At 37.9% G+C, this 72089-nt stretch overlaps 1 protein-coding gene across 2 annotated transcripts; it reads right to left on the minus strand.

Annotated features, from left to right (window-relative positions):
- Window positions 1-24805: 24805 nt before the first annotated feature.
- RAD21 (RAD21 cohesin complex component) lies at window positions 24806-54535 on the minus strand. 2 transcript variants are annotated; one of them, XM_004000074.6, is made up of 14 exons: window positions 54391-54535; window positions 46461-46635; window positions 41520-41649; window positions 40250-40349; window positions 37774-37880; window positions 36887-37093; window positions 36290-36415; window positions 35830-35952; window positions 33695-33918; window positions 32213-32372; window positions 31628-31776; window positions 28934-29083; window positions 27544-27627; window positions 24806-26533 (listed from the first exon to the last, which is right to left on the minus strand). In XM_004000074.6, the coding sequence occupies exons 2-14, from the start codon at window positions 46602-46604 to the stop codon at window positions 26342-26344; spliced, it is 1896 nt and encodes a 631-aa protein (XP_004000123.3). In that variant the 5' UTR covers window positions 46605-46635; window positions 54391-54535; the 3' UTR covers window positions 24806-26341. The 2 variants fall into 2 exon arrangements, with proteins under 2 accessions (XP_004000123.3, XP_006943415.3); XM_006943353.4 differs by lacking the exon at window positions 54391-54535 and adding an exon at window positions 47770-47896.
- Window positions 54536-72089: the final 17554 nt, after the last annotated feature.

A 72089-nucleotide genomic window follows, 5' to 3' on the forward strand; every position in this document is an offset into this window, starting at 1 on the left:
CGCTTAATGGACTGAGCCACCCAGGTGCCCCTCCTTGTTGATTTTCTGTCTGAATAATTTATTCATTGATGAAAGTAGGGCATTAAAGTCCCCTGGATTTACTTTTTTGCTATTTAGTCCACCCTTTAGGTCTATTAATATTTGCTGTATATACTTAGGGGTTTCTGTCTTGGGTACATAAATATTTACAAATATTATATCCACTTATCGGATTGACCTGTTTATCAGTATTTAATGCCCTTCTTTGTCTCTAATTATAATGTCTGTTACCCCAGCTTTCTTTTAATTTCCATTTACATGGAATAGCTTTTTCCATTCCTTCACTTTTAGTCTGTGTGTGTCCTCATGTTTGTGTTTTAAAAAACTTAGGGGTGTCTAAGTGGCTCAGTTGATTGGGCATCCAACTTCACCTCAGGTCATGATCTCACGGTTCATGAGTTCGAGCCCCGCCTCGGGCTCTGTGCTGACAGCTCAGAGCCTGGAGCCTACTTTAGATTCTGTGTCTCCCTCTCTCTGTGCCCCTCCCCCCCCTCTCAAAAATAAAGATTAAAAAATTTTTTTAAACTTATTTCTAAATTCATAGCATTGTGTTCAGTTTTGATGCTTGCTATGATTTCAATCTTATTAATTTATTGAGATTTATTTTGTGGCCTAAGATGTGATCTGTTCTGGAGAATGTTCCATGTGTGCTTGAAAAAAAATGTGTATTCTGCTATTTTTGTATGTAATGTTTTATATTTATCTGTTAAATCCATCTGGTCTAATGTGTTGTTCAAAGTTGCTGTTTCCTTATTTTCTGTCTGGATGACCTATCCATTGATGGAAGTAAGTAAAGTACCATTATTGTAATACTGACGTTTCCCTTTATGTCTGTTAATATATACTTTTTATATATTATCTAAATATATTTAGATATTTGGTACACAGATAATTATGATTGTTAGATCCTCTTGTTGGACTGACTCCTTTATCATTATTTAATGTCTTTCTTTGTCTCTTGTTGCAGTCTTTGTTTTGAAGTCTATTTTGTCTGATATAAAGTTTATTTTATCTGATTTTTCTTCTATTTGCATGAAATATCTTTCTATCCCTTCATTTTCAGTCAGTATGTGTCTTTAGGTCTGAAGTGAGCCTTTTGTAGATAGCACATAGATGGGTCTTGTTTTTCATTTTTAAAACTTTTAAAAAAGTTTATTTATTTTGAGAAATAGAGAGTGAGTGCAAGTGGGGTAGGGGCAGAGAGAAAGCAGAAAGAGAATCCCATGCAGGCTCCATGCTGACACTGCACAGAGCCTGATGTGGGGCACAAACTCACAAAACTGTGAGATCATGACCTGAGCTGAAGTCGAGAGTCGGATGCTCAACTGACTGAGCCACCCAGTCACCCAGGTCTTATTTTTTTTAACCATTCCATCCCCCTATGTTTTTGATGGAAGGATTTAGGCCATTTACATTGAAAATTAATTATTAGTATGTACTTTTTTGCCATTTTGTTAATTGTTTTCTGATTGGTTATGCAGTTCTCTGTTCCTTTCTTCTTCTCTTGCTCTCTTGCCTTGTGATTGATGACTTCCTTTAGTGTTATTCTTGGATTTCTTTCTCTTTATTTTTTGTGTATCTATTACAGCTTTTTGGTTTGTGGTTACCATGAGGTTCATATATAACATCCTAAGTATATAGCAGTCTATAATAAGTCAACGGCCTATTAAATCACATTCTAGGGGTGACTGTGTGGGTCAGGTGGTTGAGCTTCTGACTCTTGATTTTGGCTCAGGTCAAGCCAAAATCCCAGGGTTGGGTGATCAAGTCCCATGCCTGGGATCCTCTCTCTCTCTCTCTCTCTCTCTCTCTCTCTCTCTCTTCATCCCCTTCTCCCCCTCTCACACCTTCTCTCTCTCTCTCTAAAATAAAACAAAAAAAATGACCACATTCTAAAAGCGCAGTACGGTTTTACTCTCCTTTCCATGTTTTATTATGTATATGATGTCATATTTTCCATCTTTTTTGTTTTGTTGATCCCTTAACTAAAATTTTAGATGTAATTGAATTGACTACTTTTGCCTTTCAACCTTATAGAAGTGATTGATCTACTACCTTTACTATATGTTTATTTACTTATTTTTAAAGTTTTATTTATGTTTTTTGCACCCAATGTAGGGCTCAAACCCATGGCCTCAAGATTAAGAGTCACATGCTCTTCCAACTGAGCCAACTGGGCATTCCTACTATATGTTTATTTTCATTTGTGAAAATCTTTCCTTTCATAATTTTATTCTGTTACAGCCTTTTCTTTTCCTCTTAAAAAAGTCATCTCTTTAACTTTTCTTGTAAGGCTAGTTGAGTGGTAATGAACTCCTTTAACTTTTGTTTGTCTAGGAAATTTTTATCTTTCCTTTAATTCGGAAAGGTAACTTTGCCAGGTAGAATATTCTTGGTTGTAGGTTTGTTTTTGTTTTTTTTTCTTTCAGCTCTTTGAATATATAGTGTCATTCCCTTCTGGCCTACACAGTTCCTGCTGAAAAATCAACTGATAGCCTTATGAAGTTTCTTTTCCATGTATATGTTTTTTCCTTTTGTTGGTCAGCTTGTGTGATTTCCATTATTCTGTCTTCCAAATCAGTGATCCATTCTTCTGTATCTAATCAGTTGTTGATACACTCTCTTATATTCTTTATTTCAGTTATTGTATTCTTCAGCTCTTATTTTTTTTTAAATATATTTTCTGTCTCTGTTGAAGTTCCCACTGTATTCATCCATTTTTCTCCCAAGTGTGCTGAGCATATTTACAACATTATTTTGAACTCTTTGTCACATAAATTGCTTATTTCCATTTCATTTAGTTCTTTTTGTGAGGTTTTATCCTGTTCTTTCATTTTGAACATATTTGTCTGTCTCCTCATTTGCCTGACTCTCTGTGTTTGTTTTACTGTATTAGGTAGATCAGCCATGTCTCCTGGTCTTGAAGTTGTGGCCTTATGTAGAAGGTATCTTTTGGGACTCAGAAGCACAATCCCTCCTAATCACCAGAGCCAGATACTCCAGGGGTGTTCCCTGTGGGGGCTACATGTGCCCTATTGTGGCTGGGCCATGATTGCTGCATGACTGACTGCAAGTCCTGGCTCTATTATGGAGATGCTAGTGATTATGTGGCTTGCCCTGCTGTCCACCTTCCAACAGGTGAGACCCGCTTTGGGAGAATGTGAGGGTGCCTGACCTAACCGAGGCTGCTCACTAGGTGTGGCAGCCATGGTACTCCTTTGTGGGGGCACCAGAACCAGCCAGTTCTGCTCACTGGCTGTGGCAATATGAGAACCATTTTGGGGAGGTACTGGACCTACTGATGTGTATACAAACCCTTTTCAAGAAGACACTGGCTTACAGGGGTGCCTGGGTGGCTCAGTCAATTAAGCTTCTTACTCTTGGTTTTGGCTCAGGTTATGCTCTCATGGTTTGTGAGTTTGAGCCCTGCATAGGGCTCTGCACTGACAGTGAGGGGCCTCCTTGGGATTCTCTTTTTCTGCCTCTCTCTCTCAAAGTAAATAAATAAACATTTTAAAAAATGATACTGACTTACAGTGAGCTAGAGGGAGAAGGTAAAGAGAGGTATTTGCTGATTTCCCTGGCTTCTGGGGAGGATCACAGTAACCCCCATATGTGTGCTAAATTAAAAGCCTGACCCTTAGCAGCAGCTTTTAAAGTATGAAAGTAGACACCTTTCAGAGAAAGACTGGGGAGATGGGTGATTTTTCCTGCTTTCTTTGTGCTGAACCCTGGGGGATAACTGTGGTTGAGTACTCATGCAGCTGTTAAGATTTTCTTCTTTGTTTGACATAGTCTTGTTGGTCTCATGGATGTGAGCCCCATTAACTTTCAGAGTTAGGCACTTTGGGGCCTGTTTCTCAGGTGAGAGTCTTAAAAATTTTGGCGGTAGGTGTGGAGTCCAAGCCCTTTTCTCTTCAGAAAGAAGCTAGGAGTTGAGTTCCTTCATGATTGTATGTGGCCATGCTGGGAGTGGGGCTTTTGGAGAGGCTTGACTCAGACTTTCCTGCCCATTTTGATGTGGGTTTTTTGGTTTTTTTCACCCAATGTGTAGGAGTTGCTTGGCTGGTTCTGGATTTCTTTTAAAGGAAATCTCTCCATGTGTAGCTGTATGTTTTGTGTATCTTTAGGATGAAGGGAACTCAGGAAACTCCTGTGTCACCATCTTTGCAGGATTTTGAGGATTGCTCTTCATCAAGTGCACTGCAGGCAGAGAAAATGATGTGCTGATAAAGAGGGATGGTCAGAGGGCAACCGTCCCTCAGATTCCTCTGGCATCTAACTCAGATCCCCTCGTGTTGACAATGACGTTTAGTCTCTTCATTCTCCTATTTTACATTCCACTCTGTCACATTTGTATTCTGAAAAAACTCCATTTTCTCATATGAATACTTTGCTTGAAACATTTTTACAGTAGCCACTACTTATTGAGTGCCCACTGTTTGAGGCACTTTTTATTTCACATAATCCTCACAAGACGTTTCAAGTTCTGCACCAATGGCCCAAATTTGTAGTTGAATAAGTAGAGTCTCATGGCAACCCTGGTCTATTTAACTTCAAATACCAGTTTACTTCTCATTTAACCCATTGTTCTCAAATTTGGGTACTAGTGGAAGAATGTCAGGGTTACTCTAATCCACGCAGTAAATAAGATTTACCTTACAGAAGCATCAACGTTACTCTAAGAGTGTGTGGGAGATTCATTACATTATAAATCCATTCCATCCATGCATCCATTTAACTATTTTGTGTTCAGTGGGAAATAAGAACCTGGAGACACATTTCTGAGGCGAGTAAGACCCAGGCATCAGTATTTTTTAAAGTTCCCTGTTTGATTGCCAAGGGCAGCAAGATGGAGAACCTCGGCTGTACATGCTCTGGTCCCTCTTATGTCTCCCACCTTATTTACTATTACTTTCCTCCACTCACTTTGTTCCAATCACTGTCTGGTCTTGCTTCATCTTAAACACGTCAGGCATACTTACACGTCAGAGTCTTTGGGGTAGCTGTTGGCTCTTTCTGAAACATTTTTCGGTACATCCCCTCATCTCTCTTCCCTCCTTCAACTTTCTCTTTGCTCAGAACTTCACATTTTAAATGAGGTCTCCTCTGACCACTCTATCTTTACAACCTGTATCTGTCCTAACATATTAGATTTTAAGTTTAAGTTTATTCATTATTTGTCTATATGCCAGAATGTAAGCTCTATGAAGGCAGAGAAATTTGTTTTGTGCATTCTTGAACATCCTGAATGGATTTAGGGGAATTATCTTAAGATTTGTAAACTTTTAATGTCATGTTGAACCGTGCTAATATGGTAGCTGTTAGTCACATATGGCTATTGAACATTTGAACTGTGGCTAGTATGAATTCATAAATGTAAAACGCATGCTAGATTTTTAAGATTTAGTAAAAAAAAAAGTGGAATATAAATCTTAAGGACTAATTACATTCTTTTTTTTATCTTTAAAATTTTGCTTTATTTGAATTGCAACAAAATATATTGTCATAAACATACTTAATAAGAAACACGAAATAAGAAACACTGAATACTAAATCTGGAAAACTTCCTCTGCCTACATACAATTGTTTGTAAACCATAATTTGGGTTTATCCACTATTTACAGCAGACTCAAACAGGCAATAACTACTGGGCTGCCACATAACTCTTTCAATGCAAGCATCAATGTTTCTCTTTTTTTTTTTAATTTTATTTATTTTTTATTTTTTAATTTTTTTAATTTTTTTAATTTTTAATGTTTTTAATTAATTAATTAATTATTTTTAATATATGAAATTTATTGTCAAATTGGTTTCCATACAACACCCAGTGCTCATCCCAAAAGGTGCCCTCCTCAATACCCATCACCCACCCTCTCCTCCCACCCACCCCCCATCAACCCTCAGTTTGTTCTCAGTTTTTAACAGTCTCTTATGCTTTGGTTCTCTCCCACTCTAACCTCTTTTTTTTTTTTCCTTTCCCCTCCCCCATGGGTTTCTGTTAAGTTTCTCAGGATCCACATAAGAGTGAAAACATATGGTACCTGTCCTTCTCTGTATGGCTTATTTCACTTAGCATCACACTCTCCAGTTCCGTCCACGTTGCTACAAAAGGCCATATTTCATTTTTTCTCATTGCCATGTAGTATTCCATTGTGTATATAAACCACAATTTCTTTATCCATTCATCAGTTGATGGACATTTAGGCTCTTTCCATAATTTGGCTATTGTTGAGAGTGCTGCTATAAACATTGGGGTGCAAGTGGCCCTATGCATCAGTACTCCTGTATCCCTTGGATAAATTCCTAGCAGTGCTATTGCTGGGTCATAGGGTAGGTCTATTTTTAATTTTCTGAGGAACCTCCACACTGCTTTCCAGAGCGGCTGCACCAATTTGCATTCCCACCAACAGTGCAAGAGGGTTCCCGTTTCTCCACATCCTCTCCAGCATCTATAGTCTCCTGATTTGTTCATTTTGGCCACTCTGACTGGCGTGAGGTGATATCTGAGTGTGGTGTTGATTTGTATTTCCCTGATAAGGAGGGATGTTGAACATCTTTTCATGTGCCTGTTGAACATCTTTTCATGTGCCTGTTGGCCATCCAGATGTCTTCTTTAGAGAAGTGTCTATTCATGTTTTCTGCCCATTTCTTCACTGGGTTATTTGTTTTTCGGGTGTGGAGTTTAGTGAGCTCTTTATAGATTTTGGATACTAGCCCTTTGTCCGATATGTCACTTGCAAATATCTTTTCCCATTCCGTTGGTTGCCTTTTAGTTTTGTTGGTTGTTTCCTTTGCTGTGCAGAAGCTTTTTTTCTTCATAAGGTCCCAGTAATTCACTTTTGCTTTTAATTCCCTTGCCTTTGGGGATGTGTCGAGTAAGAGATTGCTACGGCTGAGGTCAGAGAGGTCTTTTCCTGCTTTCTCCTCTAAGGTTTTGATGGTTTCCTGTCTCACATTCAGGTCCTTTATTCATTTTGAGTTTATTTTTGTGAATGGTGTGAGAAAGTGGTCTAGTTTCAACCTTCTGCATGTTGCTGTCCAGTTCTCCCGGCACCATTTGTTAAAGGGACTGTCTTTTTTCCATTGGATGTTCTTTCCTGCTTTGTCAAAGATTAGTTGGCCATACGTTTGTGGGTCTAGTTCTGGGGTTTCTATTCTATTCCATTGGTCTATATGTCTGTGTTTGTGCCAATACCATGCTGTCTTGATGATGACAGCTTTGTAGTAGAGACTAAAGTCTGGGATTGTGATGCCTCCTGCTTTGGTCTTCTTCTTCAAAATTACTTTGGCTATTCGGGGCCTTTTGTGGTTCCATATGAATTTTAGGATTGCTTGTTCTAGTTTCGAGAAGAATGCTGGTGCAATTTTGATTGGGATTGCATTGAATGTGTAGATAGCTTTGGGTAGTATTGACATTTTGACAATATTTATTCTTCCAGTCTATGAGCAGGGAATGTCTTTCCATTTCTTTAAATCTTCTTCAATTACCTTCATAAGCTTTCTATAGTTTTCAGCATACAGATCTTTTACATCTTTGGTTACATTTATTCCGAGGTATTTTATGCTTCTTGGTGCAATTGTGAATGGGATCAGTTTCTTTATTTGTCTTTCTGTTGCTTCATTGTTAGTGTATAAGAATGCAACTGATTTCTGTACATTGATTTTGTATCCTGCAACTTTGCTGAATTCATATATCAGTTCTAGCAGACTTTTGGTGGAGTCTATCGGATTTTCCATGTATAATATCATATCATCTGCAAAAAGCGAAAGCTTGACTTCATCTTTGCCAATTTGGATGCCTTTGATTTCCTTTTGTTGTCTGATTGCTGATGCTAGAACTTCCAGCACTATGTTAAACAACAGTGGTGAGAGTGGACATCCCTGTCGTGTTCCTGATCTCAGGGAAAAAGCTCTCAGTTTTCCCCGTTGAGGATGATGTTAGCTGTGGGCTTTTCATAAATGGCTTTTATGATGTTTAAGTATGTTCCTTCTATCCCAACTTTCTCAAGGGTTTTTATTAAGAAACGGTGCTGGATTTTGTCAAAGGCCTTTTCTGCATCGATTGACAGGATCATATGGTTCTTATCTTTTATTAACGTGATGTATCACGTTGATTGATTTGCGAATGTTGAACCAGCCCTGCATCCCAGGAATGAATCCCACTTGATCATGGTGAATAATTCTTTTTATATGCCATTGAATTCGATTTGCTAGTATCTTATTGAGAATTTTTGCATCCATATTCATCAGGGATATTGGCCTGTAGTTCTCTTTTTTTACTGGGTCTCTGTCTGGTTTAGGAATCAAAGTAATACTGGCTTCATAGAATGAGTCTGGAAGTTTTCCTTCCCTTTCTATTTCTTGGAATAGCTTGAGAAGGATCGGTATTCTCTCTGCTTTAAACGTCTGGTAGAACTCCCCTGGGAAGCCATCTGGTCCTGGACTCTTATTTGTTGGGAGATTTTTGATAACCAATTCAATTTCTTCACTGGTTATGGGTCTGTTCGAGCTTTCTATTTCCTCCTGATTGAGTTTTGGAAGAGTGTGGGTGTTTAGGAATTTGTCCATTTCTTCCAGGTTGTCCAATTTGTTGGCATATAATTTTTCATAGTATTCCCTGATAATTGTTTGTATCTCTGAGGGATTGGTTGTAATAATTCCCTTTTCATTCATGATTTTATCTATTTGGGTCATCTCCCTTTTCTTTTTCAGAAGCCTGGCTAGAGGTTTGTCAATTTTGTTTATGTTTTCAAAAAACCAACTCTTGGTTTCGTTGATCTGCTCTACAGTTTTTTTAGATTCTATATTGTTTATTTCTGCTCTGATCTTTATTATTTCTCTTCTTCTGCTGGGTTTAGGCTGCCTTTGCTGTTCTGCTTCTAGTTCCTTTAGGTGTGCTGTTAGATTTTGTATTTGGGATTTTTCTTGTTTCTTGAGATAGGCCTGGATTGCAATATATTTTCCTCTCAGGACTGCCTTCGCTGCATCCCAAAGCGTTTGGATTGTTGTATTTTCATTTTCGTTTGTTTCCATATATTTTTTGATTTCTTCTCTAATTGCCTGGTTGACCCACTCATTCTTTAGTAGGGTGTTCTTTAACCTCCATGCTTTTGGAGGTTTTCCAGACTTTTTCCTGTGGTTGATTTCAAGCTTCATAGCATTGTGGTCTGAGAGTATGCATGGTATAATTTCAATTCTTGTATACTTATGAAGGGCTGTTTTGTGACCCAGTATATGATCTGTCTTGGAGAATGTTCCATGTGCACTCGAGAAGAAAGTATATTCTGTTGCTTTGGGATGCAGTGTTCTAAATATATCTGTCAAGTCCATCTGATCCAATGTATCATTTAGGGCCCTTGTTTCTTTATTGACCGTGTATCTAGATGATCTATCCATTTCTGTAAGTGGAGTGTTAAAGTCCCCTGCAATTACCACATTCTTATCAATAAGGTTGCTTATGTTTATGAGTAATTGTTTTATATATTTGGGGGCTCCTGTATTCGGCACATAGACATTTATAACTGTTCGCTCTTCCTGATGGATAGACCCTGTAATTATTATATAATGCCCTTCTTCATCTCTTGTTACAGCTTTAATTTAAAGTCTAGTTTGTCTGATATAAGTATGGCTACTCCAGCTTTCTTTTGGCTTCCACTAGCATGATAAATAGTTCTCCATCCCCTCACTCTCAATCTAAAGGTGTCCTCAGGTCTAAAATGAGTCTCTTGAACACAGCAAATAGATGGGTCTTGTTTTTTTATCCATTCTGATACCCTATGTCTTTTGGTTGGCGCATTTAATCCATTTACATTCAGTGTTATTATAGAAAGATATGGGTTTAGAGTCATTGTGATGTCTGTATGTTTTATGCTTGTAGTGATGTCTCTGGTACTTTGTCTCACAGGGTCCCCCTTAGGATCTCTTGTAGGGCTGGTTTAGTGGTGACAAATTCCTTCAGTTTTTGTTTGTTTGGGAAGACCTTTATCTCTCCTTCTATTCTAAGTGACAGACTTGCTGGATAAAGGATTCTCGGCTGCATATTTTTCCTGTTTAGCACACTGAAAATATCGTGCCAATTCTTTCTGGCCTGCCAAGTTTCAGAAGAGAGATCAGTCATGAGTCATACAGGTCTCCCTTTATATGTGAGGGCACGTTTATCCCTTGCTGCTTTCAGAATTTTCTCTTTATCCTTGTATTTTGCCAGTTTGACTATGATATGTCGTGCAGAAGATCGATTCAAGTTACGTCTGAAGGGAGTTCTCTGTGCCTCTTGGATTTCAATGCCTTTTCCTTCCCCAGTTCAGGGAAGTTCTCAGCTATAATTTCTTCAAGTACCCCTTCAGCACTTTTCCCTCTCTCTTCCTCCTCTGGGATACCAATTATGAGTATATTATTTCTTTTTAGTGTATCACTTAGTTCTCTAATTTTCCCTTCATACTCCTGGATTTTTTTATCTCTTTTTCTCAGCTTCCTCTTTTTCCATAATTTTATCTTCTAGTTCACCTATTCTCTCCTCTGCCTCTTCAATCCGAGCTGTCGTCATTTCCATTTTGTTTTGCATTTCGTTTAAAGTGCTTTTCAGCTCCTCGTGACTGTTCCTTAGTCCCTTGATCTCTGTAGCAAGAGATTCTCTGCTGTCCTCTATACTGTTTTCGAGCCCAGCGATTAATTTTATGACTAGTATTCTAAATTCACTTTCTGTTATATTATTTAAATCCTTTTTGATCAGTTCATTAGCCGTTGTTATTTCCTGGAGATTCTTCTGAGGGGAATTCTTCCGCTTGGTCATTTTGGATAGTAGCTGGCGTGGTGAGGACCTGCAGGGCACTTCCCCTGTGCTGTGGTGTATAACTGGGGTTGGTGGGCGGGGCCGCAGTCCGACCTGATGTCTGCCCCCAGCCCACTGCTGGGGCCACAGTCAGACTGGTGTGTGCCTTCTCTTCCCCTCTCCTAGGGGCAGGATTCACTGTGGGGTGGCGTGGCCAGTCTGGGCTACTTGCACACTGCCAGGCTTGTGGTGCTGGGGATCTGGCTATTAGCTGGGGTGGGTAGGCAAGGTTCATGGGGGGCAGGAGGGGCAGGCTTAGCTCGCTTCTCCTTAGGTGATCCACTTCAGGAGGGGCCCTGTGGCAGTGGGAGGGAGTCAGATCCGCTGCCGGAGGTTTGGCTCCGCAGAAGCACAGAGTTGGGTGTTTGCGTAGAGTGAGCAAGTTCCCTGGCAGGAACTGGTTCCCTTTGGGATTTTGGCTGGGGGATGGGCGGGGGAGATGGCGCTGGTGAGCGCCTTTGTTCCCCACCAAACTGAGCTCTGTTGTCCGGGGGCTCAGCAGCTCTCCCTCCCTTTGTCCTCCAGCCTTACCGCTTTCTGAGCAGAGCTGTTAACTTATGACCTCCCAGACGCTAAGTCGCACTTGCTGTTGGAACACAGTCCGTCAGGCCCCTCTGCTTTTGCCAGCCAGACTCGGGGGCTCTGCTTGGCCGGGCCGCCCCTCCGCCCTGGCTCCCTCCCGCCAGTCCGTGGAGCGCGCACCGCCTCGCCGCCCTTCCTACCCTCTTCCGTGGGCCTCTCGTCTGCGCTTGGCTCCAGAGACTCCGTTCTGCTAGTCTTCTGTTGGTTTTCTGGGTTATTTAGGCAGGTGTAGGTGGAATCTAAGTGATCAGCAGGACGCGCGGTGAGCCCAGCGTCCTCCTACGCCACCATCTTTTCAATCAGGACTAATTACATTCTGAAGTATTGGAGATATATTGGATTCAATGGGTTATTAATTTCATCAATGTGACTACTAGAAAAAATAAAATTACATAAAGGGGCTTACATTCGACAGCACTGATTCATAATTGATTATATATCACAATCAGATATATCACAAGTGTTTATTGCTTTAACTTGACAATATTAGCTAGCTTTGTATTCAAATCAGTTATTTCATAAAATCTCATTTTAAAAATTCTTATTTTAGTTACTATCCTATTTACCTTATTAATGGATTAACTAGAGCTTTCACATGTGCTATTTATATGAGCATTTTAACATTTAGAGAATTGTTGATAGTATTCATTGCATATCTTGTGAATGAATGAGGCTGTCATAGACTTAAGTAGTGGTAACAAGGGAATGTACTGAAATTATAGAATCACCGGGTATTGGAGATGCCCAAGGTGAATTGACATGAATGAAGAGATCAACTGATGGAAGAGATCAAGTGAAGATGTTCATCTCACAAGGTGACCCCGGAAAGAAAAAAAATAAATAAGAGTTTTGCTCAAGCATGGACACCTGAGTTGCCTGAATCAAAGGGTTATCTCCTTCATAATAAAGATTAGGGGCTTTTCTAATGCTTTTAACTAGTTCACAGGATTTTCACAACTCTTAGAGACAGTGAGACTTGATTTTCATTTTATCTTAGAAGTAGAGAATAAAGCTTCTTGAGTTTTAGGCTCCATAATCAAATGAATTTTAGAAGTTGGTTTTCCAGACCCTTGAGCCACTGGTCTTTCTGCTGCACCCTTTTGGTAGCTCTAAGCTTGAGGACAGAAGCCAAGACAGGATTCTACTCTCAAAGTTTCCATCGACGCATTTTAGTTCCATGTATTTAGTCCCATACTCATGGTTCTGCTACACCTAAAACAAACCATTTCACTTACTTACTATGCTGAGCCAGCTTTTAAGTGTTTATTATTTAAAAATTTTTATTTCCTATTGGACTGGAGTTGACACATTAGTTTCAGGTGTACCACATAATGATTTGACAAGTTTATTTTTATGCTATGCTCACCATAAGTGTAGCTACCATGTGTTACCATGTAATGCTACTACAATACCATTGACCATATTTATGCTGTACATTTTATCCCCATGACTTATTTATTGTATAACTGGAAGCTTGTATCTCCTACTGTCTTTCACCCATTTTGCCCACGCCCCTACATGCTCCCCTCTGGCAACCACCAGTTCTCTGTATTTATGGAGCTGTTTATGCTTTTAGGTTGGTTGTTTATTCATTTGTTTTTTAGATTCTACATATAAGTAAAATCATATGGTATTTGTCTTTCTCCGACTTACTTCACTTCACATAATACTAATTCCACCCACGTTGTCACAAATAGCAAGACCTCATTCTTTTTTATGGCTAATACTGTGTGTGTGTCTGTGTGTGTGTGTGTATACACACCACACCTTCTTTATTCCTCTATCATTGAACATTTGGGTTGCTTCCATATCTTGGCTATTATAAAGCTGCAGTAAACATAGGGGTGCATATATCTTTTTGAATTGTGTTTCCATTTTCTTTGGGCAAAAACCCAGTAATGGAGTTACTGTTTCATATGGTAGCTCTATTTTTTAATTTTTTGAGGAAATTCCAAATGTTTTTTCACAGTGGCTACACAAATTTACATTCCCACCAATAGTGAAGGAGAGTTCTCCTTTCTGTACATCCTTGCCAACACTTGTTATTTCTTGTCTTTTTGATTCAAGCCATTCTGACAGGTGTGAGGTAATATCTCTTTGTGGTTTTGATGTTGAGCATCTGAGTGATTTGTCTGTTGGCCATCTGTATGTTTTGGAAAATGTATATTCAGGTCCTCTACACATTAAAAAAAATGTTTATTTTGAGAGAGAGAACAGGGGAAGGGCAGAAAGAAAGGCAGAGAGAGAATCGTAAGTAGGCTCCACCCTGTCAGCACAGAGCCTGATGTGGGGCTCCATACCAGGAACTGTGAGATCATGACCTAGCCAAAATCAAGAGTTGGATGCTTAACTGACAGAACCACCTAGGTACTCCTCGTGCCCATTTTTTAATTGGATTGTTTTTTTTTTTTGGTGTTGAGTTGTGTAAGTTCTTTATATATTTTATTTATTTTATTTTAAAATTTTAATTAATTTTTAAATTTCTATCCAAGTTAGTTAGCACATAGCACAAAAGTGATTTCAGGAGTAGATTCCTTAAAGCCCCTTACCATTTAGCCAATTCCCCCTCACACAACCCCTCCAGCAACCCCGTTTGTTCTCTATATTTAAGAGTTTCTTATATTTTGTCCCCCTCCATGTTTTTATATTATTTTTTTGTTCATCTGTTTTGTATCTTAAATTCCTCATATGAGTGAAGTCATGTGATATTTGTCTTTCTCTGACTAATTGCGCTTAGCACAATACCCTCCATTTCCAGCCACGTAGTTGCAAATGGCAAGATTTCATTCTTTTTGATTGACAAATAATACTCCATTGTGTGTGTGTGTGTGTGTGTGTGTGTGTGTGTATACACACACACACACACACACATACCACATCTTTATCCATTCATCTATCGATGGACATTTGGGCTCTTTCCATACTTTGGCTATTGTTGATAGTGCTGCTATAAACATTGGGGTGCATGTGCCCCTTCGAAACAGCATATCTGTATCCCTTGGATAAATACCTAGGAGTGCAATTGCTGGGTCATAGAGTAGATGTATTTTTAATTTTTTGAGGAAACTCCATACTGTTTTCCAGAGTGGCTGTGCCAGTTTGCATTCCCAGAGCAATGCAAAAGAGTTCCTCTTTCTCCGCATCCTTGCCAACATCTGTTGTTGCCTGAGTTGTTAATGTTAGCCATTCTGACAGGTGTGAGGTGGTATCGCATAGTGGTTTTGATTTGTATTTCCCTGATGATGAGTGATGTTGAGCAGTTTGCATGTGTCAGCCATCTGGATGTCTTCCTTGGAGAAATGTCTATTCATGTCTTTTGTCCATTTATTCACTGGATTATTTGTTTTCTGGGTGTTGAGTTTGCTAAGCTCTTTATAGATTTTGTACACTAACCTTTTATTTGATATGTCATTTACAAATATCTTCTCCCATTCTGTCAGTTGCCTTTTAGTTTTGCTGATTGTTTCCTTCTCTGTGCAGAAGCTTTTTATTTTGATGAGGTCCCAATAGTTCATTTTTGCTTTTGTTTCCCTTGCCTCTGGAGACGTGTTGAGTAAGAAGTTGCTGCAGCAAAGATCAAAGAGGTTTCTGCCTGCTTTCTCCTTGAGGATTTTGATGGCTTCCTGTCTTACATTGAGGTCTTTCATCCATTTTGAGTTTATTTTTGTTTATGGTGTAAGAAAGTGGTCCAAGTTCATTTTTCTGCATGTTGCTGTCCAGTTTTCCCAGCACCACTTGCTGAAGAGACTGTCTTTATTCCATTGGGTATTCTTTCCTGCTTTATGAAAGATTAGTTGGCCATACGTTTTTGGGTCTATTTCTAGGTTCTGTATTCTCTTCCATTGATCTGTGTGTCTGTTTTTGTGCCAGTACCATACTGTCTTGATGATTATAGCTTTGTAATACATCTTGAAGTCCGGGATTGTGATGCCTCCATCTTTGGTTTTCTTTTTCAAGATTGCTTTGGCTATTTAGGGTCTTTCCTGGTTCCATACAAATTTTAGGATTGTTTGTTCTAGCTCTGTGAAGAATGCTGGTGTTATTTTGATAGGGATTGCATTGAATATGTAGATTGCTTTGGGTAGTATCGGACATTTTCACAATGTTTGTTCTTCCAATCCAGGAGCATGGAATCTTTTTCCATTTTTTTGTGTCTTCTTCAATTTCTTTCATAAGCTTTCTATAGTTTTCAGTGTCCAGATTTTTCACCTCTTTGGTTAGGTTTATTCCTAGGTATTTCATGGTTTTTGGTGCAATTGTAAATGGGATCAATTCCTGGATTTCTTTTTCTGTTGCTTCATTATTGGTGTATAGGAATGAAACGTATTTCTGTGCATTGATTTTATATCTTGCAGCTTTGCTGAATTCATGGATCAGTTCTAGCAGTTTTTTGGTGGAATCTTTTGGGTTTTCCATGTAGAGTATCATGTCATCTGCAAAGAGTGAAAGTCTGACTTCCTCCTAGCTGTTTTTGATGCCTTTTATTCTTTTGTGTTTTCTGATTGGTGAGGCTAAGACTTCCAATACTATGTTGAACAACAGTGGTGAGAGTGGACATCCCTGTCGTGTTTCTGACCTTACAGAGAAAGTTCTCAGTTTTTCCCCATTGAGGATATTATTGGTGGGTCTTTCATATATGGATGCTGTATTTTGTCGAATGCTTTCTCTGAATCTATTGAGAGGATCATGTGGTTCTTGTTCTTTCTTTTATATATTGATTGCTTTCTGAATATTGAACCAGCCCTCCATTCCAGGTATAAATCCCAATTGGTTGTAGTGAATAATTCCTTTAATATATTGTTGGATCCAGTTGGCTAGTATCTTCCTGAGGATTTTTGTATCCATGTTCATCAGGGAAATTGGTCTGTAGTTCTCCTTTTTAGTGGGGTCTTTGTCTGGTTTTGGAATCAAGGTAATGCTGGCTTCAGAGAATGCATTTGGAAGTCTTCCTTCCATTTCTGTTTTTTTGGAACAGCTTCAAAAGAATAGGTGTTAACTTTTCTTTAAATATTTGGTAGAATTCTCCTGGAAAGCCATCTGGCCCTGGAATCTTGTTTCTGGGAGATTTTTGATTACTAATTTGATTTCTTTGCTGGTTATGGGTCTGTTCAAATTTTCTATTTCTTCCTGTTTCATTTTGGTAGTTTATATGTTTCTAGGAATTTGACCATTTCTTCCAGATTGCCCATTTTATTGGCATATAATTGCTCATAATATTCTCTTATTATTGTTTGTATTTCTGCTATGTTGGTTGGGATCTCTCCTCTTTCCTTCTTGATTTTATTTGTTTGGGCCCTTTCCTTTTTCTTTTTGATCAGACTGGCTAAGAGTTTATCAATTTTGTTAATTCTTTCAAAGAACCAGCTCCTGGTTTCATTGATGTGTTCTACTGTTTTTTGTTTGTTTGTTTTGTTTTGATAGCATTGATTTCTGCTCTAATCTTTATTATTTCCTGTTTTCTACTGGTTTTCAGTTTTATGTACTATTCTTTTTCCAGGTCTGTAAGGTATAATGTTAGGTTTTATATCTGAGACCTTTCTTCCTTCTTTAGGAAGGTCTGGATTGTTATATACTTCCCTCTTATGACTACCTTTGCTGTGTCCCAGAGGTTGGACTGTGGTGTTATCATTTTCATTGGCTTCCATGTACTTTTTAAATTCCTTTTTAACTTCTTGGTTAGCCCATTCATTCTTTAGTTGGCTGTTCTTTAGTTTCCAAGTATTTATCTTTCCAAATTTTTTCTTGTGGTTGATTTCAGCTTTCATAGTGTTGTGGTCTGAAAATATGCACAGTATGATCTCAGTCTTTTTGGACTTGTTGAAGGCTGACTTGTGTCCCAGTATGTGATCTATTCTGGAGAATGTTCCATATGCACTTGAGAAAAATGTGTATTCCGCTGATTTATGATGAACTGTTCTGAATATATCTGTTAAGTCCATCTGGTCCAGTGTATCATTCAAAGTCATTGTTTCCTTGTTGATCTTCTGTTTAGATGATCTGTCCATTGTTGTAAGTGGGATGCTGAAGCTCCCTATTATTATGGTATTATTATCAATGAGTTTCTTTATGTGTGTAATTAATTAATTTATATATTTGGGTGCTACCACGTTTGGAGCATAAATGCTTATAATTGTTAGATTTTCTTAAGGGGGTAGATCCCTTAATTATGATATAATGCCCTTCATCATCTTTTGTTACAGTCTTTATTTTAAAATCTAGATTGTCTGATATCACTCTGGCTACTCTGGCTTTCTTTTGGTGACCATTAGCGTGATAGATGGTTCTCCATCCCCTTACTTTCAATCTGAAGGTGTCTTTAGGTCTAAAATGGATCTCTTGAACAAAACAACATATAGATGGATCTTGTTTTCTTATCCATTCCATTACTCTATGTATTTTTCTTGGAGCACTTAGTCCATTGATGTTTACAGTGAGTACTGAGAGATTTGAATTTACTGCCATTATGTTGCCTGTAGAGTGGAGTTTCTGGTGGTTTTCTCTGGTCCTTTCTAGTCTTTGTTGCTTTTGGTCTTTTTTTTTTTTTTTTTTTTTCCTCTTTTCTCCCCTCAGAATCTCCCTTAAAATTTCTTGCAGGGCTGGTTTAGTAGTCACCAACTCCTTTAATTTTTGTCTCAGAAACTTTCTCTCTCCTATTTTGAATGACAGCCTAGCTGGCCTGCCAAGTTTCTGTGGATAGGTCTGCTGTGAACCTGATTTGTCTTCCCTTGTAGGTTAAGTCCCTTGTAGACTTTTTTTCCCTTGCTGCTTTCATGGTTCTTTCCTGGCCTGAGTATTTTGTGAATTTGACTATGATATGCCTTGTTGATGGTCGGTTTTTGTTGAATCTAATGGGAGTTCTCTGTGCTTCCTGGGTTTTGATGTCTGTGTCTTACCCCAGGTTATGGAAGTTTTCTGTCATGATTTGCTCACATAAGCCTTCTACCCCCTTTTCTCTCTTCATCTTCTGGGACTCCTATGATTCTGATGTTATTCCTTTTCAATAAGTCACTGAGTTCTCTAATTCTTATGTCGTGCTCTTTTGCCTTAGTCTCCCTCTTTTTTTCTGTTTCATTATTCTCCATAAGTTTGCTCTCTATTTGGCTGATTCGCTGTTCTGCTTCATCCATCCTTACCGCTGTGGCATCCATTGGAAATTGCAACTCAGTTATAGCATTTTTTATTTCATCCTAACTAGCTTTTACTTCCTTTATCTCTGCAGAAAGGGATTCTAATCTATTTTCAACCCCAGCTAGTAGTAGTATTATGGTGATTCTAAATTCTGGTTCAGATATCTGGCTTGTATCTGTATTAAGTCCCTGGCTGTCATTTCTTCCTGTTCTTTTTTCTGGGGTGAATTCCTTCATTTAGTCATTTTGAAGGAAGAGAAAGAAGTAATAAAGTAAAAAATAAAAATAAAATTAAAATTAAAAAGTGAAAAAACATAAAAAAATCAAATAAAGGATGCTAGATCCTAGGTGTATTTGGTTCCTTATCTGGGGAAAGATAAGAAAAAAAAAAGGGAAAAAAATTCATTTGAAAAAATGAATACAATAAATAGAATAAAATGAAATGATGAAAGTAAATTAGAATTTAAAAAATTTACAAAAAAAGTAAAAAAATATAGTAGAAAAAAATTAAAGAAAAATCTTTTTAATAAAAATGGGAAGTAAAAATATTTTTCTTTCTGTATTCAAGAATACAAAAAGAAAAAAATTGAATAGATGGATCAGCAAACAGAATGAAATACGATTGAACTTACATCCAGTTTCCCCTAGAAGTCAAAATATGAAGCACTTTATAGTCTGTAAACTAAGCAGAGGGGAGACTTGTGGGGTTCCTCAAGAGTGAGGTTGGCCTAGCTGGGCACAGCTTAGTGTAATGGCTCCATTCTCCACTAGATGGTGCTGCTCGTCTTACTGGGGTGGATTGTTGTGGCACGTGTAGGCATGTATGCACATGTGCAGGAGGGGTGAAAATAGCACCACCCAGCTACCCAGTCTCTAGTTCAGAACTCTCTTCTCTCCCTAACTGGCAATCAAGCACCCCTCCTTTTTCTCCGGCTGCCATCCACTCATCACTACTTCTACATTGTCTGTGACCAAGCCATCAGCCTGCCAGGCGGCACCTCCCTCCCTCTGGGGGAAGGTCTTGCTGAGCAATGACCAGGTGCTTGCCTACCCCCAGCAACATTCCCCAGACCATGCTGCTGGCAATCCATGCCCAGAGACTGCGGCTGGATGCCAGCCACTCCAGAAAAAGTTTGCATGATCATGTCGCAGCAGCACTTCAGGGATTATGGTAAATCTCAACACACATCTGGCACCAGCCTTCCCCCTTAACATCCTTGTTCCAATACCAGCAAATGTGGTTGTTCTCTGGGGTCCACTGGGACCTTTGTTTGAGGGGAGGCCACACACAGCCTCTACCAAATGTCTTCCCAGAAGGGGAACTGCCACTCTCATTGTGGCCCAAGGACTCCTTGGACCTCCCTCTCCATACCTGGAGTTTTGCCCTTCCCACCAGGGCACTGCCAGGTGTCCAGCTGTGGAGTTTCAGACTCTGCACTTCCCCTGTTTATAGAGTCTTAATGGAATTTAAACCTTCTCCTTTCTCCTTTCTCCCATTTTAGTTCAATCCCTGCGACTGTTGCCAATCTTCCACTTTTCTCCAGCTGCTTTCGGGGTGGAGGGTGCTTTTCCCATACTCTCTCCCAGTGTCTGTCCTCTCTCCACAAGCAAAAACAGCTCCCCGTCCTCCATGGCTTCTCTCTCCCCCATTCATCTCTCTGCCCCATATACCTGATGAGTTCTGTGGTTCAGGTTGTACAGATTGTTGTGTTAATCCTCAAATCAGTTTTCTCAGTGTGTAAGATGGTTTAGTGTTGATATGGCTGCATTTCAGGGACTAGAGATGCAAAAAAAACCTTCCATGCTGTTCTACCATCTTGGCCTCTCCTCTCATTCTTTATGTATTTTAGATGTTAACCCTTTTTTGGATATGTCATTTGGAAATATCTTCTCCCATTCAGCAGGTTGCCTTTTTGTTTTGTTGATGGTTTCCTTTGCTATGCAAAGTCTTTTTAGTTTGGTGGAGTCCAATAGTTTATTTTTAATTTTGTTTTCCCTTGCCTAAGGAGACATATCTAGAAAAATGTTGCTAAAGCTGATGTCAAAGAGATTACCACCTATGTTTTCTTCTAGTTTTATAGTTTCAGATTTTACATTTAGGACTTTATCCATTTTGAGTTTATTTTTGTGTATGATGTAAAAAATCGGTCCAGTTTGAATTTATTTCATATAGCTGTCCAGTTTTCCCATCACCATTTATTGAAGAGACTATCTTTTTCCCATTGTATATTCTTGCCTCTTTTGCCATAGACTAATTGATCATAAAATGGTGGGTTTATTTCTGGGCTTGCTATTCTGTTCTGTAGATATATGTGTCTATGTATTTGTGTCAGTACCATACTATCTTGATTACTACAGCTTTGTTATATATCTCAGAATCTAGAATTATGATATCTCTAGTTTTGTTCTTCTTTCTCAAGATTGCTTTGGCTATTTAGGTGTTTCGTGCTTCCATATAACTTTGAAGATTGTTTTAGTTCTTTAGTTGGTATTTTGATAGGGATTGCATTGAATCTGTAGATTGCTTGGGTAATATAGACATTGTAATGATACTATTTTTCTAATCCATTGTAACAGTATTCTTCCAATCCATTATCACAGAATATCTTCCCATTTGTGTCATTCTCAATTTCTCTCATCAGTGTTCTACAGTTTTCAGAATATAGGTCTTTCTCCTCCATAGTTGAATCTATTCCTGTGTGTTTCATTCTTCTTGATGCAACTGTAAATGGGATTGTTTTCTTAATTTCTCTTTCTGTTACATCAGTATTAGTGTATAGAAATGCAACAGATTTCTCTATATTAATTGTTTCCTGCAGCTTTACTGAAGTCATTTGTCCATCCTAATAATTTCTGGTGGATACTGTGGGATTTAGTAAGTCCTATCTCCAAAATAGATCAAGAACATTATGCCCTGAGTGTGTACTTAAGGGTGTGGTAAAGCAAAAGAAAAGAATCAGGGTGGGAGGAGCTGTACTTGAGAATATTTTTGGTCACAGAAAGGTCCTCATGGTAGATTTGTCCAACATGGCATTAGTCTGGATCACATATAAATTTGTTGAGACTTGTTTTGTGGCTTAACATGATCTATCCAGGAGAATGTTCCATATGCAACGGAAAAAAAAATGTATATTCTGTTTTGGGATGGAATATTCTATATATATGTTAGGTCCATCTGGTCTAATTTGTCACTGAAAGTTTCCTTATTTTCTGACTGAAAAATCTGTCCATGGACATGTGGAGTATTAAAGTCCGCTACTCGTGTTATTACTGGTAATTTCTCTGTATGTCTGTTAATATTTGCTTTATGTATTTAGGTGTTCCAATGTTGGGTGGATATTTTTTGTTATATCCTCTTATTGGATTGGCTCCTTTATCATTATGTAATGGCTTTAGTCTCTTGTTACAATCTTTGTCTTAACGTGTATTTTGCCTGATATAAGTATTGCTGACCTGCTACCCTGGCTTTTTTTTTTTTTTTTTTTTTTTTTTTTGCTTTCACCTGTATGAAATATCTTTTCATACCTTCACATTCAGTCTGTATGTCTTTGGGTCCGAAGTGGGTCTTTCTGTAGGTAGCACATAGATGGGTCCTGTGTTTTTAAGCCATTCCACTCTGTGTCTTTAGAATGGAGCACTTAGACCACTTACATTTAAAGTAATCATTCTTAGGTATGTACTTATTGGCATTTTGTTCATTGTTTTCAGGTTGTTCTTGTAGTTGTCTCTTCTCTTGCCTTTTTTAAAAAATGACTTTCTGTAGCGTTATGTTTGGCTTTATTTTTTTGTGCATCTGTTATTGGTTTTGGGTTTGTGGTTACCATGAGTTTCATAAATAACATCTTAAGTACGTAGCAATCTCTATTAAGTTATTGTCATTTTGCTTCAAACATATTCTAAAATAATTTTTTGCTCACTTCTCCACATTTTTATGTGTATGTCATGTTTTTGTATCTTTTTTATTCATATTTTTATTATGTCTAATTATGGACTTTTCCGTTTAAGAGAAGTCCCTTTAATATTTGTTATAAGGCCAATTTAGTGGTGATGTGCTTTTAACTTTTATTTACCTGGGAAAGTCTTTGTCTTTCAATTCTGAATCTTGCTAGGTCAAACATTCTTGGTTGTAGGTTTTTTCCTCCCAGCACTTAGAATATATCATTCCACTCCCTTTCGGCATGAAAATTTTCTGCTGAAGATTTAGCTGTTTTATGGGGTTTCTCTTGAATATAATCTTTGGCTTCTCTCTTACTGTTTAAATAATTCCATCTTTAACCATTAACATTTTAATTATTACATGTTGTGGTGTGGATCTCCTTGGGTTCATCTTGTTTGGAACTCTCTGCTTCCTGAACCAGACATCTGTTTCCTAGGTCAGTGAAATTTTCAGCTGTATATTTAAGTTAGTTTTCCTCCTTTTTCTCTCTTCTCCTTCTGGGATTTCTATAATGTGAATGTTCTGTTGATGTCCAAGAAATCACTTAACATATCTTTATTTTTAAAAACTCTTTATGCTGTTCAGCTTGGGTGCTGACTTCCATTACCCCATTTTCTAGATTGCTAATCTGTTCTGCATCTGCTAATCTGTTGATTCCCTCTAGTGTACTTTTTCACTGTTATTGTATTCAAATCTAGTTGGCTCTTTTTTCATATTTTCTACCTCTTTGTTGCAACTCTGAGTTCTTCCACTCTTTTCTCCAGTCCAGAAAGCATTTTTATGATCACTTAACTCTTTATCAGGCATATTGCTTATCTTTTCATTTAGTTCTTGGGACTACTCTAGGTTAAGGGCCTGGGGCTCATCGAAGTGGTAAGCTGGCTAGGGCACCCAGGCCTTCCCTTCTGACCAAAGTGTAGGGGGGAACGTAAACCATGGTGCTTTGACAACCTCTCTGACTTGGGAGAGTTCCAGCAGCTTCCTTGCTGTTCAGTGGAGTTGTGGGGCTGCATCTTTTATTTTCTGGTCTTTCAAACTTTATTTTTTCTGTGCCCCAGGATATCCAGGAGAGGTGTGCGGACATTTCCTTATAAGAAATGTCCCAGGGGTCATTGAGGGAACTGGCTGGCTATGGTGCAGGGACTGTGCCCCTAATCAAGGTAGAGTGGGAATGTAAACCTCTCATACCCAGAGAGAGTTCCAGCAGTTCTCCCACCATTTGGCGGGGTTCTAGGGCTGGATCTTTTATATACTGGTTGCTCTTTTACACCACGGCTCCTTTTCTGTGCCCCAGGGCAGATGAATCTGCAGTCAGTCCCTCAGTACTATCCCTCCCATTACCATGCAGAGCATCTGATTCCCTTGTTGTCCTGTCTGCCTCTTGCTTCTGTATGTGGTCTCTCGTGTGAAGGTGTCGTCCAGCCCTCTTCTTCAGGAACAACGGTCGTATAAATAGGCATAGATTTGGTGTGTTCCTGGAGGAGGTGAGTTGATCTTTCTACATTGCCATTTTGGACCCTAAATCTAAGTTATTTTCCATCTTTTAAATGTTGGCCAAAAGATTTTTATTTTCTGGGACGTTTTCTGGCCCCTTCCCAGATATTTTGGCATGCTGTATTCTAGACTCCATCACTTTCACATTAGGTTATAATTTTCCCCTAGTCTGTTTTACCATAGGTGGTGAGCCTCAAATTGAAGAATGTTTGGGTTTGAGTACAATAGGTGCTTAGTAAACACTGGTTTTCCTATTACAAACAGCAGTAAACTATTTAATGCTTAAGATTTTAGCAAGGCTTAAACCATCTTAGCTTCTTAAAGCTCACAGTTGGGAACAGGGTAAGGCTGAATGTGCACAGGTAGGGACATGTCAAATTACTGAATGAATGCCCTGGCTTTCAGTAGCCTTCTCAGATGGGCTCAGGAAGCCTCCAGTTCATCGGCTTTGTTTAGGGCTGCCAAGGGCATATACCAATAGGCACGTCATAATTTGCAGGTACTTAGCAGTTACAGGGATGTATCTGTGCCCCAAAGATTCCTCAGCACTAGCCATTGGTTACTTTCATTTTAATTTCATTACATGCTAATATATATCATTACTGTATATCTATCCAAGTTTCAGATCATATGGCCCTTCTGTTGACAAAGACACTAATCTTTCATTTTTTTAACCCAAGACTTCTTGAAAAATTCACTATCTGTATGAACAATTATTCTAGAGAAGGCAAACAAAAGATGAGGCATAATTAACATTTTCCTGGGGAACATGATCAACAAAACAATACTCCAAAATTTACAGCTTATAACACAACTTTTATTAGAAAAGTTATACATAACATAGCATCAACTATTTTCAAGAACAATATTAAACCCGATAAGCAACAAAACCAGACTAACAAAATGTGTTAACAAGAAACTAATGACCTTTCTATAATCAAACATTCAATTATCTACAATGACTTTTTACAAAGGGAGAAAAATCCATGGTTTACAGGCACATATTGAAAATAAAGCTGCAATAGCAATTTTATACAATTACCATTCTCAAGAAACTGAATCATCAAAACAGTAATTACGAGTTCACTAATTTAAAACATTTCACATAATTTAAAATTATTGGGTATACACTGAAGTCTGAGTTTGAAAAGTGATTTTTTTTTCCACAAAAGTGCCAACATTTAAGCTAGAACTTTCAGTGTAATTTTGCCCTAAAAAGTTAAGACATATTTTGAGAATCATAATAGTCACATAATTTCTGGTGCTATCTGGTCTGTTAATAATAAAGCCTTTATTTGGATGTTTTTTCTTAAATTACAGGAAACCGGATATAGGATTTCTGTTGCAAAGCCATTAAAAATAAAGTTCCAAACATAGGAGTGTGCAGCATTGGGAAAAGATCAGTACTAAAACTTGTAATAAATATCAGAGAAGCCATTAGTTATTAACAGCATTGTCTGCTTAAGGGCTAAGTCAACCAGGTGTATAATTTCCCATCAGTCTGTCCTTTTAGTTGGCATAGCAATTTCTATTTTCATGATCTGAATACTCAAATATATCCAAACATCTTTTTAAAACTTTGATTTATAGCTTCTGGAAAGTTATAAAATGTTTTTATATTTATTCTACTCTAAAAAGTCTACTTTGGCTCATTTTAGAGCCTCACTAAAACAACAGATTTCAGGATAGTCAGGTTCATTAAAAAGTTTCAAATGGAATGACTTACAAAATAGAACACTTTAAACCAAGTTCTATCATTTTGTAGCTGAAGGGTTTTACTTATATATAGCACAATTTCACGTGCCCTCTTGGTCATTACGGAATTACACTTTAAAATGTATCTCAAGAGGACAATTTGTTTTGGGCACCATCCCTAAAAATAGGTGTTAAGATTGCCAGTGTTACTAGTGGGAAAAGACAACTTCTTTCTGTCAAAGACTCACACCATAGTTCTTAAACTGTCCAGCGTTTTTTTCCTGACATGTTTTCCTTTCCACTGCAATAATGGAGAACTAAGATAAAAATCCCGACTTTCAACTGCTACTTATCATCACATGCGCCAATATTGCACACAACTGTTCTGAACTGTTAAAATGATCTTCTGGGTCCTCGGGTGTGCTTGTTTCTCCATCAGAACACAAACACATCCATATAAGCAGTTTCCCTTAAAGATGAAACTGATAAATTTAAAATACTGGAAAATGAAGAAAAAGGCAGAGACTTTGTACAGACAAAAATCTAAATTTTCTCAAAGGGTTTTGTGTGCCCTACACATGGGGGCAATTTGTATACACTAGTGAAATGAACACTAGCTATAATGCTTCTAGCTGCTCAAATAATGTGGAACCTTGGTCCAGGTGTTGCAATGATGTCACTGTATGGTTCTTCCTGTGTCAGCTCGATAGCTTGTTGCTTTTTAAGAACCAAAAAACTGTAGAATTTTGCTGCAGCTTGCTTTCTGTTTGTGTTTCGACATAACTCAAGCAAACTGATAGATTCAGCTCCAGTTTTAGCAAGAGCTCGCTGAAATAAAACAAAGGAAGAATTAAAGTAATCTCACAGGAAAGTGCTATTTTTTTTTTTTTTTTTTAATGTTTGAGAGCCAGAGCATGAGCAGGGGAGGGGCAGAGAGAGACAGGGAGACACAGAATTGGAAGCAGGCTCCAGGCCCTGAGCTGTCAGCACAGCCTGATGTGGGGCTCAGAACTTGAGATCATGACTTGAGCTGAAGTTGGACACTGAACCGACAACCCCAGTAAAGTGCTAATTTTAAAAAGATGCTAATTTTGGATACTATGTATTCTGGTGGGAGTGGACTTTTTTCAATAGTGAAGGTAAAGGGGAAAAGCAAATGTGATACGATAGTAAAACTGAGCACTAACTCTTCCTAAGATTTCAACTTATTTTTTTTAATGTCTTTGAGAGAGACAGAGAATGAGTGGGGGAGGGGCAGAGGGAGACACAGAATCCGAAGCAAGCTCTGAGCCAAAGTCAGGTGTTTAACTGATTGAGCCACCCAGGCGCCCCTCAGCTTATTTTTAAAATCTCTCGATCCTTTGACTCTATTTTGGGAAACCTTAAGCAACATGCCTGGTATTTCACAGATGCTCAAATAATGATCCAACAAATACATTCAATGATCACTAAAAAGTAGCAGACACACAGAGGAATTCTATAAGCCACCACCACAGTTTACCTTCGCAGCATAACCACTGCAAAGTGTTCACCTGGATGCTTTCCAGGCTTACTCTTTCTTTTTTAAGGCCTTATTTGTTTGGAGGGGGAGAGGCAGCGTGGAGCCTGACACAGGGCTCGATCCCACAAACTGTGTGATTATGACCTGAGCAGATATCAAGAGCTGGACACTTAATGGACTGAGGCAGCCCAGGCTTACTCTTGGCATATGTATTGGAATACGTAGTGCTGGAAAAAGTGTCACAAACGTAGACTTTCTGGTTATAGCATGTTGCTTTTTGAGGGAGCAATGTCAAGTTTTCACTCAAGTCTTTCTAAGTCTGGACTGGCACACGTACCTGAAGACCATGAAGCATCTGCTGAGTCCTTTTATTCCATCTTCTTTCTTCTTGATCCTGATCACCTCCAGAAGCATCTTCATCCTGAATGAAAATGACCCCACCCGACACATAAAAAAGCTGACAAAAGTGTTCTGCAAAATGAATTATTTCCTTTATCCTGAAAGGTCTAATTTAAATTGTGTACTGAGTAACAGAAAATATCTGTGTCTAGTATGAACTTGCCTAACTTACAGAAGAAAGTCTTCTGTACCTGTAAGCAAACACTTAACTGAATATATAGCTCATCTCCTTGCGGACTAGTACCAAAGAGCATACAGATTAGCAGATGAGGAAGTACTACTGGTCTGGATAGTGTTTTAAAAGAAATGGGCTAATACTTGATTTTACTTGAGCTGCCTGGCTCCCAGTCACTTGCAGACCTGTCTTCTGTGAAGCTGGCATGGGGCGACTGCTGAGACCTGCTATGCTGGAACTACATACCCCATTTCCAAGAACCGGGAGTTTACAGCTTCATACACAATAAAATGCACAAGAATTTTAAATACTGACTCAACACAGTCTGAGATAATGTGGCATACATTAGTGCATAAAAGAGTAGCAGCTCTGGGGCTAAATCCTGACTGTAAAAAAAGGTGGTACTCAAGCACTAAATGGTTATAAAATCTATGGTTGGCATAATGATGATAAATTATAAATACAGATACTCATGAAAATATATACCCAATCCATAACCTTTAGTCTTAGAAGAAATTTAAACTTCCTGGAAGATATTTTATTAAGATATTTTATTAACATTTTTATTGTAAATTTAAAATATCTGACAGCATCAAAATAATAAATCCTAAGTTACCTAGAACAGCTTCAAAGGTCCAGAAAGACCCCAAACAGCCAAGAAAAGCCATTCTCAAAGCACCTCTTCTTTTAAAAAAATAAAGCCATTCAAACCTTTCTTTTAGCCAAGTCACATCTCACCCCAATCTAATGAAAACAAAACTCATGGAAAATGGTTATGTGATTTCCAGGCCACAGAGAGCGAGGTCATACCAGAGGCAGACACTAATAGTAAGAATTGGCCACAAGATAATAAAAGCAGGTACAAACCACCTAGACTTTAAGAAATCAGTGAGAGGGCAGTCGTGTGTCCTTCAAAAGCCCACAAGGGAAACAATGAGGTATAGCAGAGCATAAAACTTGATATTCTTAATGATGATCCAGATCATTAAGAATTTGGTTAAATTTTGTTTATGTGTGAACATTTTTCATCACTGTGATGCTCAACATCAATTACCTTAGCTCTAATATGAGAAGTAAAAGTGAGCTGTTTTAAGATTTTTGCTAAATCTGGGATGGGAATTTATTCATCAGATCTTTTCCAATATTTCCTTACCTCCTCCTCCTCATCATCTTCCTTCTCCTTCTCTTTCTCCTTCTCTTTCTCTGGTAGAAGTTCTAACTCTGGAATTAACTGACAGATATTTGGAGGCTCTTCTGGGGGCAGCTCTACAGGGGGGATTTCCACCTGCTCTACCTGCTGGGGCTGAAACAGTAGAAAGAAATACTGGGTCATATTGCCATACTTCCTTAAAACCAAAACTTGATGATCTGTTCTTCTTAAAGAGCTTTAACATTAGGGTACAGAAGAAATTAATCCATTATAATAAAAGTGCTGTGTTCTTATACTTACTTTTTAGGCATCAAATACCTATAAAGTCCACGTGAGAAAGTTGTAAATCACAAGAAAAACTAGGAACAGAAAACCCCCAGAACTTTGTCTAGTAGCATTTTAGGAATAACCATACAAAACAGACCCACCCACTAACTCTAAGGCAACGCAAAAAGGCTTTAACGTTAAATAGCCTGTACTATCAACCATTACTACATACAACTGTCTAAAGATTATTACAACTAAGCGTGGGCTTGCCTTGGAGCTCTTACTGGCAGCAAATTATAGGAATGAGGAGACTGTCTTTCTGAGTCCATCTCTTGAATATCCTTCCTCTCACAGGCTTAATGTAAACAGTGAAGAACATTACAAAACAAGTTCCTCCAGGATAGTAGTACTAGAGTAACTCTCTTGATACCTGTTTCCACCTTCATTCCTGAGCTCATACAGGAAGATGCTCTCCTTGACAACTCTACCATCAGAGGGCACAGGAAACTAGTTCTTAAAATTGGCAGAGGAATCTTCTGCCAAAACTTCATGATGGAGGCTGAACCAAGAGCCTAAGGTTATAAAAAATCATCCTTTTGCTCAGATTCATTTATTCTATAAACTTAGGATTAGGGAGCCTCACACTACACCTTACTCCCTTTATACTTATTTTAGTTTTCCTATCCTACATGAACTTAAGGGTAGCCAGATGTTACTTCATGACAAGTATATTCTGATTATTTAATAAGATAGCCTAAAACGGTCTCATACTACAGGAACCTGGAACAGAATAGAGAGCCCAAGAATCAACCCATATATATAGCCTACAATATGGAAATCTTATTTCAATAATGGTTCTGGAAAAATTGGACCCCTATCTTACACCACACACAAATCAACTCAAAATGTATTAAAGACTTGAATGTAAGATCTGAAACCACAAAACTACTAGGAGAAAACATAGGATGGGTAAGCTCCTCAAAATAGGTCTTGGAAATAAAAGCACAAAGAGACCTACATCAAACTAAAAAGCTCTGCAAAGGATGCTATGGATAAAAGGAAAAGGCAGTCTATAGAATGGAAAAAAATCTTTGCAGATCATTTATCTGATAAGGGGTTAATATCCCTAATAAAGAATTCACACAATTCAAGAGCAAAAATAAAACCAGTCTGATTCAAAAATGGACACAGGAGGTGAATAAACATTTTCCAAAGACCCTAGAGATGGTCAAAAGGTCCATGAAATGGTGCTCAACATCTTTGAAGCAAGGAAATGCAAATCAAAACCACAATGAAGGATCCCCTCACACTGTTAGAATGACTAGCATCAAAAGAGAAACCCTTGTGCACTGTTGGTGCAGCCACTATGGAAAACTGTATGAAGGTTCCTTAAAAGATTAGAACAGCACTTCCACTTCTGGGTATTTATCCAACAGAAATGAAATCACCACCTTCAACAGTTATCTGCACCCTCATGTTCACTGCAGCATTATTTATAACAGCCAAGACATGAAAACAACATGTCCATTAATGGATAAAGAAGATATGATACATATACTATGGAATATTTACCACAAGAAAATCCTGCCTTTTGTAACAACATGGATGGACTATAAAGGCATTATGCTACTTGAAGTAAGTCAGAGAAAGACAGATACTGTATGCTCTCATAGGTAGAATAAAAAAAGGTTAATTCATAAAAGAGTACAACAGTAGTTACTAGAGGTTAAGAAGATGGTCCAACAGTATAAACTTACAGTTGTAAGTTCTGGAGATCTAATACACAGTATGGTGATCTTACAATTTCTCAGGACAAGAAAAAAAGAATCATGTAAGACAATATATATATGTATGTGTGTTGGGAAATGATTTCATAATATCAAATCATTATGTTGTATACTGTAAAGTAATAAGTATGTCATTTGTATCCGTCAAACTGGAAAAAACTGTTCAATCTTGCTGACAAGGAGAAGAAAACCTATTAAAAAACTGGTCAGACACCTGGAACTAGGTGTTAATTACAAAAGTGACAACCTGTGTTCACTTTACTCACGACATATTTGATACTTAAAGAATTTAACAGGTTCTATATAATGATTTTCATCTTTAATCTAGAATTGTCAGATTCACCTGGACTATCGTCTGAGAAAGAAAAATAAATAATAAACTGGACCCAAGTTCAGAATCAAGGATTTCACATTAACCAAGGATGGTCATGTTAGGCCCCTCTGAAACAAAACTATCCAAGAAGAGTCAGAAAGGCTCAAACTCCCAGATATCTTCTCCCACTTAGGGCACACTGTGTTCACATCTTCGGTTGCCATTCTTTCTCTCTAGACCCATTCCCTGCCATTAATACTTCATAAGAGCTCCTTAGATAACCTTATTACTAGGGATCTAAAATTCTTAATGACTGATATGCTTACTTACAGGGATCACAGGCTCTGGGTCAATTTGTCCTGCTTTTCGCTTCACTCCCTGGGGAGGTGGTGGGGGCATGGCTGAGTCATCCAAGTTTGTCCTGCTGGTCTCCATCACGGACTCCTGGAGGCGGCTTGGTTCTTCCAAAATGGGCTCATCTGCAATTGGTCATATGAAGAGGACATGTGGATCATACAGTCTTTAATAATATTTTAGAGAATTTACTTTTAATATTAATATATTAAGAGTACTTTTTCTCTAATGAAGAAGGCCAAATAAATTTTTACCACCTCTCCCTCCGACAAACATTACTCAAGTTGTCAATACATTTAAAGGTGGAAAAGGGCCTTAAAAGGACAAGTTTCACCACCTCCAACCCAATGCAGGATAATCCTTTTTGCAGAAGATTACTCAGCCAGTCCTACTTTAAACCTTTCCAAAAACAGAAAACTTATATTTAACAAAGAAATCGAACGCTATAGTAAGGAATGTATTTCCAGGTCCAAAAATTTGAGTATACCCCTTTGTTCCCGATTTCTTCTACTCTGCCAATACACAGGTAAGTCATTAAGGAACTATTCTAACAGAACATACCGATAACATCACGCTGCTGGTGCTGCTGCTGCTGGTCCTCTCTGGGAACCTCTGGATTTTCAAATTCTTTGAGGAATTCATCCAAATTATCAGCCTCTCCTCCTTTCCTCCTTTTTCTAAGATCTTCTGGTACTAGTGGTGTAAGACAGCGTGTAAAGAGCTAGGGAAAAAAAAAATCTCAATTATAAAATAAAAATCATATTAAAATCCACCACTGACATTTCTATTTTCCATTAAGTACATTTTAATATAGTTGTATGATTTCTACTTCATGTTAAATCCACACTTCATTCCGTCTTAATTTTTAAATACAGGTTAACAAATTATTAAGTACAGCAATTTCAGAAAAATCAATAAAGGAAAAATTATCCACTATCCTGTAACCTGGAGAGAACACTAAAATTTTAAATTTGTTTGCCTGCAGTTTATTTTCATATTCATACACTTACTCTAACTGGAAACATACCAAGTGGTTTTACATACTGTTTTTTTTTTTCACTTAGTTAATAAGATTTCCATATAATACTATCACTTTTAATTTTAATAACTATTTAATATTCCACAGAGTGGAGATATATATGTACATGTGTACATACCACATTTGAACCATTTTTTTGCTATTTTGTTGTTGCTCTATTGCAAACACTGTAATGGACCATACTCACAGAAACGGTTTTCCATATTCTGAATTACTTCCTTAGGAATTTTCCTAATAATGAGATCACTAAGTCAAAGAGTAGAAATACCTTAAAGACTTTCTTCCAAATAATTCCATCACTCAGATTCCAATCAATAAATTTTACAATAGCATTGCTGCTCTGAAATACTTTCTAGTAACATCTATCGTAAAATCAATTCTATGCATATTTCAACTTTAGAATAACAGTCTAATAGTACTGCTTCACTTTTGAAGCATTCTCCACTTTTGGACCTTGTTTTGGAATAGTATGGAACCTAAAATGAGTAGAAAAGAGCCTGGAGATGAAAGTAATTCTTATTAAATAAAGCAGGGGAAGGGCAAAGAGAGAGAATCCCAAGCAGGCCTCAAACCCACAAACCATGAAATTGTGACCAGAGTGGAAACCAAGTGTTGGACGCTCAGTGGACTGAGCCACCCAGGCGCCCCATCAGAGAATTCTTTATTCCAGGAAAAGGAGAACCACGCCATGGTTTGGCTTGAAAGCGGTATCTAAGGATTGTAGACTTGAAGTACAGTGTATGGTAAGGTAATAGAATTAGTAATTTATCAGAGAGAGGTTGAGGAGAGAGAATTATTAAAAACCACAGCAGCTTTTTCATACAGAAAAAATTCCTTCTGCATCTTTTAGAAATGCAGGTGTCCACACAATCTTTCAGATAGGTTATGTTCAGTATATTGTGATTTAAGTAAAAAAAAAAGTGCCATGTAGTTGAAAATACTTGATCAAAAATGATTCAAAAGTTTTAAAAATTAACTTAAAAAAATTCTGCAAACTCTATTACCTTCAGTAGTCTGTTATTCCATAAAGGCTGAGCAGGTAAGGAGAAGAGTTTTTCCACTCCCCCTGTTTCTTTCCACATCATCAATTTCTTGGTGGGTGGTGCCAGATCCAAAGTAGTAACAATATCAGAATAATCACTGAGCTGGGCTCTAATGGTCTTACTATCCAACTCTTTGACACTATCAACAATCAGCTTCCTCTTCCTCTTGGCTTTTGTTTCTTTGACTGGAATGATAGAAGAAAATAAGGTCATTTTCCTGTGAGGCCATCATGAAATAAAGAGCCACCAGAGTTGGTCTCATTGTATCCCTGCTTTTCTATACACCTGGTAGAAAAACATCAAGAGGGCAGAATCCGTTTTAACTGATGTTTCTGCAGTACCACGTAGAATAGAGACTGGCATACACAATAGGTGCTTGATAAAAATTTGCTGAATGAATATTTATAGACTTTAGGCACAAAATGAGTAAAATAATTCAAGTGCCAATATATTTTTCCCATGTAGGTTTACAGTGTAAAAAGAAACCTATCATACTTGATTCAGATCTGGGCTCAAGAACTGGGTTTTGTAATTTATTATTACCCAAGTGACCACTTAGAAAAGTTAACTTCATCTTGCTTATCCCTTTATTTTCTCACTTGAAATAATGCCAACCACTTATAGGAGTTATAAAATACTTAGTCTTCTGTAAATGGTTGCAATTATGATTTTTAGTGGAGAAGTTACAATTCACATATGGCACTTGTACAAGCAGACTGATGAAGTAAAACAAAAGCCCACACCCAGATGGACCTGGAGCTCTACTCTCCATCCTGCCTGTACACTCACTCGTAATCCTTACCAAAAACTCAGCAAAGTAGGCAGCATTCTCTCAATTTCTTAGGCTACAAATTCCTCAACATCGCATCCTGTCAGAAATGTTATACCTCCACTGATTTTTATGTATAAAACATTCAGGGAGTTCAGAATTCAAGATTCAAAAAGATGTTATACAGTGACAGCCCCTGCACAACACTTATTCTCCAGCTACTGAGTTCCCGTCTCTGAAAGTTGAAGTTCTTAAAACAGACTGCAAATCCTGATTATTATTATTTTTTTTACTATTTTTTTAGAGAGTGCAAGTCAGGGGGGAGGGGCAGAGTGAGGGGGACAGAGGATCCCAAGTGGGTTCTGTGCTGACAGGCTGACGGTAACGAGCCTGATGTGGGGCTCAAACTCACAAACTGCAAGATTACAACCTGAGCCGAAGTTGGATGCTCAACCGAACCACTCAGGCGCCCTCTGATTATCCTATTTTAACCAGTGCGATGTACCTATTTTGCCTTATTTATAGCTCTCTACAAAATCGGTCACTAATACAGTACATATTGTACTTACTCATGCTCCCCTAATTAGTACTTAAGTTCCATGGGCTAAACACTTGTTCTTTGTTCTATTTTCAGTTTCTAAATAGATGTCTACCAAGCACTCTTTATATACCAGAAGCCCAAGGCAATTTTTGGTGATCAAATTCTAGTTTTAGGTAGAAAAAAAGTTTATCTTGTTCTATTTAAAAGTGATAGCTGTATCCTGAATTATAGTGTAACTAATTTCAAGTATTCACCCCAAAGTACCCATAAACCATCTAGAAATTTTAGTTTCACATCTAATTTACCTATCTTAAATTGCCCCTTTTATTGAGAAACAGCACCCCAGTATGTTTGGCTTTGTTTCTTAATAAGCACTAAAAGTGCTTATTTTAGAATCACATTTCCAGTTAAAAAAATAAAAATAAAAAAAGAATATGCTTAGCTTTTCCCAGATTGTAGCCCAACTCTACAGAACCTAGAACTTTGGAAGGTAATCAATCTTGTAAAATGCCTTGTAATGTTTTCTAATTGTTACCTGTGATCTTTTTTGGGAACCCCCAAAGACTAAGATACACGTTAGCAAAAAAACGTGTTCTCTATATTTCAGAGTGACCTGTACAGATATTCTGTAAGATATCTGGATTATAACTGAAGATTCTATAATAGATACCTGACAAAAAGAAAGAAGCTTAGTTATCTAAAACAAGAGTAGCAGGTTAGAGAGAGCAGCCAGAACTAGGACCTTATATTCTAAATTTTATATGTCGAAAAAGTCTGTTTGCTCACCAGTGATATCAATAGGTTCCAAAGCAAAGGCTTCTTCCTCATTTGGAACAAGTGTTGTCTGGTCAGTCATAGTTGGCATTGGTTCAACAGGATCCACCGAATCAGGACTATCAGGCCCACCCACTATAAAAACAGAAATTTGGTCACAAAAGCCTTGGGTATGTAATACATCTCCTACAAATGGCAGGACAAAACTCCCCTTGAGAAACTGAAAGAAACCCACTGGTACCAATAACCAACACTTTTCTAGTTATGAAGGAGTTGCTCCAGACGTGAACCCTACTGGCCACAAAAGTGGAGGGACAGAGTTAAACATGAAAGAGAATAAGAACCAAACACTGTTTTTAAGAAGATTTACAATTCATTAAAAGCTGGAACTTTTAGTTTACGGTCGTCTACATTAAATACCTTTCTAGCTACCATATAATCATGTCCAGGTCACTGAACAGGAAATGCTTACTTGATACGTTATCATCCTCATCCATATCATCATGTGCAGGCTGTTCTGGCAACATCACACCTGCCTCAGACAGGGCAGGGGGATCGTCAAAGATACCACCATCATTATTACTTATAAGTTTGTCATCTGAAATAGGGAATGTAATTTAGTTATAACTTGAAAAAGAAATGCTAAAAGAATAGCTAATCACTAGGAAATACAATTATATGAAAATCAACCAAATTAAAAAACTTCAACTTCCATCTGTTTCTCTTCAAGGTAGCATACGAAAGTATAAAACCATATACAAAAAAATTTCTCATTCTTAATTTAGATCTTCTGGTTCATGTCTCTATTTAAAACATATTAATATAGATATCAAACACAAATAGAGAAGTTTTAAGAACTAGTAAACCTTAACACTCTGAGACAAGCACCTTTAAGAAAATCAGGTACATCATATTTTTAGGCTAGTTTCAGAGAACTTCAATGAAATCAAATGGTCACAATTCACACATCTGTACCCAAAGAGCTGCTTAAGGCATAAAATTAGTGACTGCTCTAAAACACCACAACTGAACAAGGAAATGTTAAAATAACCACCTTGTTGTGACCTACCTAGTATACCACCATCATTTCCTTCTCCAAAATTGTCATCCTTATATTGGTCTTCATATTCTAAATGGTTAATTTTCTCATTCAGATTGCTGGTGCTCTGTTCAGGCTCTAACAGGAGGTTAGAGGCGCTAGTGCTCACTAACATGTCATCATCCTCAAAAGCGCTGCCTTCTCTCATTATCTCACGATCATCCATTCCAAAGTCGCCTGAACAAATTTTAGTGATAAGGTAAACAAAGTTACAAACATCACTGTTATAAAAGAAAGCACCTAACGATTTATGATAATTGTGATGCCACATCTACTTATGGAAGTCTTACTTGAGTATTAAAACATCTAGTTTAAACTTTAAACCTTTAGCATTTATATTTCATAAACTGATTCTGGGGCGTGACTAGCAAATTCAAAAGTAGGATCCATATTTACATCATTTTAAATATATCAGGTAAATTTAACTATGTATGTAGGTTAGGTCGCATAAATACTCAGATTTTGTTACAATGTGTTTTCATCAAGGAAATACTTCCGCTAACTTGTTTTAAACACTATTCAAAAAGAATAGTAGGTACATAATGAAATTGTTCCAAAGTGATTAGTTTAAATGTATTACTTCAATATTCAAACTTTTCACACAGATCCATACATAGGTTCTATCACTGTGTATGGGGGGCAGGAGTAGACGAAATCAAGTTTGGTGCATAAATGGAAATAACGGTTCATATACTGGTAGGAAGGCAAATTCTTTTTTTTGATGAAAATACAGGAGATAAAATTTTTTCTGTCATCATAAATGTAACATATGTCTGGGTTTTCTTTTTCAAATTGCTAGTAGTGCAACAACATAATTCTAACATTAGCTAGTGTCTAGTGATCTGTTTCTCTATTACCAAAATCATTTTCTTGTAGAATACTGATGTTCCCAACTTCTTCTCTCATGGTTATTTCTTCCACTCTACTCTGGTTCAGGCTGAACTGCTGGGCCACATCTATGTCACTTTAAAAGAATTTCAAATACATTTTAGTCTCAAGTCTTACTGTAACGCATATACATACATATATACATATATATACATATATAAAATCCTAACTCTCTCTATAAGGAAAAAACATGCACACAAGTTATCATGGTTTATAAGTCTTAATATAGAATACTAAATACAATTAAAGAATCTTTTTCAGTTTTTTTTTAACGTTTATTCATTTTTGAGAGATGGAGAGAGACAGAGCATGAGTGGGGGAGGGGCAGAGACAGAGGGAGACACAGAATCCAAAGCAGGCTCCAGGCTCTGAGCTGTCAGCACAGAGCCCGATGCGGGGCTCGAATCCGTGAACTGTGAGATCCCAACCTGAGCTGAAGTTGGGATGCTTAACTGACTGAGCCACCCAGGCACCCCTACAATTTAAGAATTTTAACAGTGATTTGGAATTTATTTTGTATGCTTATTTAAAAATCATAAGTGACCGGCAGGGAAAATAGAATATCCTGAAATCACTACATAAGGTAATAGAGTACACAGAGGAAAAACTTAGATGTGCATGGTCTAGACAGGCATGAGTTTTCATCAGGGTTGTGAAACTTACAGGTGTTACGAACACTGAAGCTACCCAGCTTTCCTGAGACTTTCTTCTTCTAACAAATAATCTCTATTATTTAAAAAATATTAAATAAAAAACATGTAACATTAAACAATGTAGAATATCAGGAAAATTCAGAATGTAAATGCTTCAAAACAAAACATCCGTTTTTTTTTGTTTTTTTTTTTTTTAGCAAATGCCAATAAAAACACAAGAGACTTCTGAAACATACCAACCAAATGCAGCTTACAGAATGTGTACAGACCCTAACTTAAACTGGGGGGAAAAAGGCCCATGTGTCAACGGGGGACATTTGAATGCTGACTGGATATCACATTAAAGAAATATTGTATTTTTAAGATGGGATGTTGTTATGGATATATTTAGAAAATTCCTGGGGTGCCGGGGTAGCTCAGTCAGTTAAGTGTCCGACTTCGGCTCAGGTCATGATCTCACGGTTCGTGGGTTTGAGCCCCATGTCGGGCTCTGTGCTGACAGCTCAGAGCCTGGAGCCTGCTTCAGATTCTGTGTCTCCCTCCCTCTCTGCCTCTTCCCAATTTGTGCTCGCTCTCTCTCTCTCTCTCTCAAAATTAAATGTTAAAAAAAAAAATTAAAAAAAAAAAGAAAAATCCTTACCTCAAAAGAGATACATACTGAAGTATTTACAGAGAAAGGAAGATCTATATTCTCTAAAATAATCCAGTGTGCGTTGGAGGTTGAATTGGGGAAATACATATGAAATAAAACTGGCAACATATTCAAATTAAACAACAGTGCATGGGGTTCATTATACTAATCTAATTTTTGGCTGTTAAATTTCCATGATAAAAATTTTTTAAAAATGGAAGTTTAAGAGGAAAAAGAAAACAGGAAAGGAGCTAGATAGCACCTAGCATTATTTCACACACACACACAAAAATAAATCAGAATTAGGAGTCATAGATTATTTTACAAAGCAGAAAAATTTGTCAAAAAAAAAAAAAAATGGGGCGTAGTGTAAGAATTGTCACTGGTTGTCACTTGTGCTACTAAATCACATGGAAAGTTATAGGCACATTCCCTGTCATGGTAACAGCTGGATTTTGAGGACTCGAGAAAAGAGAAATATACTACAATATTATGCTAGAATGGTCATCTCTGTACAACTTTCTCAATTGGATGTTGTGACAACGACCCTTTCTTGCTCTTTAAGTTAGCTTGGCAAAGACGATAACTATAGATGACTTTAATATATACCTCCAGAGAAAAAACATGAACCAATAGTTCATGTTTACTAATATCCTTATGTAAAGCACAAACCTGGGAAACTGTTTACACAAGCTTTGGCCTAAGCACATGTGAATTCTCCTATCTTAGCTTTGTTAAAGTTGACATCTGTACAGTTTTCTTACAGAAGAAACAATTCTAGGTTATATATTTCATATTTATACTTTATCCTAATTGAAAGCTTATACATTTGAGCCTCATGTTAATTTGGTGTCAAAACATTCCAAGGAAGGGGCGCCTGGGTGGCTCAGTCGGTTGAGCGTCCAACTTCAGCTCAGGTCATGATCTCAGTGTTGGTGGGTTCGAGCCCCGCGTTGGGCTCTGCATGGACAGCTCAAGAGCCTGGAGCCTGCTTCCGATTCTGTAACCCCCTTTCTCTGCACCTCCCCCCTTGCACTGTGTGTGTCTGTCTCTTGAAAATAAATGTTAAAAAAAAAAAACATTCCATGGAAAACTATACATTTGGAAACCAATAATGTTATTTGTAGACCAAGTCAACAATTAAAAGAGGGAGAGACATACTCTAAGTCAGGCAGTGGCTGATCAAAGTCATGAAATTCTTCAGGTAAAGTAATAGCATTGTAAGCAGCTTCTCGATTTTCTTCAGGTAGGTCAACAACACCTGGAAAGGAAATGGTAAGCTTGAAGGCCTGGTTATATCACAGGTTATCTAGGGATGAGAGGAAGGTAAAGTCAGTATGATCTCCTAAGGTTATAGTCCTGAAAGATTGATAATGTATGCAAAGTACCACCAAAGCTCAAGTACTTTTGTTTTTCTATACTCATAAGCCAAATTACTTACTTTCCAAAAAAAGTCAAAGCACTAATAATGCATTAAGGTGGTAAGTCTTGAAAAGGACATGACAAATAAATATTAATAACAGTTTTCTTCATAAACATGACATTTATGAAGAAGCGGAATGACTGGAAAGGAACACCCTAAATATCAAGAGGAGTTGGTTATTTTAGGGTAAGTGGGATTACATTATTTTGGTTTTCCTTATATTCTTCAGTGCATGCTAAAAATGCATTGCTTTAAATAAGAAAAAATAAAAAAGCATGGTTACTTAAGCAAAATGCAATTATCTACATGTTAGAAATCATTCAAGTACCATAGCCTCTACCTAAACAATTTGCTTTTAAATAAAATCTTAGATCTCAAAAATCTCACTGTTCATATGTTAAAATAAATTGAAATAGTAAAACATAACTTCGGTAAAAACTACCATATAAGGCATCTCTTCATTATTTTAATTAGAATAAAATTCCATCATTGTTTTAAAAATTATAAAATGACATATGAATTCAGATATCATAATTATTATCTATGCAGATGGAAATTTGGTTACTAGAATCCAGTTTTAGAGCCAATCACTACCTAAAACAACAAAACACTATAAAGAATGTTTAATAAAAGTCTCAAGTTAAAAGTGAATTTTAAGAATATGCTAAAATTATTTGGGAAAAAAATTTTAAATCCTAAGATTTTCTTAAGTTACATTTAAAAAATTCATGTAACAATCAGCTTTCAACATTTCAACTCTGACTCAGTTCTATGTGAGATAATGAAAAGGCATTTAAAAAGGGGTGACTGCCATAATTCCATATGTACGACTGAAGTGGGTTTCTTCCCTTGAACCACTGCCTCTCCAAGCCTAGCCCTGTTTTTGAAAGGTTCCCCTGTATTAATATTAGAACAAAACAAGTGGAACTAGAATATAGGTTTTGCAATTTTTCATACTGCATGAGAAAATCCAAGGTTAAAAAAAAAAAAAAAAAAAGTCAACAATACCTGGCCGAAAAGCCATCTTTATCTTAATGAATGCTTCATTACAGTCTGCAAGGAGATATTTGGCTTTTCTGTGATAGATTCGAACTACTCCCAGTAAGAGATGTCCTGATGTTCGGAGCGCCATCTTCACCTAGGAATAAAACATTAATATTGATCTAATTTACAAAGTTAATTTTTTTGGTTTTAGAGGTAATCATACTTCAAAGCTTGTATTCTGTGCAATTGATGGGCAGTTTTCACTTTCTCTCTTCATACTTTCAACCATTTATTTGAAGTTACCTTATAAATCACCTATAATTATTTTACTTGTGCCTTTACCTGTAAATTTCGAGTATCTGTATTGACCAGGACTAGATTAGCAGTAATTCGTGAGTGAACACAGACACAAAGGTAGCTATGCAGCAGGTACCAAGGCATCCCACAGACTGCCATCATAAGCACATTAAGGAATGTGTGGCACTTTTGTTTGCCAATCCAGAGCCATTGCTCCTTGCTAGCTAGCTGAACTCTATTTTGTCCGGGGAGTGAATGTTCTCAGCCTTGAAGAACTGTCTCTTTCCTCTTTGCTAATGCTTTTTGAGTGTGCACATAACCCAGTTTAACCAACAAGAAAAAGTATAAAGTATGTCAGCTTCTGAGAGAGATTTTCCCAATAAGAAAAAGAACGCCTCTCTCTTTTTTCCCTCCTGTGTTGTGAGCAGTGGGGTTTGGAGCTGCTTGTAGTCATGAGGCTGTAAGTACAAGAACAAGAAGCCAACAGGAGACTGGTGAGTCCTTAGATGAATGACATCATTGAATGAACTCAACTAAACCTGAATCTTCCTATCTCTAAACTTCTAATTAAGTGACTGTTAATTTCCTCACTGTTTAAGACCTTTTTCACTGAGTTTATCGGTTGACTGGAAGGCATAATAACAGTTGAAAGGTAATGGTAACCCATCTTTTTTTTTTTGTTTGTTTACAAGAAAATACACTCTTCAGCATGTTTTTTTTTTTTTTTTCCTTTCAAGGTAGATCTCAATCAATGCTTGTGTGGGATGAGATGCAGTAGTTGGAAAAAGAAAGCGCAGTAAACACTCAACTAACCAGCACGATTCACAATTCCTCTAGCTAGAATATGGAAAAGTTTTTGAGAACAAGACAACATGAACTCAAACTTTCCCAGATTATTTTCCAAATCATACCATAGATCTCAAATTCTAAGGTAGCAAAGAAAGCTGTTAATCATTTGCTTCAAATATAATTAGTATGTTACTTATGAAATGTTACTTATAAAATGTTATGTTACTTATAAAATGAAACACTGTATTTCTCAGTTATATATGTACTGTCTATAGCAGCCTAGGGTTCCATTTACAAGGACTCTCAGGCTCTGTCTTTATGGCAATTTCACATACAACATAAATTACGAAAGTTACTGCTATTCTTAGTATATCTAAAATTAAAAATTTGTGATCAAATCCAGGACTTATCATCCTTGATATGAAAAGACCCAATTAAAACACTGTTCCTAATGGAAAGAAAGAATCTACTTTTATGATGTGGTCTTAGAAAATTTAATATTGACTGTACCTTTACCTAAGAAAGGAGGAAGGATTTAAAATTAAAACCCACTGCATGCCATTATCTTGTAAAGAATTGGAAACTTTTTAAAAAGGTGGTGTTTGGGCAAAAGATTTCTTTCTGGATGAGTTTGGTTCAGAGTTTAGCAAAGAAGTAGGTAATATGAAGTATGGCCCTTTTTGCTGTTGAGCTAGCCCATGTTAAGAGTATAGGTGTAATATGGAACACAGGTTATGTACCCAGGGAAAGCTCTACAGAGGCTACCGGTGGCTGTTCAAACAGAGGAGTGTCGTGAGGGGGCAGGAGCCACACGGTTACAACTGAGCTGTATGTCTGACGCTTGTTCTAAAATCCCTCACAAGAACTGCACAAGAGCAAACAACAGACATTTCTGAGTTAGTACACCTGTGGAAATATATATTCTATCAAAATAAAACAAGATCAATCATAAAAACCCACTTAGACAGGTGTCTAAGTGGCTCAATCGGTTGAGCATCCAACTGCTGATTTTGACTCGGGTCATGATCTCAGAGTTTGGTTCCTGAGGTTCATGAGTCAGAGGCCCACATCAGGCTCTGGGCTGACAGGGCTGAGCCTGCCCGGAATTCTCTCTCCTTTGCTCTGCCCCTCCCCCACTCACACATGCTCTCTCAAAATAAACATTGAAAAAAACCCACTTAGAAATGGTTTTTAAAGTAAGTTGTTCTTTCTCACACCCTCCACAGTTTTTTACATTATTCTTGAACTGTATGCCTTACTTTGTGGCAACTGCTACATACCTTCACATATCAGATTATCTTGTATTCTTTTGTAGTGTCCCTAAAGGCGTACAAAGTACTCTGCACATACTATGAAAAAATGTTATCCTTTTAAGCCAAATCACCCTCAATATTTGCTTATGGGTGTTAAAGATTAGTCACACATATCAATTTCAAGAAAAGAGCTCAACTTCTCCTTTTTCCATTCACTTCCCTCAGTAAGCATACCTATAAAAAGTAGAAAACCTCATATTCTCATACAATTAGACCAGCAGTGCAAACTGGTACTATCTCCCCACAGAGCAAACTATTAATGCATATCAGAAATATACCACCTGGCCCATCATTTATCTTCCTAAACATCAACACTAAGGAAAAATTTACAGATGGGAACAAAAGATCAATGAAAATGCAAGACTGGTTTTGATGTATCCTAACCTCACATAGTAAACAATCTTGAGTCAAAAAAAAAGAGGGGGGCATCTGGGTGGCTCAGTTGGTTAAGCATCCAACTTCGGCTCAGGTCATGATCTCATGGTTTGTGAGTTCAAGTACCTTGTCTGGCTCTGTGCTAACAGCTCAGAGCCTGGAGCCGGCTTCAGATTCTGTGTCTCCCTCTCTCTCTCTCTGCCCCTTCCAGGTTTGTGTTTTCTCAAAAATGAACAACAACAACAACAAAAAGCCCACAGATGTGACCAAAAGATTTTGCAAGCAATGTTTATTCAATGGTTATTTTTTAAAAAGAGGAAAATAAACCTGTAGTCCTACCAAGTAGAAAAATCTTTGTAATTTTAATGTTTGCACACTACAGGACCAGTGGAATTAAAATTCAAAAAATTAGGAAAAATTATAGATTATCTAAAAAAGACACTGGTAAAATAAATCATGTATAATCGAAACAATGAATTACAGGTCTATAATCTTTTATGTTAAATCCTTGGGGCCAAAAGTGTTTTAGAATTAAGAGATTTTTTATTATTAAGGTAATACAGTGCATACGACATATATTAAGACATTCCCAGAATCATCTAATTCGAGCTGTTTCCAATAATCATTTACATTAGTAGTTCTACAGTGAACATATGAATACACAAATGACCTGTTTCTATGTTTTGTATTCAAATTCTGTGGATAAGAGACTATGACACTATACAATGCAACCATGACAAATGATGGTAAAGTTATGAACAGAGTTTTTCCTGAATGTAGTCTTGTTATAAAACATATAATGCAGTTTGTGTATACATGCTTATGTGTAAAATATATGCACACATTTTAAATGCATACCAAAATACTAAAACTTTCTCTAGGTGGTAGGACTAGAGGTCACCTATCTCCCTGTTAGTAAACTTTTCATTTTATAATTTTTCACTTTACATCTTAGAAATAATATGATAGAAATTTCCTTAAAACCAATAAATGCCACCAAATTTAACTCTAAAGCCAGCCAAAATTCTATAGACAAGTGGAAACTCTGTAATTTAGCCCTCAATACACATATAAACTTTCACTTTTCTCTCCTAAAACATATCCTCTCCCACACGACTTTTCTGAACAAGTCTTTTCTAGATCCCAGCTTTATTCATCTCAGATCCCCTTGCTTCTTCAGCAATAAAGAACTACCCTTATTTATTTAACACATCATGGCAGCCAGCATCATCCAAACTGCCAATTCTAAGAGTAGCTCTCAATGCGGTCCAGACAGTTGTATCTGGGCTATTTTCTCGACAGGACAACTAGAGCGCATATGGGTTAATACAAGGTCCACAAAAGGACCTTTAAAACACAGACGTAACGTGTGTGTGTGTGTTGTATCATATTTAAGGACTTTTCCTTTGAGATTAGTCCTTATACATTTTGAAGTCAACGTTATCTGTTTCTCAACAAAGTGTTAATGATGTTAATACATGTAATTGTGTATGTTGTAAAGGTCCTTTCTTGGCAACATAAAAAAACATGGATTATTTCTAGTTACACTGTTTGTGAAATCCAAGGGTAAAAACCACTGCCTCAGAACAGTTTCACAGGATGTTAATAAAAGCTCCTCTAGGAACAGAGCCATAAACAAGGCAGATAAGGTAAGGACATTCATGAGGCTTCCATGCTAGTGGGAGACACACAATAATTAAATATTTAGGAGAAGAGCACAGCAAGTATAAAAGTTCTGAGACAGGGAAGAAGCTTGATATCTTTAAGAAACAGCAAGTAGGCCTGTGGAGCTGAGGAGGTACAAGAGTTATGGATACTATTTACTAGATGGCTATGATAATTAGATCTGATCCCTACAACAGTTTCTAATTAAAGGGTCCTTATTTTGAATATTTTATAAATTCCCAAATTAGAAACACCTATACACATGTTTAAGTACAAAAACATCTAGAAATATATTTGGGTAGTGCCTGATCTCACGCTGATCTACCATGAAAACAGGCAAATGAAAAGATCTGTGCACTTACAGAATTTTTAAAGGGAATAGCATACCAAACTGGAACTCTGGGTAATCTAGAAATTTTTCTTTGCCTCCAAAGAAGACGTAAACCTAAAAAGCTGTTTTACAGAATTGTTTCACACATCAATAAACAATCGACAAAGTGAATAAAAATATCAACAACAAACATACCTTTGGTGAGATGATACTCTCCACACTGCTCTCTAAATTACACTCAAACACATGGGCTTTGGTTAGCTTCTTATCCCAATGGGCCGCTAGCCAAATTTTGGCCAGAGGCCCTCTCTTACTGAGGACAAAATGTGCGTAGAACATTGTTCCGGCTGATTATGAAACAGGAGGAAATCTGAAAGGGAAAAAAAGTTAATATAACTACCATATGAAAACAAACATTTATCAAGACATAGAAGAAATATGAAAATAAAAGCTTCCTATTCTTTTTAATATGGAATCATGAAAGGTGGAAGAAAGTACAGTATGCATTTATGAAAACAATCTACTGTGTTAGTTTTGAGAGGGCAAGAAAAAGACCCCAAAATAGCAGCTGAAAAGGGACAAAAGAGTCAAATCATTTTCATACCCAAAATAAAAGGGCGATTTTTTTTTTAAAGTAAAAATTGTCACCAGAAAACTCTTTTCCATTTTGAAGTTCCATCAAGTGTTCATTCCATTCCTACCCTGATCACTGACTATGGAAAAGAGTCTGCCTCTGGCCAAAAAAAAAAAAAAAAAAAAAAAAAAATTCTTTATTGCAAGAAAAGTATATCTAAGAATACTCAGGAACAGATATTAAACAGTGTGTAAATTTCCATTTTTAGAACCCCATTAACAATGGATTCTCAGCTAGATGCTTTATAGGATAATTGCTACCTCATGACAAGTACTGTGCTAACAAGTATTTCATATTGTACCAGATAAAAGTAGGTGGGTTGGTCCACCTTTACAGGTGAGTAGTTTAGAAAAGCTGAGGCTTAAAAAAGCATTATATATATAGTTTTTCCAACTCAAGAACTTGAAAAGTACTTGTCCAATTATAATTTAAACACTAACAGGACATTGTATCAGGACAATGATACAGCGTAACATTTATCTTATGACTGAAATAGTCTTAGTGGAAATACAAGTGCACATTTTTCTTTTAGCAAGCTATGTGTTGATGTAGAAGGAAAAAAAAAGGCACCCTAAAAAATCCAGCTTATAGAGTACATTAACTGTGTATGTTTCCTTCATTTCCTGTGTTGATATTTCCTTTATTTATTTACCCTTACATAGAAGATTAAAAAATCTATTTCGCCAGATGAATTTCTTTTTTTAAAATGTCTACGACTACAGTAAGATATACAAGTCATGTTTTTACAGAAATAAACTCAAGCACACCCATAGCACATGAAAAGAACATAAACATTTTTATAACATTTTTTCTCTTGAAATAATTATAGGTTCACAGGAGTCCCAGAAATAGTAGAGAGGTCCCACTTACCCTTTAACCAGTTTCCCCCAATGGTGACATCTCACATACAGTATCAAAACCAGGACACTGACATTGGTGCAAGTGTATGTATAGTTCTATGCCATTTTATCACATGTGCAGATTTGTGTAACCACCACTGCAAGTGAATAAGATACAAAACTAGTTCATCAACACAAAGCTCTTCCTCTCTATCCTTTTTAATTGTCACCCCCATTCCTTCCTCTCTACCATTCCTAAGTCCCAGCAACCACCACTCTGTTCTTCATCTCTAACTTGGTCATTTTGAGAAGGTCATATAAGTAGAATCATATAGTATGTTTTTTGGATTCAGCAGTCTAACACTCTTTTTGAGATCCACCCAAGTTGTTGCAAGCTATCAACAGTATGTTCCTTTTGATCACTGAGTAGCATTCCGTGGGATAGAGAGGTACACCACTATTTGCTTTGTCAATCACCTATCGAAGGACATTTGGTTGTTTCCAGTTTGAGGCTGTTTCAAATAAAGCTGCTATAAACACCTGTGTATATAGACTTTTGGTGAACAGAGTTTTCATTTCTCTGGGGCAAAAGTCCTGAAGTATGATTGCTGGGTAGCACGACAAGTGTATGTTTATTTATTTTTTTCATGTTTATTTTGAGAGAGCACATGCATGTGCATGCAAGCGGGACACGGGCAGAGAGAGAAGGAGAGAGAGAATCCCAAGCAGGCTCCAGGATGTCAGCACAGAGCCCAATGTGGGGCTTGATCCCTGGAACTATGAGATCAATGACCTGAGCTGAAATCAAGAGTGGGATGCTGAACTGAGCCACCCAGGTGCCCCTGTATGTTTAGTTTCAAAAGAAACTTTAACATCATGCCTATTGAAATCCTTTTGAGTTTTTTTTTTTTTTTTTTTTATAGCCATTGACAAGATTTTTGTAACATTTCTTTGGAAAGGCAAAGGAACGAGAATAGCTAAAACTACTTTTTAAAAAAAGAATACAGTGGGATGAATTTGTCTAACCAATTTCGAGATTTACCTAACAGCTACAATAGTCAACATTGTGTGGCAGAAAACACACACACACACACACACACACACACACACACACACACACACACACATCAATGAAACAGGACAGAAACCCAGAAATAAATCCACATAAATAACTCCAACTGATTTTTCACAAAGATGAAGAAGCTTGACAAAGGGGAAAGGACAGTCTTTTCAGCAAATGGTGATTGGATATCATCCACAAAATATGAATCTTGATCCAAACCTCATGCATTATATAAACAGTAATTCAGGGGTGCCTGGGTGGCTCAGTTGGCTGAGGTCCAATGCTCGATTTTGGCTCAGGTCATGATCTCATGGTTTCATGGGTCTGACCCCCGCATTGGGCTCTGCACGTGACTGCAAGCTGGCTATGCAGAGCCCGCTTGGGATTCTCTAGACTCTCTCTCTGCCCCTGCTGTCCCTCTCAAAATAAGTAAGCTTAAAAAAAAAAGTAATTTAAAATAAATCACAGACTTAAATGTAAAACTACACAATTTTTAGAAAAAACCGGAGGGGAAAACCTTTAGTACCTAAACCTTGGGAAGAATTTTTAGACAGGACACCAAAAACATGTCCCATAAAGGAAAAAAAAGGCAATAAATTGGCCTTTATCAAATTAAGAAATTTTGTTATATAAAAGAGTTCACTGAGAATGCAAAGATACAAAATGGGGAAAAAATTGAAAATGACATATCTGACAGGAACCTAGATCCAGAATAAAGAATTCTAAAAACACAAGTAAAAAAATCTAATTAGAGAGGTGCCTGGGTGGCTCAGTCAGTTAAGCGTCTGACTCTTGGTTTAGGCTCAGGTCATGATCTCAGAGTTTCCTGAGTTGGAGCCCCGCATAGGCTCTGCACTGACACCCTGGAGCCTGCTTGAGATTCTCTCCCCCTCTCTTTGCCCCTCCCCCACTTGCACACGTGCACTCAAGCACTCTCTCTCAAAATAAACTTTAAAAAATCTAATTGGAAAATGGGCAAAAGAAATGAAGAGAAATTTCACAGAAAAGGATATACCAAAGGTAAATAAGAACAAGAAAAGATGTACAACATCACCAGTCATTAAGAAAATGCAAATTTAGACCCACGAGATATTACTGCACATTATTAAAACGTAAAATAAAAAATAATGGCAACATCAAAGGCGGGTGAGGATACAGAGAAGCTTCACCTCTTATACACTGCCAGTGGGAATGTAAAATTTAGAATTAGCTTAAAAAAAATATCCAGAGTAAGTTAACTCTAAATTTTCAAGTTTTTGCAGAGACTGTAAATTTTAAAATGAGAATCTGTTAATTTTATAATGAGAATTTTGCTTATTGTATTTTGAATTAACAACTGTATCCATTCTTTCCAGTGTTGTACAGGAAATACATATTAGTTAAACATATTATAGGCAAGAGATTTCATGCCTGTCAAAAAAGTTTGAAAGGGTGGAGGGTGGTTGTGCAAGAGTAATTCAGTCAGGTTTGCCTCCTTTCCATTTTTCTATTACTTAATGGCAAAGGGTCCTGAAATTTTCAATCGCTGAACCAGATGTGTCCAGAGGATCATTATTAATTCACACTAGGAAAACTGTTTCAAAAGAAAACAAAAAACAAAAAACAAAAACAGGCTTCATCAACTGCCCAATGTTGTGAACTCTCTTAAATGTGACTAAGGAATGTGAAAAGTAGGAAGAATTCAGATTTAACACTCTGAATTAAACACTAACTCCTCAAGTGTATCTTATATCCTGCTCAGCAGTATTTTATGTTTCCAAATATGCTTCCCATAATCAAAGAGAGCCTATGTTGCAAAGCAATGCTTTTACTTTAAGCCTTAATGTTTGTTAGCCTGAAAATTAAGCTGCCTCTACAGCGCTATAAATAAAGTCTACAGGATTTTGTAGAAATCCAATATGGCAATGTGTTCTTAGAAATACAGTTGCTGTCATACACAAGAAGTCCCAATTTTCACTATAGAAGATAGCTGTATTCCAAACAAGTATCTCCTTAATATTTAGATTTTAGAATACCGCCTGCTGCATAACAACTACTAAATACGTGCTTAATGAATAAGGAAATGAGATACACCAAGTGATCTCATAATTGACATATGTAAAAAATTCTGGAAATTTTAGAAATTAAAACTACTGGCACTTTTCAACAGGTGTCAGTAACTCATGGCCAGGACTTAAGCTGCTAGTCAGAGTACCATGCCTAAAATATCCCAGTTATGTGGAGGCAAAGATTCCTAAATAGATGCTTTCTTGGCATGGGATGGGGTAACTAAAGCAAAGTGGTGCGAAAGTTATTCTGGGAAACAATTAGCAAGAGGAAATCACCCTAATAACTATAGGACGTCTGAAGCACAGTGGTAGATCAACAACTGGCTTATATCTAAATAAAGTACAATCTTTTGAACAATCTTTTTTCTTAGTATTACCATACTTTAATTAAAAAAAAGTTGATTAATCTCTGTAAATGTTGAAAATTCTAAGTCTGTTAATCCTTTGTAAAAGATCTTAGCATAAAGCCTGTATTTGGTCTGAGAGGATAGCTTATGCAATTTCAGGATTTCTCATTTTTTTCTAAAGCAGCAAACTTTTTTCAATATAGCCTAAAAAGTAATTTAAGTCTAAAGTGAAATGACAAATCAGTATTTTTGAACATATTTAGAAATGGAAAAAATGACAATTTATGATCTTACAAAAAAAGGCAAATTACAGCCTTGTTTCTACAATGTAGAAGCAATGTTTCTACCATGATATTAGTCATTATGATATTTCACTCATCTGTTAGAAAGCAGGGCAGGACAATGGTTGTATAAATTGGGATAACCTCTTTTAAGGGCAATTTGCCAACATCTTATGAAAATCTCAAACACTCGAAATAGAAACTGCACTTCCAGTAATAATGCCAATGGCATACCTTGAGATATATAATAACAACAAAAAATGTTAAAAACTGATGTGTCCATCCTTTTAACGACAGTCATATGAGGTAAGCACCAGCCCATTTTACAGATGAGGAAACAGAGAAAATGGACAATGTGCCAAAGGTCATTAGCATTTAATGCAAGTGAAACTTGAATTTCAGAGCTCACACCTCTAACGCAACACTGTGTTGCCTTGCCAGCATGTCTTTTAACAGCAAAACATTAGAAATAATTTACCTGGCTGCTAATTAGTGACTTTTAACAAATTAATACAGCCATATAACAGAATTCCATGCAGACTTAAACAATGATATACATATATGTACTCTTTAAAGGAAGGCTCTCTCTGTAAGATATATTTAATGCACTTACATAAATTATCTGTGGTGTACAAATGAAACTGATGACACTGGTTACCTTTGGAAAACGGGTCTGCTGGGAAAGTGACACCTATCTTTTTGTACTGTTCGACTTTAACTTGGAACACACACAAATATCACCCAAAGTAAAAACTATTATATTGTAAGTCAAGACACAATCCTGCTTTGCCATTAACTAACAAGCAGCTTAGTCTGTGTTGTTCATTTTCACAAACTATAAAAACCTGGAAGGTTGAAATTCAGTGATTTACTAACCTTGGAAAACATCTATACCTAAAACTCAGATAAGAATGGGATGATCTCTGGAGGTTTGGGGGCTGTCTCAGGAACAGAAGTTATTTCCAACCCTGCACACTAGAGCTCCCCACCCTTCTGCTACTAACATTCTTTGAACAACAATTTTACAATCAGAAGGTCCTAGATTCAAATTCAGCTCCCTCCTGAGTTGTTCTGTAATGGTTAAAAGTTATTTAACTGAGTCTTAGCTTTCACATCTATAAAATGAGGATGTTAACCAAAAAGGATTATGAGAATGAAACAGAACAGCAAACTAGCACAATCCTACCGGGATGTAAATAAACAGTAAATTTGAAAAAAATCTCACAGCAGAAAATAAAAAGCATGATCATGCCTAACAATCTGACATCACAACATTTAAACAAAATACACAAAACCTTTATTTCTTGAACATTAGAAATTTCCCTTCTGCACCAAACTATGAAAGATAAAATTTTTTTCAGAATATTTGCCTTCCAATAAATAGAAATTCATCAGGAAAGAAATAATTTTAAGAATACTTTAAACCTACCACTCTAAGCGAAAAACAAGTGTAGAGTGTACTAATGTGTCGTCTTTATAAACAAAAAAGTTATTAAGGTTACTCTTTACCAATGTAATTCTGACTTGTTTATGAAAAGCACTATGTCCATTAGTTATGCACTGCTGTCACCTCAACAATTTACGAACTGTTAAATAATTTAATCACTGGTTACGGTATATGTCCTCATCAGTGTCTTTCTAAAAATAATTGTAAGTTGCCTCCAACATTAAAAACAAAAATAAATTTAAAGATTCTACAACTTAGGAAAGCTTCTCCAGCCCGTCTCTAAAATTCTGCCGATTCACACAGCTCATTGGCATTTGCATTCATTTTTTTAAAAGATTTTTTTTCTGGATTTCAGTGATGATTCTAAACAGCATTATAAGAGCAAATATTAAACTTCGCTTGCAAAGAAAGCTGACAGACATAAGCCTTTACCAGAAATCATTAAAACACTAGCGCGGTTTTGCACCCTTAAGACAGCGTTACAATCATAGGGTGGGCAGGCAAACCCTCCAGCGTTTCCTTCTTTCAAATTTGAAAGAATGCCGCTAGGTCTGGCACCACAAGTAGATAGTGTCACCCCACTCTATCACAGCAGATCAATCGCAAAGACTTTCTCAGAAAGGAGAAAGACACCAAGCATTTGTCAGAAACCACCTTCCCAAAGCGTCTCTATATCAATTAACAAAACACTCACTATCCCTAATCATTAGAAAAGTAGGGTGGGGGGGACCAATTATGCTAATTTCCTAAGAATCAGAAGCAACTTCCCTTGGTCTCGTTTTCTATTGGTCTGTCCAGTGTGTAATATTCCCAACGTAAAATATTTCCTTAAAAAAAGGGGAGGGGGAGCAGCAGCAATCCCTGGCGAGGGGCCCGTCGCCGTGCTATGGGTCCACAGCGCCCGCGAGGGCAGTGCCCGCACGTCTCCGACCCCCCGCACCCAAGCTCGGCAGACGGTTGCTGCCCCACCGAGCTGCCACCGCGGGCGCCGACCCGCCGCCGCCACCCGCCCCGCGTCCCGCGTCTTCCTAGACAGCCATTTTTGCCCGAGTAGGCGGCCCAGTCCCAGAGCGGGCTCGTTCAAACCTCCTCCTTTCCCTCCAGGACCCAAGGTTTCCTCTGCCTCCTCGGGGAGATGTGGCTCCCGAGGGACTGGAGGAGTAACGGCTTTTTCGGTCTTGGAACGGACCAGAACCATTTGTTACCAGACAAGCGATAATGCGGGCCCAGGTTGCGCGGGTCCTGGCCGAGGGCGGGCCCGGGGAAAGCGGCCTGGGCAGGCGGCGCTGCCGTTCCAGGGCTCGGAGGGTGGCAGCACGGCCACCGTCCCGGGATACGGCGAGGGCTTTCCTCCCTCGCTCCCCCCCCACCCCCCCTCCCCGAGCCCGGCTCCTAGACGGCAGGACGGCAGGGAAGGGGTAGGGGGAGGGAGCCGGAGGATAAGAGGGGCCGGCCGAGTATCTTACCTTGTACTCCGCCGGGAGCTGGGCGGGCTGGGTGGCCTGGGGAGGGGAAAAGGGTCGGGGGAGGGGGCGGGGAAAGGGGGGGGGAGCCCCTGTGAGGTGTAGCTTCGGAGCAGCTCCCGCCGCCGCCACAGCCACCGCCTCCTTTCCGATTCACTCAAACAAACAAGATGGCTGCCGTTACGCCGCGGCTCTTCCTGCCGCCCAAATCCTCGGTTCAAATCGGCAGGATGTTTACGGTCAAAATGGTACATATGCGCCTGCGCAGCCAGCCTAGGACCCAGAAGGAGCGGACGCAGGCGCAGTGACCATTTCCTCCTCTTTGGACCCCGCCCTCTGGTTGTGCAGCCCTGAACTAAGCAGGCGCTAAGGTGATTTTCTGGCCAGAGCGTCTTCAAGGGTTGAGAACCTGGCAGATAGCGCACGCGCAGTGCTTGCCAGTGAAGTGAATCCCTGGCTTTTACCTTTATTCTTGCACTTGTTTTAGAGGGAAGAGCTATCGTTGTTTCCCACGACACAAAAACTCATTTTAATGGCTCTGTAGCGACGAAAGTAACATAAAACCCTTAAACAAGCTCCATAAAATCTAAGGGTTCAGTCAACCTAGATTTATAGATAGTTGGGGTACAACAGAGATAGAACCTGCCTCCATGAATTTCAGCTTTCAGTATAGCTAGGGAGGGATTTTTAAATTTTTAGACATGCCTGTGGCACAAAAAAAGTCAAATATACAAGGAGACCCAAAAGTAGGGCAGTTGGGAGTGGAAGAGAGGTCTTTCTTGAGGAATTTTGCAGCTGGGATGTGGAGGTTGAGTCCCAGGAAGAGAGAACAGCATGTACAAAAGTCCTGTGGCGGTAGAGAACAAACTAAGGACAGAAGAAAAAAAAAAGAAAGTCATGTATATGGACACTGATGGAAGATTCTGCATTTTAGAAAGACCATCCAGGCATATTGGAGAGGACTAGAGTAAATGACCAAGTGTAATTTGTGTTCGTTTGTGTGTGTGTGTTTTGTTTTGTTTTTAAGGAAATAAAACCAATAGGAAATGGTAGCTGATTCCTTATGGAGTCGTGGTAGAGGGAGTTGCAAAGATGATTCCTCTGCTTTGGAACTTACTTATAAGGATTATATGGTCTAGACTGGGTAGCCATACACTGACATAGAGCAGATGGAGGAAAGTTATGTAAAGGTTAGTTTTGTTCTGTTTTTGTTTGTTGTCCATTTCACCAAGTTTCTATTCTCTCATTGGCTTCTTTAACTGGTCTCTCCACTTCCACTCTCGTTCTTCTTCAATTAATCAATTCCTTGCAATGCAGCCAAAAGAACCTTTGCAAAACACATGTGTGAACAGTCCCCTCCCCTTTAAAAACTCTTCCATAGCTTTTAGGCTATTACCCAGAATACTTGATGTAGCCCGTCTCCTGCTCCAGCTTCCTCGCTGCACCACCCCTGCGCCCCTGCACTGTGCTCCAGTCACTCCACTTTTAAAATCATCAAATGCACTATGAGTACTCCTGCCTTAAGAATTTTGCACTGGCTGTTCCTTGTGCTTAGAATAGTCTTGTATTTCCACCTCCCACCCCCAGTCTTTTTTTTTTTTTTAATGTTTATTTAATTAAACAGTGCTGTCAGCACAGAGCCAGACATGGGGCTCGAACTCACAAACCATGAGACCATGCCCTTAGTCTAATTCTTAATCTTCCACAATCTTAGTTCCACAGTTATTTCCTCAAGAGAATCTACCCTGATCTTCTGTATTAGTTAGGGTAATGTTATTACTATAAAATAAATCCCCTCCCTGCCCAAAATTTGAGGGCTTTACAAAATGGCCCTACCAATTACCGCCTGTATGGGGATAATAATTTTCAAGATTGTTGAAAGAATTAAACGAGATCATATATTCAAAGTATGTAGCATAATGCTTGGAACTGAGTTATTACTCAGTAAATTGTGGCTATTGTTCTTGTTCCTTCTTTCTGAGCAATGAAATAGCAAGGTATGGCAAATACTTATCAGATACTCAAGTTTTAAGAACATTGAAAATACCTGGATACTCTTAAATGTCCCTCTTAACTATACTCTATGTCCATCTTGTAATCCATATTTGAAAATGTCTCTCTCTCTCCCCCTCTCCCCTTCTCTTCTCTCACTTTTCTTCCGCTCCCACTTTCCCTCCAGTACTGAATTGCCAAGGTACTATCACTTCTTTCCTCTTGAACCATTTTTATACTCATTAGATCTCCACCGAAGCCCACCTTCCCTTTCACGGATTTTTATATAGTTTCTTCACATACAGCCCTGGTCACCTAAATCTGCTGAATTTGATTCTTTTGACCAAGGTTTATGTTCTGTTCTGGCTTAAAGTCCCATCCTATCGACATATTCATTGATCTCCTTGTACCAGAATGTCAAGTTAACTTTTCTTGTTATAGAATTTAGCTGCAGTCACTATCTCCTTTACCTGGCAATACTTATTTGATGATTCTGCATGTTAATTTTAGTAACTGTAGATTTGTTTGACTGAAACCATGACAGGACCAATTTAAATCGGCTTTCATCTTCTTTGGTTGAAAATATCCTGTTTTCCTTTTCTGATTATTCAGTTGATGACTTGTGTGATTTGGGACAACCAGTGTCTGAAGAACTGGAGGCTGCCACTGTTCTGCATATGTTTATGAAAGCAGCTGTGTTCTTTCTTATTTCACAATGACATGCACACACACATGCATACACACACAACTGAGACTTAATGTGAAACAAAAATGGTTACAGAAAAAATTACCAACTGATTGGTAATTATTTAAGATTTACACACAATTTTGTAGACTTATTCCTTTGAGTTGCCAAATTTTAAAAGGAGGGTTATTTTATAATATAAAAAATATATATGGTAAGTAGGAGGCATTCGATTAGGAGAGATATAAGGCAAATGGATAGATGTTCAGGAGTATTTCAATGTTAGTAATGGGTGAGTATTGAGCATGTGGCACCAGAATTTTTAAAAATTTTATTTAAATAAAAAAAATCAAAGTATAAAATATTTGTTGCATGAAACTTCTAAACTTTATTTAAGAAAATCTACAGTGAATAGTCTCGTTAAGATTCTGGACTAAGCAGAGAAATGGACAGAAAGTAACTGGGAAAACAATCGTATATTCTGGCTTTTCCTCTAATGTCAACAATATCCATTTTATCTTTAAAAGGGACTGGAGGGGCACCTGGGTGGCACAGTTGGTTAAGTGTCTGCCTCTTGATCTTGGCTCAGGTCAGGATCACTTGGTTTGTGAATTTGAGCCCTGCCTCCGGTTCTGTGCTAATGGTGCGGAGCCTGCTTGGGATTCTGTCTTTCCTCTCTACCCTTTTCCCACTGTGTGTGCACGCTCTCTTTCTCCCTCTCTCTCAAAATAAATAAGCTTAAAAACATTTAAAAATAGAAGGGACTTTAATATTTTGATCAAAGCAGGAATGCATTTTAAGGACAACCATAGTCAAAAATATTATAAAGAGACATAGAAATTATATAAGACATAAGAAATTATATAAGATTGAGGACAAAACATGGAAATATTAATTCTTAATGTGCTGAGGTATTAAGTAAATGACTGGGTAATGGGGTGTGTGTGAGAGAGAGCTTTGTGAGCCACAGAAATGGTAGATTTCATTCACAGCCCCATGCTTTGAGCATATGGGTTTGAGTCAGTATCGTACACTGGAGAGGGGCTGCAAATCTCTCTGTCCAAGTGTACAAAAGGTCTGATCAGACAGGTAGGGGTCAGCAAAGAAAAATCACCAGAGGCCAGAGCAGGCCCAAGGATGCTGTAGGTCTGTGGGCCAGGTGAGACTGTGAGTTTGTCAAGAACTGAGGTTGAGACCAGGTGAAGCTGCAAAAGCAGAAGCTGGGTAGGGGCCTATGTTAATCACTTGGACTTGTCTCAGAAACTTTCATCATACTAACTGCATTTCAATGCTGAGAGCAGTTTTAACCCTTTAGCTGGGGATTTTTGTCAGTGACTATTTTAATGCATTTCTTCTGTCTTCAAGCCCATCATCTCTTCTGTGCATTGTGCTGCACCTTTGAGAATAATGGGTATTTATCCAAAAGTAGATGGATAGTGTTTCTTCTGAACCTCTCTAATCATTGCAGAATGTGGGCATTTGTGTTGTTGTAACATGATATACTTTGTTCCTTTCATTTAGCAAAACTGCTTACTAAAAATAATAGGGCAAACTGGAAGAAAATTAAGCTGGGTAGGTCTCTTAACTCCTATACAACTATCAAAAATGTTAACATCTTAATGAAAAATCCTTGCAAACTTAAAAAAGACATACTAAGTTACCATTCATCAAAGACGTAGCATAGTAAATAGAGTACTTTTCCTAAAAAGAAGGGGAAGGTGGCTTGATGGAAGGGGTGAAAGGGAAGGTGGGAGCTGCTAAGTTAAGAGGCAAGGACAAAATGCACAGAGATAAAGGAAGCTCCAGCAGTAAGCACTTTAGAGACACAGCATGTGGCTAAACTGAGCCAAGTACTGACTTGAAGTGATTGGGAGTGATGTACAGTCTTGTGCTTTCTGTGGCTAGGTGCTCAACTGTGTTAATTGCTTTGCATTAACTTGATGGGGGCAAAAAGTTAATGTGCTGGGGAAAGGAATCATATTTGAACTAATGTAATTTCCATGTTATTTGGAAATTATTCCCCTATCTGCTAATCCTATGTGAGGAATTAACATTATTATATAAACTCCCACTAAAATATAACTGACTGAAATTCTTTCCCTAAAGAATAAAGGCGAACTTTATTATCAGTGAGGTCTGATATATTTATGGCAGAATGGCTGGGAACGAGGCTTGTCCAACTTTAATAGATTTACAGCTCAGGAACTTGTTAAATTGCAGATTTGCATTTGGCAGTTTAGGGTGGGGTCCAAAAATTCTATTTTTTGTTTGTTTGCTTTTTTTTTTTTTTTTTTTTGGCGGGGGCGGGGAGGGGGACAAGATTCCAGGTAATTCCGAGGCTGCTGGTACACGAACCATATCAAGGAGCAAAGATTTTTACAGAACAGACTTTGGAACCAGGTAGACCTTGGTTTATATCATGGCTTTTCCATAGCTGTGTGACCTTCAGCAAGTTGCTCAACTTCTCTGAAACTCAGTTTTCTTATCTGTAAAATTAGGCTAAATAGTATCTATAGCCTCATGGCTGTGGTGTTCATTGCCCAAGATGAACTAAAGCATCTAGCTCAGTAAATCATAGTTACTATTTTAATATTATTGTAGTTGGATCTGATAATTTTCTCTTTCCTATTGATATAGAATAAAGATCTATATTGAGTTCCATGCTAAACTAAGAACTACTTCCCAATATCTTTCCCTTTTCCTTTAGTTTGGCACATGGCCCCAGGTAAAATATTACATTTCCCAAACTCCCTTGCATGTAGGTGTGGCCAAGTGAATATGTTCTACTGTGATATGTGAGTGTTCCTAAAAGATTTCTTTAAAAGGAGCAGCCCGGGGCACTTGAGTGGCTCAGTTGGTTAAGTGTCTGACTTCTGCTCAGGTCATGATCTCATGGTCTGTGAGTTCAAGCCCCACATAGGGCTCTGTGCTGATATCTCAGAGCCTGCAGCCTGCTTTGGATTCTGTGTTTCCCTCTCTCTATGCCTCTCCCCCACTCATGCTCTATTTCTCTCTCTGTCAAAAATAAATAAACATTAAAAAAAAAAAAGCAGTCCAGACTTCTTTTTCCTCCATTTTGCTGCTTGGAATGTAGATGTGATAGCTGGTGCTCCAGCAGTAATCTTGGACCATGAGCACAAGGGTTATGCTAAGGATAGTAGAGCAGTGAGATGGACAAGTTTGGACCCATGATAACTTTACAGAGCTCTCATGTGACCTCTCAAGTGTCCATCTTCAGGCTTCTTTCTTATAACTTAGAAATAAAGTCATGTCTTGATATTTTTGTTTTTTCTGTTATTTGCAGCAGTATCTAATCCTCACTGATACAAACACCTGGTTCAAGTGCTTTATAAGATACAAAGGATATAAAAATGAATGTCTGGTCTTTAACTTCAAGTAGCTCAGTGTTATATGTTACATCATTTAGTTGTCTTTCATAGAGTACTGTTTTATAATTTCATTGAAAGAATTTTGTCACCTATAAACTTCACTTTCAAGCACCCTGTCCCCTCATTATTTTTTTGGCCATGCAAATAATAAATCTTCCACCAAATATGTTCTTCCAAGTCTTTGTCATATATTCCATTTTTCTTTAAAAAAAACATTTTAGGGGTGCCTGACTGGCTCAGTTGGATTAGTGTCTGACTTCGGCTCAGGTCATGATCTCACAGTTCGTAAGTCTGAGCTCCATGTCAGGCTCTGTGCTGACAGCTCAAAGCCTGGAGCCTGCTTTGGATTCTGTGTCTCCCTCTCTCTCTTCCCCTCCCCTGCTCATGCTCTGTCTCTGAAAGATAAACATTAAAAATTTTAAAAACAAAAACAAAACAAAACAACCCATTTTAAATCATGAGGGAGAAAATCAGGACCCATCAATCAAAAGTCATGGTCAGTTTCTCCAGCATCTTCCTTTAGCTTTCCCAGTAACCACCTTCATGGTGAAGAAATAAATTTACATGTTTCATCCCAAGACTTGGCAATTCCCTATTTTAGACTTTAAGTTCACTGGCAATACTTCATGGTTTTCCTTGGAAGGCAGCATTTCATGTTATCTGAAATTGTTAGTACATGATGAATTTGTTGAGCCCCAGAAAGCTCTCTATTACATTTCTCTCCAAGATACTATCTCCCAAACCAAGCAGCATTTTTCTTTGGCCTGTCAAGTCCATATGGGAAATCTCTGCACATACTGTAGAATTATGAAGGTGTAGCAGTCATGGATTATTCCTGGGAGATGTTTTCTCACTAGCACCTTTTCCTCCTTAGCATTATATGAGTATAGGTAACAATAAGTGCTTCTTTTGATGGTCCAGAATTGATCACCGTTTATTGGCAAAGGTGCATCCGATATAAAACTCTTTTCTTATGCACTGTACTTCTTGTCTGGAATCAGTTGGATTTAATTTATGTTAAGTTTTACTTCAACCACTGATAGGATTTTAAGTTGCAGAATAAAACTGGGCAATCTCAGGGCATCTGGGTGGCTCAGTCGACTGAGAGTCTGACTTCAGCTCAGGTCATGATTTCACAGTTCGAGAGTTTGGGCCCCACATCGAGCTCTCTGCTGTCGGTAGAGTCAGCTTCAGATACTCTGTCTCCCTCCATCTCTGTACCTCCCCAGCTCATGCTCTGTCTTAAAAATAAAAAAAACATTAAAAAAATACATTTAAAACTGGACAAACTCTTTGTCCACTAGCTCATGGAAGGTCAGGTTCAAAAGGATGATAGTCAAGAATTATTTATTTTAGATATGGAATGGTATTGTGGTTATATTTTTATTTTATCATTTTTAAATGTTCTGATGCTTTATGTCTTTACTGATTTTTTTTTTTTGGTCTAGTTGTTCTATCAATAAGGCATGTTAAAATCTCAAGCTATAATTATGGAATTGAATATCTCTCCCTTTATTTCTGTCAATTTTTAATTAATATATTTTAAAAATCTGTTATTAGACTTAACTTCCTAACAACAAATTCCTTTATTATAAAATGTCTTTATCATTGATAATGATCTTTCTCTTGAATTCTGTTTTATCTGCAATTAATTCCACTCCACTCTTCTTATGGTTACTATTCGTATGGTATATATATTTTCTGTCCATTTACTTTTTTAAAAATTAAAAACACTTTTTTATTAAGTTTTTTATTTTAATTTCAGTATAGTTAACATATAGTGTTATATAAGTTTCAGGCATACAATATAGTGATTCAATAATTCTATACATCATTATTCAGTGCTCATCATGATGAGTGTACTCTTAATCTCCTTCACCTATTTCACTTATCCCCCTACCCACCTCCCCTCGGATATGTTTTATTTTGAGTGAGTACCCTCAGTTAAAGTAATTTTTTTCAACAAGAACATTTTTTACTTGAGGCATACTTCAGAATAGATGGTTCTAAAAGATATGTATAAAACATTCTATCCAAGAAAAATAGAAAGAATATGCATTTTCTTCATGTACACAAAGAAGAATCCTCTGGTTAAATCACATACAAAGAGAAGTAATAGATATTACAAATTTAAGAAGACTGAAATCATACCAATTGTATTTTCTAACCACAATCGTACAAAACTAAAGATCAACAAAAACATACTGAACCATCAACAATGTAAATAAATATTAAATATTTAATTTGTAAATATTAAACAGTACACTATTGCACCAGCAATGAGCCAGATAAGAAATACAATGGCAAATCAAAAAATGCCTCAAAATAAGAGAAAAAGAAAACACATTATTCTCAAATCTATGGGATGCAGCAGAAGCAAATGTTATAAATTTATGCTATAAATGCTTATATTAAGATAAAAATTTAATATAAACAACATTACATCATAAGGACCTAGAAAAAGAAGGAACTTAGCTGAAATTTATCAGGGAAAAAGAATAACAAAGAAAAATCAGCAATAAATAGGGACCAGAATAAACAATAACATAATATTGAAAGTAATCACCAGTTTAAAAAAAAATAAAATTGGTAATGCTTTACCTACATTAACTAAGAAAAAAAGAGAAAAGATTCAAAAACCAAAATGAGAAATGGAAGAGAAAACAATACAACAGATAACCACAGAAATAACATAGTATGATAACATTACTGTAAATAATTATATAATAACAAATCAGATAACTTAGGAAAAAACCCAGATAATTCCTAAAAATACACAATTTATCAAGATTGAGTCATGAATCTTGAATCCAAGAGGTGGGAAATTATCTTAGATCAATAACAAGAGAGAATGTTGTATTAGGAATCAAAAATCTCCCAGCAAAGAACAGCCCAAGACTACATGGGTTCACTTGTGAATTCTAATAAACATTTAATTAATGGTAATCTTTATCAAAATCTTACATATAATGGAACAGAGAGAACACATTCAAAATAATTCCATGAGGCCAGTACTACCCTGATACCAAAGAAGGATAAAAACAAGAACAAAAAACCTTGTTTGTCCAACATAAGTACTGCTACTCCAACTTTCTTTTTACATCCATTTGCATGATAAATGTTTCTCTACCCCCTCACTTTCAATCTGCAGGTGTCTTTAGGTCTAAAGTGAGTCTCTTATAGGCAGCATATGGATGGGTTTATTTTATTTTATTTTATTTTATTTTTATTTTATTTTTATTTAATTTTATTTTTTTCAACCCATTCTGACACCCTATGTCTTTTGATTGGAGTGTTTAGTCCATTTACATTCAACGTAATTATTTTCAACGTTTATTTATTTTTGGGACAGAGAGAGACACAGCATGAATGGGGGAGGGTCAGAGAGAGGGAGACACAGAATCGGAAACAGGCTCCAGGCTCTGAGCCATCAGCCCAGAGCCTGACGCGGGGCTCGAACTCACGGACCGCGAGATCGTGACCTGGCTGAAGTCGGACGCTCAACCGACTGCGCCACCCAGGCGCCCCTACATTCAAAGTAATTATTGATAGATACTTTTTTGTGTGCCATTTTATTACTTGATTTGTTGTTGTTTCTGGAGATTTTCACTGATTCTTTCTTGTCTTTATTACTTTTGGTCTCTCCTTTGCACTCAAAGAGTCCCCTTTCATATTTCTTACATGGCTGGCTCACGAAATCCTTTAATTTTTGTTTGTCTGGTAAACTCTTTATCTCTTCTTCTATTCTGAATTATGGCCTTGCTAGATAGAGTATTGTTGCCTGCAGATTTTCCCCATTCAGCACATTGAATATATCATGCCATTACCTTCCGGCTTGCCAAGTTTCTGTCGAGAAATCTCCAGCTAGTCTTATGGGTTTTCCCTTATAAGTTAAGTCCTTCTTTTGTCTTCCTGCTTTTAAGGTTTTCCTTTATCACTGTATTTCGTAAATTTAACTCGTGTTGGCCTGCTTTTGTTGATCTTAATGGGAGTTCTCTGTGCCTCAAGGATCTGGGTAGCTATTTCTTCCCCCAGATTTGAGATGTTTTCTGCTATTATTTCTTGAGATAAATTTTCTGCCCCATTTTCTCTCTTCTTCTTCTGGGTCTCCTATAATACAAATGTTATTATATTTTAATGGAGTCACTGAGTTCGTCAAGTCTATTCTTATGTTGCGTAATTTTTCTTTCTCTCTTTTGTTCAGCTTCATTATTTTCCATTACTTTGTCTTCTAGGTCATTAATTCATTCCTCTATTTTTTCCAGCCTGCTGTTCATTGCATCAAGCTGTTTCCAATCTTGTTTATTGCATTCTTTATCTTTGATTCTTTTTTAAAATTTCTTTGAGAGAGACAGAGAAAGCATGAGTGGGGGAGGGGCAGAGAGAGAGGGAGACAGATAATCTCAAGCAGGCTCAGCTAGTTTAGCACACAGAGCCCGATGTGGGGCTCGGACTCATGAAACTGTGAGATCACGAGCTGAGCCAAAATCAAGAGTTGGATGCTTGTCTTTCATTCTTTTCTCAAGCCCAATGAATATCCGTATGATTTTTGCTTTAAAGTCTTCATCACGCATGTTACTTATATCTGTTTCACTTATATATCTGACTGTGACCTTATCTTGTTCTCTCATGTGGGATACATTCCCCCATCTTGGCATTTTGCTAAGTCTCTGCCTTCTTCTGTGTGTTTTCTAGAAAAGCCTTTTTTGCCTCCTGCTCCTAAAAGTAATGGCTTTATGAAGAAGAGGTCATGTAGCACCCACGGTCTGTGCTTCATGGAGTGTCTCCAGTGTGTACTGTATGTGCTCTGCTGTTGTGTTTTGGCTGCTCTATATCCTTTAGGCCATTCATTTGCAGAGGCTCTTCTTGCCTGCAGTGGGCATTGTTTGGTCCTTGGCCTAAATGTGGCAACTTTAACTAGGTGTGCTCTGGTCTGCTTGTAAAATGAGATCCAACACCAACTCCACCAGAACTGAGGCCCTGTAGAACTCTCTGGTCAGGAGACATGGTGTGGATAGGGGTTTGTGCTGGCGATGAGGTTTGGGGTGATGGTGGGGACAGCCAAGAAAGAATTCTTGAAGACATCTTTGGTGCAAAAAGGTGATTTTGTTAAAGCATGGGAAAGGACCGATAGGCAGAAAGAGCTGCACTGGGGTTGTGAAGAGTGACAGGTTATATACTATGGAGTTGGAGAAGGTAAAGTCAAGGGAAAGTTTTCAAAGAGATTTTCATATGCTAAAGAAGATTCACAGGATATTAGAGGTCTAGCTATTGTCAAAGTAAGGTTGTTTTTCCCTCTAGCAGAGCATTAACATTAAGAGAGTAGGGAGTTCCTGGAGAAATGTTCTACTCTGCCAGTCCCAAGTATTTGTCAATGGGCTGCAGGTTATAAGGAAATTTAATTTTCCCTGCTATTTTCCTTCTTGCCTTTGTTCCCCATATCACTATGGAGGGGTGATGTTGGGGCTCCAGGAAACTGAGTCTACAGGTTTCTGGAGATTAGGCTATTGATAAGATTGCCTTTTTGTTGTAATTTACTAAGATATTTGTAAACTGATGGAGACCCATGTATTGTATGACTGTGATCTCTATCAGTTAACCATTTGTTTTCTTTCCTTTCCTTTGTTCTTGGGCAGCCAGGAGTGCCTGAGGAATATCACACATATCCCACCTGGGGTGGGGGTGGTGGTGGTGGTCATGTGCTAGCTTGTGCTTTGCCCTTAGCCTGTGTTAGGTTTCCATATCACTAGTGTTCTTGGGAAAGGGTCTGCCATGCTGGTACTGAGGCAAGGTTGACTGAGAAGAGCCATCCCTCCAGACTGCAGTGGGGTGGGATGTGGTGTAAGCAAGTTAGGTAGCCTGTGTTGGAGCTGCGCTGCGGGTGGCTCTGTGTTTATGCTGATGGGTAGGAGAGTGAAATGGCACCAGACGGTCTTTTGTTCCTGGAGAGGAATCACTGTGAAAACTGCCTCACAGGGAAGCTCCTAGACTAGTGAATAATATCCGTACTGTGTGCCCCAGGCATTCTTCAGATTGCTGTTTTCACACTGTCTGTCCCAGCCCCTCCCCCTGTTGTTTGCCTGCTTTCTCTTCTGGAGCAGGACAGTGCCCTCAGGGGTCTATCCCAGCCAAGCTCACTGACTTTTAACACTACAGGCTTTAAGCCCTGATGGTTTCATGAACTCACAAAATTCAGCCCCTCTTGTTTTCCAAGCCAATGGCTTTGGGGAAGCATCCTCCTTGTGTGTTCTCCTGTGTGCTCCTCTCTCTCTCTCACCCTTTTCTGTGACCATGGCTCCCTTCCCTTTGCAGCACCTATGATCCATTTCTCCCTAAACCCATCCTGCCTTCCTGCCATCTTCGATGTGGCCTCTTCTCTCCCTTTAGTTGTGGAATTTGTTCTGTATTAAGGTCAATTTCCGGGGTATTTAGGATAATTTGATAGTCATCTAGTTGTGTTCATGACACGAGATGAGCCTAGTGTCCTCCTACTCTGTTGCCATCTTGTTCCACTTGTAGTTATATTTTTAAAGAGCATTCTTATCCTTTAGAGATTCATACTAAAATATTTATATGTTAAATGATAGGATGTTTGGCATGTATTACAAAATAATCCCCAAGAAGGAGGAAGAGGAGTGGGTAAGGCTATAAATAAAACTGCATTGGCTCTGAGCTGACAGTTGTCAAATTTGGGTGAAGTGCATATAAAGAATCACTTTAAATTCTTTATCTTTGCATATGTTTAGAATATTGAACATTTTTAAAAAATAAAAAAAAATGAGATTGAGAAGTGAATAATTTTAACCTTAAATAAGCAAATTTCCGAAGATTCACAGAATGGTTTTCAACTGGCATTTGCTGTTGACCACTTGGAATTTATTAAAGTACACTTATGTATAAACACTCAGTTCAACAAATTTTTTCACCATCAATTGGAAACTGAAAAGATTTCTCATTTACATACCTTGTTGTTAAGCAGAGAGCCTTTATCCACTGTCTCATTATAGGAAGATCAACTGGGGTGAAATCTACTTGATATTTTAAGCAATGCATTAGTTAGGCTCTATGGTTTTCCATGCCTTATGTTGCTTCTCTCCTGCTATGATTCATTTCTTTAGCAAAGTGAGGCTATGAGTATCAGAGGCAAAGGTGGATCATGATGTCATCTGTCAAGGATCTGGAAGATCAATGGCAGTCTTCATCTTTTCATTCCCAGGTAAGCTCTGCCTACATCTAATCATCCATTCAATAAGCATCTATTTGATAACTGTTACATAGCAGCAAGATTTCCAATGTTTAAAAAACTTACTCGTCCCTCCACATCCCCTTTCAACTACTGTACCATCTCTTATTTTCCCTTTAGAACAAAACTTCTTGAAATAATTGTTTTCCACCTCCAATTCCTCTCCTTTCAGAATTTATCTTTTTACTGTGGTAAAATACATATAAAATTCACCATTTAACCATTTTGTAGTGTACAATTCAGTGGCATTTAGTGTAGTGCATTCACAATGTTGTATAGCCATCACTGCTATCTAGAATATTCTCATCACCCCAAAAGGGAACCCCATACCCATTCAGCAGTTATTTCCTATTTCCTCTTCTCTCCAGCCCCTGGAAACCACTAATCTATGGATTTTCCTATTCTGGATATTTCATATACATGGAATTACACAATATGTGACTTTTTTTGCCTGATTCCTTAACTTAGCATAATGTTTTCTAGGCTCATTCACATTGTTGTCTGTACTTCACTCATTTTTATGGCTGAACAATGTTCCAGATATACCAGATTTTGTTTATCCATTCATAAGTTGATGAACATTTGTATTGGTTCTATCTTTTGTCTATTGTGAATAGTGTTGCTATGAACATTTGTGTACATTTGTTTGAATGCTTGTTTTCAATTCTTTTGGGTATATGCCTAGGAGTGGAATTGCTAAGTCACATGGTAATTACTGAACAGCATAACTCTTTTCCAGTGTCTGTACTATTTTAGATTCCTACCAGCAATGTATCAGAGTTCCAGTTTCTCTTTTTTTTTTATTTTAAAAAAAAATTTTTTTTCCCAACGTTTATTTATTTTTGGAACAGAGAGAGACAGAGCATGAACAGGGGAGGGGCAGAGAGAGAGGGAGACACAGAATCGGAAACAGGCTCCAGGCTCTGAGCCATCAGCCCAGAGCCTGACACGGGGCTCGAACTCACGGACCGCGAGATCGTGACCTGGCTGAAGTCAGACGCTTAACCGACTGCGCCACCCAGGCGCTCCCAGTTTCTCAATATCCTTACCAACACTAGTTATTTTATGTTGCATTTAAAAAATTCTGAGTCAATATGAAATGGTATCTCATTATGACTTTAATTGACATTTTTCTGACTAATGACATTAGGCATTTTTTCATGTCCTAGTTGGCCATTTATATATCTTCTCTGAAGGATGTCTATTCTAACACTTTGTCCATTTTTAATTGGTTATTTTGTCTCTTTGTTGAGTTGTATGAATTCTTAACATATTCTGAATAATAGATTCTTATTAGATATGTGATTTGTAAGTATTTTCTCTATAATTGGTCATTTTTGACAAAGGATAGTGAAGAGCCTAAGGATCTCAAATGTTCTGATATTCAGTAGGATGGATTGCAAGTGTAGATTAAAAAATGTACTTTGCCTATAGTCTCATTATTATTTTTTTTAATTAAAAAAAATTTTTTTTCAACGTTTATTTTTGAGACAGAGAGAGACAGAGCATGAACGGGGGAGGGGCAGAGAGAGAGGGAGACACAGAATCGGGAACAGGCTCCAGGCTCTGAGCCATCAGCCCAGAGCCTGATGCGGGGCTCGAACTCACGGGCCGCGAGATCGTGACCTGGCTGAAGTCGGACGCTTATCCGACTGCGCCACCCAGGCGCCCCGCCTATAGTCTCATTATTAACAGGAATAAAAAATATTTCAAATTCTTGAGTTGTAGGCAATAGTAGTCCATTTCTGATACCCAAACACGCCCCCAAACTTGAAATATGTGGATGTGCAATTTTTAAAAAATTTATTTTGGGAGTGGGAGGGGCAGAGATAAAGGGAGAGGGAGAGAACTCCAAGCAGGCTCCACACTGGCAGTGTGGAACCGGGCACAGGGCTTATCCTATGAATCTTGCAATCATGACTTGAGCTGGAAACAAAGAGCCAGATGCTTAACCAATTGAGCCACCCAGGTGCCCCTAGATGTGCAATTTAATTCTCAGACTGATATTTGAAATGTTGTCTTGGACCACAATTAAAATGAATCTTAATGAGTTTAAGGAAGATCACCACAACTGAAATGCAATGTTTTTGAGTCTTTCCTTTTCCTGGACCTTTGCAAAATAATATATATTGATTAAATTTAATGTACTGGATTTCCAGGTTTGGAAATTTGGCCTGACATTACAACTGATATTTGGAAGCTAGTAGACTCCTGACCTTTGTGTGAAATAAAGATATGCCATGCAGAATTCCTATGAGTGACCTAGAGATGATGTGTCAGTCAGGATCTATCCAGGAGATAGAAATCGCTCAGTAGTTTGAGTGGAACATTTTAATATAAAGTGTTACTATTTAATAATGAACTAATAAACTTATCCCATGGAATTAACTACTAAGGGATTAAATAGTTAACTAATAACAGAGGATTAACAACTAAGCAATAAAGAGAACTCAGATTACAAGAATAGTAGGTAGAGGGAATAACTTCTACAGCTCAGGATCAGTACCTATGAAAGGAAAAAACTTGAAGCAAACACTGACATCCAGACCCTGATGGAGAGGGTGTGGCTGTGCCCTACTTAATGGCAGAGAAATCTGCTGCAGTGCCACCAGTCAGGGCCAGCTGAAAACCACCTGCCACCACCTGCTGGGGCCCCAATGAAACTAGGTGGTAATCAGTGTTCTGGAATGTTGGGGAAACTCACTGGGAAGCCACCCTCTGCGGTGCTAGACACTTTGCAGTGGTTCTGGCAAAACTTGCTGGAGTGTGAACTCCCCTGGGCGTCCCCTAGGTTTCTTGCTTTTAGGGGGTGGGGGAGCAAAAACTGCACAGAGGAACCGGGAAGTGCAGCCCCTTCCTCCAGTAATGTCTCTTCCACGCCCCCTGCTGACAAAGCCTAACATTGCACCAGCTGCCAACCGGGAAAAGTTCACTTAGTCCAGCCCCTGTATCACAAAGCAAGACAAAGAAAGGTGGATTTGGAGCTGACAGACAATAAATTGACAACTGGCACAAAGGGTGTTTTGTGACTATTTGAGGGAAGAATGCAGAAAAAATATGGTTGATGAGGAAAAAATCCTCAGAGGTGTTATGTGTGCAATGCATGGTAGCCGTGCGATTAATTTGAGTACGAAAGCTTAGCAATAGCTGAACCAGGAAACCTGTAATAATTAAAAAATAGATATGTTGAGGATTATCTGAATTTGTGAGCCAAAAGTTCCCAAAACAGGAAGTTCTCTTTTGGAGCAGACCCAAAGATAATGCCCAAAGCAGGTGCTATACAATCAATTATGAGTCAATATCACATGTTCTAGATCAAGTATTCCATTAAATGAAGAATTGCAGATATCAACAAGCAGATGACTTTTTTGTTTGTTTCTTTGTCTGGGAGTGTTGTGGTAAAGGGGTCTTGAAATCAGACCGGGCCTATTTTTGAGGATAAAAGATAAAATTTTCCTTTTAGGTGTGTATCAATTAAGAATACATTTTTTTTTCTGAAAGTAATAAATGACCCCCTCCCCCCACAAGGAATAAAAAACAGTGGTTTCAGGAATAAAGAATAAGACATTTAATTATCTCACTTGACAAAACATCTGGTGGAAGAAGTTCCTTGATAGCCTCACAGTTATGCTCTTTCATCCTTAAAATATTGTGGCTTCATGGTTGGAACATAGTATCTGTTGCTCTAGGTATCACTTCACCATTTAAGACAAGAAGAAGGAAGAAAGGAGTTGTCATATGCACCTATGCTCAGCAGACATCATTGGTATCAAACTGCGTTTGACAAATATTTTAATGAGCTATTAGGTGTGTGGCAATGTGTCAGGCTGTGAAATTTAATGCTTTATATTCTGGGCCTTTCCTACATATCCAAATATGAAACTTGTCCTTCCTAGGGATTCCTTTTCCACTCTACACATGCCTGACCTTGCGTAGCAGGGTCTTTCTCCAATCCCTATATACTTAAGGTAATTCCTCTGCTTTGAGCCTTCCTGGTACATTTTAAGAATTATCCTATTATTTATTTTTGCTATAAAATGTTTTTAGGATAACTTTTTCTAATTTTTTTGTGATAGAATTCACTAATATAAAATCATTTTTAAAAATATAATTTGTACTGATGGTAGGAAAGATTAAAAAAATTTTTTTCTTAACGTTTATTTTTGAGAGAGAGAGTGAGAGACAGAGCATGAGCAGGGGGAGGGGCAGAGAGAGAAGGGGACACAGAATCCAAAGCAGGCTCCAGGCTCTGAGCTGTCAGCACAGAGCCCGACATGGGGCTTGAACCCACAAACACGAGATTGTGACCTGAGCCAAAGTCGGATGCTTATCCAATTGAGCCATCCAGGTGCCCCTGATGGTAGCAAAAAATTTATTCTTTCTCTCTCCCCTC

Source organism: Felis catus, chromosome F2, assembly GCF_018350175.1.
Source record: "Felis catus isolate Fca126 chromosome F2, F.catus_Fca126_mat1.0, whole genome shotgun sequence".
Lineage (NCBI taxonomy): Eukaryota > Metazoa > Chordata > Mammalia > Carnivora > Felidae > Felis > Felis catus.

Excerpts from the sequence above, each read along its gene's own strand:
- RAD21 (XM_004000074.6), bottom strand. The coding sequence starts at position 46,604 with ATGTTCTACGCACATTTTGTCCTCAGTAAGAGAGGGCCTCTGGCCAAA. Across the intron at positions 36,416-36,886 it reads AAATGATGGTGGTATACTAG|ATGACAAACTTATAAGTAAT; the intron begins GTAGGTCACAAC and ends TCCCTATTTCAG. Across the intron at positions 31,777-32,212 it reads CCAGCAGCGTGATGTTATCG|ATGAGCCCATTTTGGAAGAA; the intron begins GTATGTTCTGTT and ends GACCAATTGCAG.